Source organism: Miscanthus floridulus, chromosome 17 (assembly GCF_019320115.1).
Source record: "Miscanthus floridulus cultivar M001 chromosome 17, ASM1932011v1, whole genome shotgun sequence".
Classification (NCBI taxonomy): Eukaryota; Viridiplantae; Streptophyta; class Magnoliopsida; order Poales; family Poaceae; genus Miscanthus; species Miscanthus floridulus.
Window position 1 is genome coordinate 81,696,371 of NC_089596.1, and position 72,089 is coordinate 81,768,459.

Below are 72,089 nucleotides of genomic sequence, written 5' to 3' on the forward strand. Positions count from 1 at the left end.
GGTAACCCCTCCACTTACTCATGGCAGCAGGCAAGAGGAAGATCTTTGGAGATTGGTGCAGCCGAAGGGCAGAACAGTGATAACCCTGCCATGAGCGCCATGTTCGCAATGATGAGAGTGTTAGATGGAGTAGAAGGTAGCCTTAGACGTGTGTCTGGTGCTCTTGGTCATGCCCGCGAGGACCGACATCAGCTTCAGAGGGAGCACGACGCCGAGATTGAGAGGCTCACTGAAGAGATGACTCGGTTAACTCACCAAAGGAATGCGGCCTGGACCAAGGAAGATGTTCTGAGAGCTCGACAGTTCGAGCTAGGGCAGCAGCTGGCCAATGCGGAAGAATACAACGATCACCTACATGAAGAGGTTCATCTACTGAACAACCAGCTCCACCCTTATGTCCCACCTGGAGCCGCAGAGATGGATCTAGAAGGGGACGAGGAAGAAGAAGAAGTAGAGCCTGAAGAAGAAGTGGAGCCTGAGGAAGGAGATGATCCTACGTCTGACCTCGATAGTGATCATGATGAGGATTAGATCACTTAACACTTAATGGAAGGTCTAATGTATCACCTTTATTCATGTAATGGACCTGTAGTTCGAATTTGGCATTAGTAACCCGACTATCATGTAATGTTGATTAATCGCACGTTTGGTTGAACATCAATGCAATTCCAGTCCTTTGTCGATAATCACAATTTAAATTGCATGCGTTATGAGCGCGATGAGTGGTCAAATTGGGGATGTCATGTTGCGAGAATGAATTATTATGCCTCTATTTTTATTGTGATTTTGAGAATTTTCTCCAGTAATTTCAGTTTGGCATGAGTACCTAATTCATCTACAATCTCTTGACATCAACCAATAATCGCTTATTGTTGCAACTTCGCAGATGACGCGCACCCGTGCTGGAGCTGGTGGCAGCCAGGATGGCAACCATGATGACTTGCCACCCCCACCGCCGCTGTCTGCTCAGGAGTTCTTTACCCAGTTCCTAGGAAGCCAAAGGACAATGGAGGAAGCTTTGCGCCTCATTGCGCAAAACACTGCTTGTGGCCACCCACATCAACCAGAGGCCGAGCCAAATCAGCACAGTACATTCAAGGAGTTTTTGGATACGAAGCCTCCAATCTTCAAGGTGGCTGAGGAACCACTATAGGCTGATGAGTGGCTGAATACCATTGAGCAGAAATTCTGTCTGCTGAGGGTCACGGAGCATCTGAAAGCAGAGTATGCTTCCCATCAATTGCAAGGACCAGCAGGGATCTGGTGGACACATTTCCTATCATCTTTGCCTGCTAACGCACGAGTGACCTGGGAATAGTTCAAGCTGGCTTTTAGGGGACACCATATTCCCCCGGGCCTGATGCGCATGAAAGCAGCCAAATTTATGAGGCTCACTCAAGGGACGAAGTCACTCACGTAATATATGCACGCGTTCAACAACTTGTCCAGATATGCTCCAAGTTTCGTGGATACTGAAGAGAAAAAGATAGAGAGTTTCAAGCGAGGTCTGGGTACTAAACTGATGAAGACCATGGCCAATTCTAGGTGTGCCACGTACAATGAGTTTATTAGTGATGCCTTGACCCAAGAAAACCACAACAACATGCATGCAGTTGCCAAGGGTCGCAAGAGGGCATATGAGGCCGGTGCCTCCGGATCTTTCCAGTCGAAAGCGCCTATCACAACTAGGCCACAATTCCGTCCACCTGCACCTAAGTTTAGGCCTCCACCACTGAAAGCTCAGAATAATAGGCCATAGAAACCATTCCGTAAGGCGTTCACTATTGCCTTACCAAAAGGAAATGGCAATCAGGACAACTCCACTGGATTCAGAAGTAATCAACCATGTTTCAACTGCAACCAACTGGGTCATTGGTCCAAGGAGTGCCCCCACCCCAAGAAGAATAGCAACCAGAATCAGAACAATCAGAGACAGGCGAATGCCAGGGCACGTCAGGGGCAAGTGCATTATACCGCTGTGGAGGAAGTGCCCGCCGGAGAAGTTGTCACGGCTGGTATGTTTCTCGTCAACAAGCATCCCGCTATTGTTTTATTTGATTCGGGAGCTTCTCATTCATTTATGAGTCAAGCATTTGCATCTAGACATGATCAAGAAATAATTGAAGTAAGCAAAGGGGGTTTTAACATAAGTTTAGCAGGGGGAACTATTACTACCAAAAAGATAGTAAAAAATGTACTCATCTCTATACAAGGGAGGGAGTACACAACAGATTTGATAATATTGCCTGGGTTATCGATAAGTGTAATCTTAGGCATGAATTGGATGAAGGATCATGGTGTTCTTATTGACACTAGCACCCGTGCTATTATGTTGAGAGAACCCATGGGAGGGAATGTTTTTCTAGTACCACTCTCCCACGATTTCAAACCCCAACATTTAGCCTGTGCTATCCAAACCACCACATTATGTGATATCCCCGTGGTTTGTGAGTTTCTAGATGTATTTCCAGAAGAATTACCCGGTCTACCGCCGGATAGGGACGTGGAATTTAAGATTGAATTAGTGCTAGGTACAGCACCCATATCCAGAAGGCCCTATAGAATGCCACCCAATGAGATAGCAGAACTTAAGGTTCAATTGCAAGATCTATTGGACAAGGGTCTTATCCAACCTAGCTCATCTCCGTGGGGATGTCCAGCCTTATTTGTGAAAAAGAAGGATAAGTCACTGAGAATGTGTGTAGATTACAGACCACTCAATGCTGTGACCATCAAGAACAAATATCTGTTGCCCCGCATCGACATCTTGTTCGATTAGCTAGCGAAGGCAAAGGTATTCTCCAAAATTGATTTGAGATCAGGTTACCATTAGATAAAGATCAGACCGGAGGATATACCTAAAACTGCTTTCTCTACTAGGTACGGCTTATACGAGTATTTGGTTATGTCTTTCGGACTAACAAATGCTCCAGCCTACTTCATGTACCTGATGAACTCGGTATTCATGCCCGAACTTGACAAGTTCGTGGTCGTGTTTATTGATGATATATTGATTTATTCAGAAAATGAGTTAGATCATGAAGAGCATCTGAGGATTGTCCTATCCAGACTGAGGGAACATTAGCTATATGCCAAGTTTAGCAAATGTGAATTTTGGTTGAGCAAAGTACCTTTCTTAGGTCACATTTTATCCAAAGATGGAATCTCTATAGACCCATCAAAAGTACAAGAGGTCATGGATTGGAAAGCCCCAACTTTGGTTCATGAAGTTCGGAGTTTTCTCGGGTTAGCAGGATACTATCGTCGGTTTATTCCAGATTTCTCAAAGATAGCTAAGCCTATGACTAGACTACTTCAGAAAGATGAGAAGTACAAATAGACACCAGAATGTGAAATAGCTTTTCACACCCTCAGAACTTTGTTGACTACAGCACCTGTGCTAGCACAACCAGACATTGAAAAGCCTTTTGATGTATTTTGTGATGCATCAGGAATAGGTTTGGGATGTGTGCTTATGCAAGAAGGAAGAGTTATTGCATATGCTTCTTAGCAATTGAGAAAACATGAAGTCAACTACCCTACACATGATTTGGAACTTGCAGCCGTTGTTCATGCATTAAAGATATGGAGACATTACTTGTTAGGCAATGTATGTCATATCTATACTGACCACAAAAGCCTCAAGTATATCTTTACCCAGCCTGAGCTGAACATGAGACAACGAAGATGGTTAGAATTGATTAAGGACTACAATTTAGAAGTGCATTACCATCCGGGTAAAGCTAATGTAGTAGCCGATGCACTCAGTCGGAAGTCCCATTGCAACATTGTGGAAGCATTATTGGAAGATGGATTCAACTTATTACATCCTGCTGTACTACACAATATCACAATCAGTACTTCACTTGAGAGCAAAATCATAGAGCTATAGTAGACAGATGTAGGAATAAGTCACATCAAGAGAAAAATGCAAGAGCAAGAAACCAAACATTTTAGATTGGACGAAAGAGGTGTATTATGGTTTGAGGACTGGCTAGTGGTACCAAAAGACCGTGAGCTAAGGAATCAAATTTTAGATGAAGCTCACTCATCCAAATTGTCTATCCATCCGGGTAGTAGTAAAATGTACCAAGATTTGAAAACCCATTTTTGGTGGACTAAGATGAAGAAAGAGATCACAGCCTATGTTGCTAGGTGTGATAACTGTAGTAGAGTAAAATCTGTCCATATGAAAACTGCTGGATTACTTCAGCCATTGCCGATTCCAGGATGGAAATGGGAGAAATGGTTACCTTTAGCTGAATTCTCCTATAACAACAGTTATCAGCGAGTATCAAAATGGCTCCATTTGAAGCCTTGTATGGCAGAAAATGTAGAACTCCCTTGAATTGGATTGAGCCAGGTGAAAGGAGATACTTTGGTATTGACTTTGTCAATGAAGCCAAAGAGCAAGTACGTATCATCCAACAATATATGAAGGCAGCTCAATCAAGACAAAAGAGTTATGCCGACAGAAGAAGAAGACCACTAACTTTTGAAGTGGGTGACTATGTATACTTGAGAGTATCACCCATGAAAGGTGTGAAAAGATTTGGGATGAAAAAGAAGCTTTCGCCAAGATATGTAGGGCCATACAAAATTTTGGAATGAAAAGGAAATGTTGCATATAAGTTACAACTTCCACCAGAGATGAGTGCAATCTTTGATGTGTTCCATGTTTCTCAGTTAAAGAAATGTCTTTGAGTACCTGAAGAAGCTATTGCACCCACCAACGTGCAGCTTCAATCGGATTTGACCTATGAAGAAAAGCTAATTCGAGTATTAGAGGAGATGGAGAGAGTGACAAGGAGTAAGATTATTAAGTTCTATAAGGTGGTGTAGAACAATCATAGTGAACAAGATGCTACGTGGGAAAGAGAAGATTATTTACGAGAAGTTTATCCTGCCTTTTTCAAAGAATGGTAGGTCTTGCAAATCTCGGGACGAGATTTTTATAAGGGGGAGGGGATGTAACACCTCGGGTGTTAGCCTTGCATAACTTGACTTGCATAACATGAGCATGATCATCACGCATTCATAAACAAGCATTTACAATTGAAACATTTGATTGAAACATCTGCAACATTTGCTTGTTATCGCATGTTTCATTAACATATGCAACCTTTCTCGTTATTTCATGTCTCCATGTGTATATGCATATGATCATGAGTGGACACATGTACTTGGTTAATATGAGTCACCAAAAATCTTTTGGCAATGCTTAGGTTCACAATTGGAACATGGTTCATGAATGTCATTTTCCATGATCAAGTCCTTAAGTCATGTTTCATGTGATTACTTTAAATGGCCCTATGAGAGACTACTACATGAAATGATTGAATGACCTTGCAAATTGCTTAAACATGTTTAGAGTATCATTATGAACAACTTTGATATTCATGGTTAGGGGTAAGAAGGTCATTAAGCCATGCTTTGATGTGTATCATCATTTAAAAGTGACATGTTTGACTAAAGTTGAACTAGGTGTTAGAGACCTTGCATGGAGGAGATCACTAAAGCAAAGTTGTAGTGTTTGACATAAGGAACAACTTTTATTTTTAGGTCATGGACTGATTTAGCTTCTAACATGCTTGAATGGGTCCCACAAAAACCAGCAAAATCAAGCTTTCAGCACTTAACGAATTTTTCTAAGTCCTGGATCACTGACAGCCTGACAAGCTGACCTTGAGCATGATTTTACTCTGTCTCGGTTGCGAATTAGAACTAGATTCTTGAACGAAAGTTGTGGATGGTACATCGGTCTACAAGTTCCATTTAGATGGTTTACGCAATAGAGCTATGGATTAGCAGTTAGATGAATGTCAAAACACGTCGTCAGGCTCGGCATTCCTTGTCTAAATCGACTGAATCAAAATGTTCAGTGGCTGACACCGGCAGGAACCGAGCGCCGCGTGGAGGTCGCGGTGGCCACGCGTCGCCATTGCCCTGACCGCGCAGGCCACGACGCGCCTAAGCGCGGCTTCAACACTCCAACGTTCGCCCGCAACGCCCAGCGCCCTCATTTCATTTTCCCGGCCTCCTTCGCCCACAGCAGAGCCGCCGAGCTCCCGCAGCACCGCTGTCGCCATAGCCGTGCGCAAGCTCGCAACGAGCCGCCCAATCGTCACCGCAGCAGCACTACTAGCTCCCCAGCGACCCACTGCCTCCTCCCGTGCCCGCTGATAGCGCTTGGTAAGCCACCGCAACGCGTGCGAGCTCGCCGAAGCTCCGCCGCTAGCCCCGTCACCGTGGCTGGGGCACCTCCCTCCACCGTAGACCGTGAAACCTTGCGCGATAGGCTCGCCGTAGGACACTGGTGCTCGTCCGAGCTTTAGATCGAGCCACCGAGGTCATCACCGGCGTACCGCCATTGTCCCGCCACACCAATCCGCCATGGCCGCCGCCGTCGTCACTGGCGTCGACGATAGGGCCGGCCAAGTGGTTCATTAGGTGCGCTAGGTCGAGTAGGTCACGCCGTGAAGACGTCACCGCCGGCGGACTCGCCGTCGACGAGCCATGGCCACGCGAGCTTGCTCAGCGCCGCCGGCTCTGTTTTTGTTTCGCTGACCGGTGGGGTCAACTGACCCGTGGGTCCCGCGTGTCGGCGACTCCATGTTTTAAAGCCAGTTCATTTTGAATGCAGATTTCATATGTTTTGTAATTTTTGTATCTTCAGTTTGCTGGCTCCAAAAATTGTGAAATAAATTTTTTAGTGTTCCTTAGGAAGTGTAGTATTTAGGAAAAATATGTTCTTGACTTGTACAGTAGAAATTTTTGGAGATTTAAATAGGGATTTGAAATGTGCTTTTGAATGCATTCAAATTTGTTTATTTTATATCTAGAGTTCCTGTCCTCCAAAATTTATGAAATTTTTGTGGTAAGCTAGTATTAGCATATATGAACTCTGGTAAAAATTTGAGGACAAGTGCATGTGTAGATCTATAGTTATAGATTTTTCTTTTATGAATAGTTAATCCTTGTGTAAATTTTTATAAATTATTTATGAATCCAAAATTCATGAAAATTTTTGGAGGTAATCCTAGTAGTATATGGATGCTAAGAAAAATAGGAAATCTGTTTCTTGACACTTTTTAATAGGGTTTTCCATTTATGTTATTTCAAGCCTTACTGCCTTGTCATTTTTGCATAGGATGTTCTACTTGATAAAATGACATGAAATTTTCATAGTAGTCCTTTGATAGCATTAGTAAGGCACTGTAAATTTTTGAGAATTTATGAAGCACATCTGGTATATGTTTATTATTTAACCTAGATATCGAAATAAAATAATAAAGGCATTTAAATAAATAGTTTGGGCTTCACCATTATATTATCTAAAATGTATTTGGTATGCTTACACTGTTGGTAGATTTTATGTTGTCAAATTTGGAATGATTACATGAAGTAGAAGTAGTGTTACTTTATATTGCATGTTGAATAGTTTCCGGATAGATTCTGGAGTTTGATGAATTGCATGTTAAAAATGATGGGTACTGTAAAAATAGTTAATAACAAAGTTGTAGAGAATTCGATAAGCTTTCCAGAAAGTCCAAGATCACTATGTTTGGATTAGTAGAACTCCAGTTATGAGTGAAATAAGTAGCTACTGTTTTGTGGCATAGTCGATGCATTGTAGAAGTAGTTAATTAATAATCAAGAAGAGATATGCACCTACTCAATAAACATGATGCACTTGTTAACATATATGCATTCGTAATACTTATGCCATATTCATGCATCTAGGATCGGAGGAAGAGATCATATTGCTGGAATTCAAAGAAGCAGAGGAAGGGAATCAGCAGGAAGATCCGCAAGCCGTAGCTCCCGAAGGCGTAGAGCAGAACCCTAAAGAGCTTCCGGAGTGTCCTGACCACCGCCCTACTTCCTTTCTACGAGGCAAGCCTCGGAGCATTCTAAGTCTCCTAGTAATTTATAAATGTTTACTTAAGTACTTATGATTGATGCATTAGGTTATAAGAGTTGAATGGAACCACTTGATGCATGTAAATTCCTTGTCCAGATATTAACCCTTTAACTGGTAGAGGTCCAGGATCGAATATATGCTTAGCCATGCTTAGACCGGTAGAAGTCGGGTGATATCCTGTCACCTGCGAGATGTAGGTGAATAACAGAGCACGGTTGGCTATAATTGCTATCGTGGAACAGAACCATGGGGTAACAGAAAATCGAGACCGGACGGGAAGTCGATAGAGAAGCAACAAGACATGGAGGTCTTGGGTGTGGATCTATCCCCATCTGTGTCGATTAAGGACCGTACTGTTGTTGGCGCTTCTGACAAGATTGAACGCATGCCTCTCACTTAGCTGGCCGGATAACTCGTTCCGATCGCGAAGCCGAGTAATTCAACTCAGGCCAGGAACCATTCTGTAGTGCGCTCCTTCCGGGGAACGATCAGACTGAGCCCAAGGGCAGGCTTGGCCTGAGCATCCTGGCATCTGGTGTTCCAGATTGTGCGGCACGATACGGACCCGCAAAATATGTACCTGAGTTGTACCAAAGGTGACCTAAGGCTATCATGGCTGGTAGACCTGGGTTTGTGTTAGGAATAAATTCTCAGCTGGTTGAAATCGATTCGAATCGCCGTCTCTCCCGGATAGTGAGAAACTTGGCTAGTCCCAACATCGTAGCAACTGTGTTATGAAACATGATGGTTCGAATGAATATGGAATTACAATACCTGCTATGGTTACTATTGTATGCTTCTAAATGATATACCATATGTTTGGCATAGGATAGTTGCTAATCTAGAAATGGATAGTTATACTTAATCTGATAAAGAAATTGTAACTGTACCATAATTCAATTGCTTTTACGCAAAAATGTTGTCGAGTTACGTCCACTTATACAGCCTTGCATAATCCTTGGAGTCATTTTATTTCTGGTTCATGACGGGTAAGTCTAACTGAGTACCTTCTCATACTCAGGGTTTTATTTCCCATTGTTGCAGATGGCACTGTGTATCATGGTTATTGCAAGAGTTGCTTCTATCCCGCCGTGGATGAGGAGTAAGCCTTGGGCAGGCTTCTTTATTAATTCCTATCCTTGCTTTTGTGGACCGTGATCTTAGTTGGCTCTGTATTAAACTATGTTGGAAACTTTATTTTTGAACTTATTTGCTTCCGCTTTATTTATCAAACTCGGTTTGTAATAACTTTTATTCGTACTCTGATGACGAAATGTATCTGTGAACTTTATGTAATATGTGGCATGTATGTTGAATCCTGTACGATCTTGGTTGTTGTAAATCGTTTATCGAGACCCGTCGTGGTACTCGACGGACTACCGGGTTTATATGGGTTCAAGTATGACAGTGCGACCGCTTGCGGGCTGCCATTGTACTTGTACTCTTATAAATTGGTCGGTTCTGCGACAGCCAATGGCAATGATGGTTATGATAGTATTACATTTGGTGATAATGGCAAAGGCAAGGTCAAAGGGCTTGGTAAGATTGCAATATCCAATGACATGAGCATATCCAATGTGTTGCTAGTAGAGAGCTTGAACTTCAATTTGCTATCCGTGGCTCAATTGTGTGATCTTGGATTCAAATGCATATTTGGGGTAGATGATGTAGAGATCATAAGTGTAGATGGCTCTAATTTGATCTTCAAAGGCTTTAGATATGAGAATCTATACTTAGTTGATTTCAATGCTAGTGAAGCTAAATTATCTACATGCTTGTTCACTAAGTCTAGCATGGGTTGGTTATGGCATAGAAGGCTTGGTCATGTTGGAATGAAGCAATTGAATAGATTGGTTAAGCGTGACTTGGTTAGAGGCTTGAAAGATATTATGTTTGAAAAAGATAAGCTTTGTAGCTCTTGTCAAGCCGGCAAACAAGTTGGAAACACCCATCCTAAGAAAAGCATGATGAGCACTAGTAAAGCATTTGAGTTATTGCACATGGATTTGTTTGGGCCAACTCAATACACTAGCATTGGTGGTAACAAATATGGCTTTGTGATAGTGGATGATTATACTATATACACATGGGTATTCTTTCTAGTGGATAAAAGTGATGTGTTTGCAACATTCAAATCATTTGTCAAAGGCATTCACAATGAGTTTGAAACAACCATCAAGAGAGTTAGAAGTGACAATGGTAGTGAGTTCAAGAACACTAGAATTGATGAGTTGTGTGATGAATTTGGAATTAGACATCAATTCTTGGCCAAGTACACTCCACAATCAAATGGTCTTGTTGAGAGAAAAATAGAACACTTATTGATATGTCAAGGTCTATGCTTAGTGAGTATAATGTTAGTCAATCTTTTTGGGCCGAAGCTATCAACACGGCTTGCTATTGTAGCAACCGCCTCTATTGTCACCCTTTGAAAGAGAAGACACCATATGAGCTCTTGAATGGTAGAAAGCCCAACATTGCATATTCTTGGGTCTTTGGTTGCAAATGGTATATCTTGAAGAAAGGCACTAGATTGGGCAAGTTTGACAAGAAATGTGATGAAGGATTCCTACTTGACTATTCCACTACAAGCAAAGCATATAGAGTTTGGAATTTGGATAGTGGTACTCTTGAGGAAGTTCATGATGTTGAATTTGATGAAACCAAGGGTTCACAAGTAGAGAATGAGAACTTAGAAGATGTTAGAGGCATTCAACTTTCAAATGCCATGAAGAACATGGATGTTGTTGAATTAAGGTCTAGGCAAGTGAATGATGATGAAGATGATCAAGTGCAAGTGCTCTCTAACTCAAATGTGCAAGATGATACAAATCAAGTTAGTACAAGTGGCTCCCATGATAATGAACAAGATCAAGTGGCTAGTACATCATCTCAACCCAATGATCAAGCAAGTGCAAGCAATCAAGTTCCAATCCTCCAACCAACCAATATTGTAAGGGATCATCCATTGGACACTATAATTGGTGATATTTCTAGAGGTGTACAAACAAGATCTAGATTGGCTTCATTTTGTGAGTATTTCTCATTTGTGTCATCCATTGAACCAAAGAAGATAGATGAAGCATTGAAGGACGTTGATTGGGTGAATGCTATGCATGAAGAATTGAATAACTTCACAAGAAATCAAGTATGGGAATTAGTAGAGAGACCAAAGGGACACAATATGATTGGAACCAAATGGGTCTTTAGAAACAAGCAACATCAAGATGGGATAGTGGTAAGGAACAAAGCAAGATTGGTAGCACAAGGCTATACACAAGTTGAAGGTCTTGACTTTAGATAAACATATGCCCCGGTTGCTAGATTGGAAGCAATAAGAATCCTGCTAGCCTATGCTTGTGCCCACAACATCAAGCTCTATCAAATGGATGTTAAGAGTGCATTTCTCAATGGTTACATCAATAAAGAAGTATATGTTGAGTAACCTCCTGGTTTTGAAGATGACAAGAAGCCCAACCATGTGTACAAATTGAAAAAGACATTGTATGGCTTGAAGCAAGCACCTAGAGCATGGTATGAGAGATTGAGGGATTTTCTACTCTCTAAAGGGTTCATGATGGGCAAAGTTGACACCACTCTTTTCATCAAGAAGATTGACAAAGACTTGTTTGTGTTGTAAATCTATGTTGATGACATCATATTTAGATCAACCAATCAAGACTTTTGTGATGAGTTTAGAAAGATGATGGCTAATGAGTTTGAGATGTGCATGATTGGAGAGTTGAGTTACTTCCTTGGTCTTCAAATCAAGCAATTGAAGAATGGTATATTTGTGAGTCAAGGCAAGTATATCAAGGACATGATTAAGAAGTTTGGCATGAGTGATAGCAAAGCTATTAGCACACCAATGGGAACAAATGGCAACTTGGATAGTGATGCAAGTGGAAATATGGTGGATCAAAAATTGTATCGGTCTATGATTGGAAGCCTACTCTATGTGACCGCATCAAGGCCGGATATCATGTTTAGTGTATGCATGTGTGCAAGATTTCAAGCCTCACCAAGAGAAAGTCATTTGAAGGCTACAAAGAGAATATTGAGGTACTTGAAGCATACACAAATCTTGGTTTGTGGTATCCCAAAGGAGCAAAGTTTGAGCTAGTTGGTTACTCCGACTCGGATTATGCGGGATGCAATGTTGAAAGGAAGAGCACCTCGGACACATGTCAATTGTTGGGAAGATCACTTGTTTCATGGTCATCAAAGAAGCAAAATAGTGTTGCATTATCAACCGCCAAAGCCGAATACATATCCGCCGGTAGTTGTTGTGCATAAGTACTTTGGATGAAGGCCACTTTGAGTGATTTTAGAATCAAGTTCAAGAAAGTGCCATTGCTATGTGACAATAAGAGTGCAATCAAGTTGACCAACAATCCGGTTCAACATGCAAGAACAAAGCACATTGATGTCCGCCACCATTTCATAAGAGATCAACAACAAAAAGAGGATATTTGCATTGAGAGTGTTGGCACCAAAGATCAACTTGCCAATATATTCACCAAGCCATTGGATGAGAAAATGTTTTGCAAGCTAAGGAATGAGTTGAACATATTAGATTTCTCAAATATGTGTTGATGCACCCCCCACTCATATGACATGCCTCTCCTTCGAGCAATCTAAGGTAAAAGTTGATTGGCATGGCATACATCCTTGCTAAGGACTTGTTTAGTGCATCTAGTCATCTCTCAATTTTAATAGGCTCATTCATGAAAATCAAATGAATTTGATGTTTGTATGGTACCACTATTGCTTCTATGCTTGACTTGATCTAGTGGTAGCATATGACATGTTTGTGGGCTTGTAAACCTAGTATTTGATCTAGAAAATGAGCTCTAAGTGTTTAACTCAACATGGTACAAGATAACCCTTATTTGGAGGTGTGAAGAAGCTTGTCCTTAGATCAAATCGAGTTAAATATCTTTGGCAAATGATCTAGATTAGACCAAATTTGGGAAAATGATCCTCACCCCATTGATTGACATTGATAATCTCAACCAATCTGTATTTTGAACCTTTGTGGTCATTGATGATAAAGGGGGAGAAATAGTGCACAAAGATAGTGAGAAGACAACACAAAGGGAAGAGAAATAAAGATATAAGTGATAAGGGGAGAACTTGACATAAGGGGAGAAATATGATAAAGGAAAGGGATCAATTAAAATATTGAGCACACAAGTAGGGGGAGTAAGCTCATGAACTTGTATGGTGCAGTTGAATGTGCATTTCATTTGTTTGCTTGCATGGCATAAGTTTTAAATTTTAATATTCATGCTTGTGTGGTGTATGCTAGTTATATGTTTGAATGATGAAATGAAAATCTAGCATGCATAGGTTATCTAGTGATTTCATTTCCAAGTGTTTCCAAGTGGTATCAAGCTAACCATGGTGCTAAGGATGGTATAATGGTGCACTCCGATTGGTATCACGCTTTAAAGGTCCATCTTTTATACCTTAGCATCATTTGATAGACATTGTCTCCTATATTTCCTATCTAAGCATATGTGCAAGCTACAATCCAAACTCTTAGCACATATGTAGGGGGAGCAATTGCTACCATTTGGAGTTCATGAAACTTGTCCATATCCATTACACATGGTAAATATGCTTGGACAAGTAACATGGATTCGATTGAATTTTAATTCATATCTTTGTGAAAGGGTTGTCATCAATTACCAAAAAGGGGGAGAATGAAAGCTCTAGTTTGGTTTTGGTGAATTGATGAAACCCTAAGTGCTAACCTAGTTTATCAAGTGATCATGACATAGGTAGCACATTTCAAGTGGCGAAGCAAATGAAGATCATGACATAATGATGGCGATGCCATGGTGATGATCAAGCGCTTGGACTTGAAAAGAAGAAAGAGAAAAATAAAAGGCTCAAGGCAAAGGTATAAATGGTAGGAGCCATTTTGTTTTGGTGATCGAGACACTTAGTGAGTGTGATCACATTTAGGATCGATAGCCGTACTATTAAGAGGGGTGAAACTCGTATCGAAATGCGGTTATCAAAGAGCCACTAGATGCTCTAACTCATTGCATATGCATTTAGGATCTAGTGGAGTGCTAACACCCTTGAAAATGTTTGTGAAAATATGCTAACACATGTGCACAAGGTGATACACTTGGTGGTTGGCATATTTGAGCAAGGGTTAGGAACTTCATCAGCGGAGTGTCCACCCGTAGAGTACGGACAGTCCGACGGTGCCACCGGCACCCTAGATAGAAAAGATGAAGGTCACTGTAAGTGACCAGACGTTGGTCTCTGAAGGACCAGCGCGTTCGGTCAGTAGCAGTAGTTGAAGCGTAGCGTCGGTCATCGACCGGACGCTGGCGCTAAAATGACCGGACACTGGCTGGCTGTGTTCGGTCACACCAACATGGTCGCATACAGAGGTGTTGCCGAGTGACCGGACGCTGGGTGTGTCCAGTCGAGCATAACCTAATGCGTCCGGTCGTGAAAAATCGTCTCTGGATGCTTACTGGAAATGACCGGATGCTGAGGTCCAGCGTCCGGTCACTTCACAGCAGTGCGTCCGGTCGTCACTTGACCGTTGAGATCGGGCGGTCAACATTTGAATAGAGGGGACACGTGGCACGCATCGCGTGACCAGACGCTGAGGTCCAGCGTCGGGTCAATATGACCGGAGCGTCCAGTCACCCCATGTTGTGCCCAGTGAAGGGGTGCAACGGCTCTATTTCGTGGGAGCTTCTATTTAAGTTCCATGGCCGGCTCAAGCTCACTCTCTTGGCCATTTACATTGACATAGCAACCTTGTGAGCTTAGCCAAAGCCCTCCCACTCATCTTCATCATTGATTCATCATCTTTGTGAGATTGGGAGAGAATCCAAGTGCATTGCTTGAGTGATTGCATCTAGAGGCACTTGGTGTTTGTGTTTCGCTGCGGGATTCGCTTGTTACTCTTAGTGGTTGCCGCCACCTAGACGACTTGGAGCAGCGAGGATCGTCGAGCGAAGGGTGGTGATTGTCTCCGGCTCCGATCGTGGTGATTGTGAGGGGTTCTTGACCTTTTCTCGGTGGAGAGCCAAAAGGTACTCTAGTGGATTGCTCGTGGATTATTGTGATCCTCATCTTGTGTTGGTTGTGCGGCACCCTATTGAGGGTTTGGCGTGTGATGCCAATTAGCTCGTGAACCTCCAAGTGAGTGAATCGCCACAACGAGGAGTAGCTTGCCGGCAAGTAAGTGAACCTCGGTAAAAAATCATTGTGTCATCATTTGATTCCAAGGTGATTGGTCTTCACTGTTATTTATTCTTATGATTGATTGGCTTCTTCCTCGACTCGGTGGTATAACCTTCTTGCTCACTCTCTTTACATTACCGTAAACTAGTTGTCAAGCTCTTTAGTGTAGCTAGTTATGAGAGCTTGTTAGTTTAGTTAGTGTGGCTCTTTAGTTAGTTTTTGAGAGCACACTAACTTAGTGTAGTGTAATAGCTATTGTGTGGATAGAAACTATATAAACTAGAATTGTGGTAGGTGGCTTGCATTATTAGTAGGCTAGCGCAACACTTGCTTCGCCTCATAATTGTCTAACCAGTTTGCTAAGTGTTGTTGTAGAAATTTTTATTAGGCTATTCACCCCCCTCTAGCCATTAGGACCTTTCATCCGCACAACCAATTGAGATCATTCGCCTGAATATATTGGGAGGAGAACCTAGGTGCAGTACATCATCAACTGCAATGCCATCATCTCCAAGGCAATGCAGCTCCTCCCGAGCCCTTGCAACCATCTCACTAAATGAAGGTCTATCATTGAATAGCACAGGCACGCTTTGCATGTCAACAAACTCAACATATTCATAGCGATCGCTTTCAAACGGTGCATCCATGATATATGGTAACTAGGTTGTCCATCTAGTTCAAACACGTAACGAAACACATGTCATTTAGTCTAAATTAGACGATAGATAGTACCTAACAAGTACTTTCTAACTACAAACTAAGTAAATAAGATAATAACTACATATATATATATACAGTGTACTCACTAAATAGCTAGATCATATGTAGTTAACTAAATATGTAACTACATATCTAAGTAGCTATCTAACTATATTTATGTACCTATGTATCTATGTTTCTATCTATCGACATATATATCTCACTAGATCACTAACTAAATCAACTACCTGAGTCATCACATTAACTAGTAAATAACAAATGCCAACTAAGTAGGTACATTCCATATTCATAATTTTTTACCTTTCCAACGACTGATCCACGGACATCGACGGAGTCGTAGTGGTGGCGCGCGGCGGGCCTGGGATGCCCGGGGCTCCGCGCGGCGAGTCCGACTCAACAGGCGCGGGAGGCACAGCTGCCACGGCCGAGGGCGGCAAGGAGGGGTGAGGCCGGCGGTGGAGGGCGGCAAGGCGGGGCACGGACCGTCCGCTAGGGCGCGGCGTGGGGCGGCCTCGGGGCGGCCGCGGGGCTTGGGGCGCGCGAGCGGGTGTGGACCGACGTGGGCGCGGGGGCGGGTGCGGCGCTCGGGCGCTGGCACGGGCGCGGCGTGGCGCTGGCGAGGACGGTCGGTGGAGGAAGGGCGCGGGCGGCGGCGGCGCGGAGCTCGGCTATGCTAGGGCGAGAGAGGGAGAGGAAGAGAGGAAGAGAGACGCGGGCCATAGGTATTAAAGGCTCGGCGCCAAGATCTACGGCGCCGAGCCAGTGGTCTATTTGTGAGAAACTAATAAAAAAATGCCAAAATGTAAAAAAAAAAGCAGGCCTCATGGTCACGGCCTCACTAAAGAGCCTGCCTAATATGCTACTGCTCAAATCAACATTGTAGAGACTAGCTTATGGGCATGTTTGAGACTGCGGTGGGGTGACCGCGCGGTACGGTATCACTATCGTGGCATCCCACCCACGGTACGAGAGCCGTAGTTCATTCTCCTGATGTCTGTGTCTCCCACTGTGAAAAGAAACGTCGCTTCCCGCAAGATCTTTGATAAGATTTTTTCAATTCTCACGATGACAATAAGACGTCTAGATCCTATTTTAATAGAAAACAAATACATCCCATGTTTACCGTTGGGGTTGCCCTAAGCTCGGTACCTCAAACACATCCACGTCGCTTCTGTCCAAGGGAGGCTGTCACCGTGTCAGTCACTGTCGCGCATACTTGGACAGGGGTGTCTGCAATTGCATCGAAATCGCTAGAGATTCTTGGAGCAATCCCCTCGGGTTAAGTCTTAACAACTCAGTGACTAGTGCTCCCACGGCAATATGCGTGCAAGCAAAGATGATTAAAGTAGGGATGCCCTGTCCCTTGTCCCTCGCTCGAGAAACAGAGCATGTTCATCGCATTTTGGCTCTTTCCTCGCCCATGCTGCGCATGTCGTTCGTTCCAGCTATCTTCTCACCATTACACAGTGTATTTATGTATATATAAAGTTATATAAACTGCAAGTATTGTTTGGCCGCTTGAACTGAACGTATGTCAGCTAATTAGGTTGGTATAAGTATATGTATATATGTTTATAGAGATAAGTGTTTGTGCATGTGTATCATGCGTTTGATTATGCTGTGGTTCGAAAGAAAGTATGGTTGGCGCGTAGTATGCATTACTGTGGACTGTGGTGGGTACTGTACAGCACAGAGGCAAGTACGGAAGTACCTAACCGGACGAACCATCTGTACGTATGTACCTGCGCTTGCGGCATGTATGATTTTTGCACAAGTCCTATAATTGCAGCTAGGAATTATTGCTTCTCGCTGTCCTTTTCGGGTGGGTTTCTGCCGTATTTGGCGCCCAGATCTCGATCTGGAGCATCTGCACATGACGGAACGTGCACGCGATGGCGTCGCCAGTTTTGATGTAGCTAACCATCCTGATTTGACGAGTTCGGCTTTGGAGTAGCTAGAGCATCTCAGAGAGTTCCTAACATTTTTTCTAAAATCATAGTTTTTCGACTCGTCAAAAATTATTGAAAAGAAGAAATAAGACTGTTTCCAACCATTAGTTTACAATAATTCACTCATAAAGTAAAATATAGAAGATAATTTTATATCAGGAATTTTATACTATTTCTAAATTATCTTAATCACTTTTGTATATTCTTCCGCTTTTGTACATTTGCATCAGGAACCCTTTTCTGCTCTTTATTCTTTTCCACGTTCTTTCACCTTAAATTGGCCGATGGATACGTGTGGATATATTTGCATGATCGGTCTATTTTTTTCTGAGCACGAAAAGATTGCGAAGCGGGATTTGGGAACTGTTGGATATGTTTTTTTTTCATTCTTACTATAAATCTTATATTGGGGGGTTTATCGGAAACCCTTGGAGATGCTCTAATACTGGTGTTGCCTAACACCTATACGGTGTGGTGGCAACCGTGTTTGGTACTCAGCTGCGGCTGATCTGTGCTTCTCATGCTTTGATGCCGCTCCGGTGATTGGTGGTGTGTCAATGACAGATATAGGATGAAAATTCAGGGGGCTGAAGTCATCATCTTCAACCTCTAACTTCTCATCTTCAAAACAGCCATAGCAAAAAATCTTGGACAGACTCTAGGGGGCTCCATAGATCAGTGGCGGTAGGAGGGGCTTGAGCTCAAACACCCCCGCGCGCGCTAGATCTGTCCCCGATTTGGTGGAAGTAACACCATGTTCTTGTCTTGGTCTGGACAAAAAAAAAACTCGTTGAACTAGTTCGTGACTTTTTTTTGAAGTGCTCTCACTGAGGTTGTTTTTCTTTAATAAAATAAAAATACTATTTTAAATGGAAGTGTTCGGCTGCTATTATTCGCAGCCGCTGCTCAGTTGCTCATACACAACGTAACTATTGGTACAATAGTTTTTTGCAACCAAAGCGCTGCCTAAAAGGGCAACCGAACAGTCTATAACTTTCGATTTCGGCTCAGCTTCCGTTGAAGTTGAGTCTTAAACAATTCAGGAGACTACAATAAATAAGATTATACCAATTTCGAAGAAAACTGGAAAAGGCATAATTGGCTTGTTATCCACCCCAGGACTCATGGAGTGTGGATAGACTCCGACGAATGCCTGAAAGCTTTTTTGCAAGCTATCACGGGCTCAGTTCGTTTTCCTTCTACCGGTACAGTGGTCAAAGAAAAAGCCTATTATACCTCTCTGAATTAAAAGCATAGTTTGATTTTTTTTTTCCTAAAACTCTAAAACTAGATATCTTAGCCCCTAAACTTTCAAAAACATGCAAATTATCTTCTTGCCCTGGTTTTGGAGTGATTTTGAAGATGGTGTTGTTCTTTTCTTGTTAAAAAACCAGTAAATACTTGATAATAGTTTTAAATCATAGAAAAATGGTTATATGTTTTTAAACGTTCTATAAAAAATTGTAGAGATATGTTGGGATAAGATAAATCCAAATAAAGTATTTAGCGCTCGTGAAAACATCTTTACAAACTTTTTTTTAGATTTAGCCCTAGGTTAATGGGAAAATATCTAGAGAAATCTAGAAACTACCTAGAACATTCTAATTAATATGTAAATGTGTTTTGAAAACTTTTAACTACAAAAAATATAATGCACACCCAGGACAAAAGGCATTCAACATTATCGTATGTTGCATTTATGTTAGTTGCATCTCATGTTTTTGTTGTGCCAAATTTTAAAACATATTTATACATTGATATTAGAATATTTAGGAAATTTTCTATGTAATTTTTTACATTTTTTGGAGCTAATTCTATTTTTTTGAAGTTTCTAAAGTTGTTTTCATGAGCTATAAATATTTTATTTGGATTTTTCATATCCCCATATGCCTCTATATTTTTTCATTCGAATTTTTAAAGCTCAGATAATTTTTTTTGTGGTTTAAGAACCATATCAAATATTTACGAATTATTTTTAACAAAAAGAACGAAACCATATTTTATGCGCTCCAAACCAAGACATGGAGGTAATTTGAACAGTTATGAGAATTTAGAGGACAAGATGTCTGGTTTTAGAGTTCAAGTAAACTATGACGAATATTCAGAAAGATAGAATAGACTTTTTTTTTCTTCGGACGAAGCACACAATCCACAGGCTTGTTTGTTCCTTTCTCTAGATGGGCTTTGACGCTTTGTTTGTGGGATTACTATGAACAAGGCCTTCGAACTCCAAAGAAGCGTTTTGCAGCAACGTCCGCCTATGTGCGTTCGTTTGGAGAGCCCATTGCCCAAACATATTTGCGATCGTCTTCCACGGCTTAATCCCTAATCGGACAAACTATAAACAACGTTTTTAAGAGATTGGTTGGATCACTGGTGCTAGCTAGTTACTGATTGTGGTTGCAAAATGGTCTAGCTAGTGTTGGCTAGCTATTTTTGACTAACAATTGGTGAAAGACTTAGCAAACACCTTTGTTAGCCCTCCGGTTTCAATACATTAGGACTAATTTTAGCTAATTTTTAGTTAGTTAAAATTAGCTCTTGTATCCAAACAGGTCCTAAGGTCTCGTTTGGATTTATAGGACTAACGACCAGTCGACTAATTTTTAGTCTCTAAGAATTCAAACAAGTAGACTAATTGTTAGTTTATTAGTCGTGGACTAGTTGTTAGTCCTAGTTCATCCAAATAGACCCTTAAGTTCGAGCCATTGAACTAAGTCTATGCGTGCAACAAATGCAGTAGACAAACATTGTAACATATATCTCCGCCTGTCGCGAGTCCAAATCCATAGCCTGAAAAAGAAAAAAAAACATGAGCAGGTGTTTGAAAAAGAAAAAGCGGATGGATATATAATTTATAAGAAAACAAGAGTAGATGACTATAGCAAAAGGAAAAAAAATGAAGATAGAACGACCATAATAATTAGCCTAGACAGTACTGTGATGCAGCAAAGTGTTCATTATTTTCGGTGACCTAGCTCTAGCTAAGACTCCCCCTATCTGACCCAGGCATCATCTGGGACACCAACAGGCAACATACACGTAGGTATTGGTCCGGACAAAATTGATTCAGGTGCAAACCAAATATGCCCCTGCACCTTGTCTTCGCATAGATCCTTTCCTCTCGTTGCGTTTCTAGAGGCCATGGCAGATCACATTGTTTCTCGTAGTAAAGCGCCGTAAGCTGTAAGCATGTGTGTCGGGCATGTTTCTATGACCCGTGTGTCCAAGTGGGGCGCATTCGCTGGTGTTATATCTGGTTTGGGCCGTTTGCATGTTTGGTTTGCCTTGATTACTCTTGGCTGGCATCTGATGAACAACGTATGTGAATTCTGAAGTAATGCTGTGAATGCGATGATGCTATCCATACTCGCCACGTACCTGTTTAATTTGCTTCACTTACCTGAAAGTACTCAAATTCGATGTCAATGTCAACACAAACCATACTCGCCACGTCGGCTTGGAGCCTGTTTAGTAGCCCTGATGTACTCGTGCTTGGCTGCTGGGATGCAGTTTCACGGTGTTTGGTTGCTCTCATCTAGGAACGCTCCCATACGGGAACCACTCACGCTCCCCTCTCCCTCTGTCGTTAGAACCGTCGGCGCCATGGGCGTTGCCTGCGCGCATCTCCCCATGGCGTCCGTACGGGTGTATAAATATGTACCATCACAGATCAATGAAATCTATTGGTTCACTTGCCATTTATTGTGTTCCATTTACATTCCAAGTTTTACACGTTATCAGCACGCTAAGCTCGCATCTGCGCTCTCGAGAGGGAGTCTAGAAGAAGGCCGGCGAGAAGGTGAAGAAGGCCGGCGAGATCCAGAACAGAGGAGATCCAAAGATTGTACGAGAGTCGATCTGATGGATGAGGAAATGTGCCTAGTGGACAGTGGTACCACTAACTCTATACTCAGAGAGATAAAATATTTTCAAACTCTCACAAAGAGCAAAGGAAATGTTTTAACAATCGCTGGACGCGATGTTGTAATAGTTGGCACCAGTCGGGCCACTATTATGCTTCCTATGGGTACATCGCTAACAATTGAGGATGCATTACTGTATCCTGATTCAACGCGTACCCTATTGAATTATAGAGATATCCGTAAAAATGGGTTCCATGTTGAAACTCATGCGGACAACAATGAGGAGTTTCTTCTCATTACAAAAGATCATGGATATGGCAAAGAGACACTTGAAAAAGTTCCTTCACTCCCATCTGGATTGTACTACACATACATCAAACCCGTACTACAGGTTGCTTACAAAGTAATTTTCCAGAATGTTAATGCATTCCAAACTTGGCATGATCGCCTTGGCCATCCTGGCATCGAGATGATGAGGAAAATTATAAGCAATTTTGTTGGTCACACTTTAAGTGATGCAAAATTTCTCCAATCCTTAGATTTTGTGTGCACCGCATGTGCCACGGGGAAATTAATTTTGAGGCCCTCCTACCTCAAAATTCATGCCGAACCTCTAAAGTTCCTTGAACGCATTCAAGGTGACATATGTGGCCATTGTCTGGGCTGTTCAGGTATTTCATGGTTCTCATAGACACATCTACACGATGGTCTCATGTGAGTCTCCTCTCCACGAGGAACCATGCATTTGCTAAGATTGTTGCATAAGTTATCAAACTTAAAAGTACAATATCCTGAACATCAAATCCGATCTATCCAAATGGACAATGCTGCTAAATTTTCCTCACGTGCCTTCAATGATTATTGCATGGCCTTAGGGATTCAAGTTCAGCACTCGGTCCCATATGTTCATACTCAAAATGGGTTGGCAGAATCTCTCATTAAGAGAGTGAAACTTATTGCAAGACCATTACTATAGAATTGTAATCTACCAACATCATGTTGGGGTCATGCAGTCTTACACGCTGCTGACTTGATTCAATTGTATCCAACTGCATACCATGCAACCTCCCCATTGCAACTAGTACGTGGAAATACACCAAATATTTCCCATCTGTGGAAGTTCGATTGCGATGTATACGTACCGATCTCACCACCGCAGCGTACATCTATGGGCCCACACAGGAAATCAGGGGATCTACGTGGGATATCAATCTTCGTCGATCATTAAATACCTGGTAGGGGACGTATTTACTGTCTGGTACGCTGATTGTATCTTCAATGAAGATAATTTCCCAGCATTAGGGGGAGGAATTGAAAACCACAAACAATACCAGAAAATCAACTGGGATGCCACATACATCTCCAATTCAGATCCATGTACATCTGAAACTAACTTCAAGTTCAGAAGATCATCAATTTGCAACACATTGCAAATAACATGCTAGATGCATTTGCTGATTACAAGGGTGTTACAAAATCCTACAATCCTGCGAGAAATGTGCCAGAAAGAGTAAATGTACCAAACAAAACTACTCAACTCCCAAGTAAGAGGAGGAGAAGTACGACTATTTCCACGAATGCAGCTTCTAGCAAGCAAAGGGAATGGAAGAACAAATCTCCTAGCATAGCGAATGCAACTCAACCTCATGTTGAGACACACCCTGTGGAGGTTCAACCTTCACATCCCACATCAATAGTGCACTTAATTACTGATGTTGGGACAATGGAACGTCGTGATGCAATCATACTGGGAAATAATGATACATCACAAAGGGTGCATGAAATTTCCATCAACTACATTGAATCTGGAGAGTCATATGACAGAAAGTCTACAATTGTCGACATCTATTTTGTGGCAAAACCGTCCAAAATAATACGCTTTCGGAGGCGCTCGTCTTTCACTAGACACTAAGCACCTCGAAAGGAAGCTACATTGGACAGTTCCATCGAGCACACCCCAAGAGAGAACTCGAAACAATCCACATTTTACATCTAGAATCTAATAACGAGTACGAGCTTACAATACTTAGTCCATTTTATAGAACAAAAGTTCTTAGAAATTATTTATTATAATACCAGAGTTCAGAGTGCGATAATTAAACAATGGAATAAAAATAAGCATCTAGCGGAAATGATACAAGGATCCGTCTGTGCCCACCAGAAGAATTCTCTACATAAGAGCTACTCCTCAAGCTACACTTGCAATAGGGGTAAAATAAACCCTGAGTACACAATGTACTCACAATACTTACCCGACCAGTGAGAATAGTTTCCCAACTCGTAAGGATATGATAGGCAATATGGGTTTATTGTTTTCTTTTTGTTTGCGAAAAGCATTACTAGAAGTACGTCCTTAAGATCAAGTTTTATTAGCAATCATGATTACTTTATTAGCTAACTATTCTAAGTAAGCACTTGTTCTACTTTCAATCAAGGGTTGAGCAATCAGAACCATTTTACCATCTTTCATCTTCTAGTTCTTACTATGGTGCTAGACCATAGCCAAGTCGTACCATCTCACGGAAACGGTGATTCACGAACCAATGTATCCCAGCTGGGTACTCCAAAACACATGCCTCGTTTGTACCCCAGGTACAAACAAGACCAACCCATTCCACTCCTGTCGAGGGGTCCAGATCCCCATCCAAACTTAGACTCCAAGCCCCCACACTTGAGACCCGGTCTTAGTATGGTGCTTAGACCTCCACCTTTCTCCGCCTCCAATCAGTCGGTCTAGAAAGAGCTAGAACCCATGACAAGAGCGTAACGAGCCTTCCCGCTCCCATAAGTAAGTATGTGCTCAACATAATAAGTCCGTGACCTGACTACCGTCCACAGCAACGGACGATCCTTAATCGACACGAACAGAAAAAAATAGTGTAACCAAGCTAAGCCCCGTTGGCCGCGGAACACAACTTGTTACACCCACCAATACCCATACCATATCCCGGCCCTGTCTTCATTTTTCCTTTCATCATTTTATCATGAGAGTAATTATAATAATCACCTATTGTGAGTAACGATAGGTTACTCACGCTACCGAAAACCTAAGCATAACAACTACTCGAACCTGTACTAATAGGACTTATAGGACAGTTATATCTATGCATGTGGTTTTCATAAAATTCCTGTAACATAAATGCACATCACACATATATATATTAAGTGATTATAAAAAATAAGGGTTATGCACCAGGGCTTGCCTTGGGCAGGCACGGTGTCAGCTGAGTCAGTCAGTGGAGGCTCTAGGACTCCTCCTGCACGGGAATCTCCTCCTCACACTCCTCGACGATCTCCTCAAACTCGTGATCACCGGTGGTCACGATCTCCGCCAACTCGTTCTCTACATGCATGCGATGGTGATGCAACACTTAACATTTATGCAATAGCAACTATTAAAATAAGATACGCATACTAAGCTACTAAGCTAGCTCTAATAACTAAGATACTAGCTAACTATCATCTTCATCAAGCAAAGTGTTGGGTTCAACTAACAAACACCTAGCTTTACAAATGAAGGATATATCTTTATTTCTACTAATGATTTAATGTATATTGAAACAAAGAGTATTTAACTACCCTAATGCTTAGTCTATTCTAAAGCTACAAAAATTACAGTAAGCACATAATAATACAATGAAGCTATCATAAAAATTTTAAGACTAAAGCTATCACCAATTTACTACAAAAATTCCTACAATATTTAACCAAATAATATTAAGCACTCTCAAATGATTTAATAGCTCTTGGTATCAATATATATATCTCCTACAACTAAAAAGACTAAAAGTAAGACTATTTTTTTGTGCGACTTTTTTTGGGGTCGCTCCTCCCTTCTAGCCATGCGATACCCCGCGCGATAGAAAAAAAACTGCCATCCCTACGATCCCCGTCTGCTTTGAAGGAAATAAATCGATCACCTGAGACCACATGCATGGAAGAAAATAATAATCATGTATGGAAGGAGACAATTGGCAAAGATCAAGCAAGACTCCTCCCTTCCGGCCATGCGATACCCCGCGCGATAGAAAAAGAAACTACCATTCCTGTGATCCCTGTCTGCTTTGAAGGAAATAAATCGATCACCTGAGGCCACATGCATGGAAGGAAACAATAATCATGTATGGAAAGAAACAATTAACAAATATCAAGCAAGACGACTCAATGAGGCTGGCCCTTAATTAAAAAGTGGTTGCTCCTTGAGAACATCAGTGGTGCAAAATAAAAGATGTGCATGTTATACATGGTGAGACTGGTGAACCTTCTATAATTTCCTAAACGAATATTCCCACCATTCGTATATAGGTCAATTCCCCTGTGTTTCTTCGTGCTCCAATTAGCATATAATATGAAAGTATTGTTGTGTTCATCATAACTTCCAGTTGACTACTCCCATTAGCCTATACTTCCTCTGCCCCAAAATATAAGTCGTTATGGGATGTGTGCAGGTCAAACTTTCTAAACTTTGACTAGGTTTGTAAAAAATACGTGCAACATTTATATCTCCAAATAAGTTTATTATGAAAATATATTCAATAGTCTATGTAATGATATTAATTATGTATTATAAATATTAATATTCTTTTATATATAATTGGTCGAAGTTAAAAAAAGTTGACTTCCTGGAAAGCGAGAATGAATTCTATTTTGGGACAGAGGGAGTATATGAAAGCAGTGTTGAAAATATTTTAACAATCAAGTTCGTCTCTATCTGATTGATAAGCTTAGACATCATAATGATATCAAAAATTTTGACTCTCATGGACATCCTCATGGATCAGTGCAAATCATCCCAATCCTACAACATATACAAATCACAGCCTTAAAGTTATGATATTTTCAAAGGGTGGACAATAAAGACCATCTTAGACATTCTGGCATTAGAGTATATACGTGCAGACGCATAGGTTTGGTGGTGCAAGTGAGCAGCCAGCAGAAGTCAAGAGTTAGGGGGTGTTTGGATCCCAGGACTAAACTTTAGTCCCTGTCACATTGGCCCTGTTCGGCTTACCCCATATTCAACTTGTTCGGCTTTTTTTTTCAGCCGGAACTGTGTTTTTCTCTCACAACAATTCAGCCAGAACAGTGTTTTCAGCTAGTTTCAGCTAAGTTTCAGACCAGTGAACGGGCCCATTGAATTTTTAGATATCAATTAGGAGGACTAAACATGAGCCAATTATAAAACTAATTACATAAGTTATGGCTAATTCGCTTGCCAGCGCTGTGTATAGGATGGTATGGAGATGTGGTGGAACTTATTTGTGGATTTGTTGACACATGAAAGAAATGGATATCGAAAATCTCTTCCTGCCGGTATAAAAAATGATCTTAGCCGCATCATGGAAAGATCTACACAGTAGAGTTTGTGAGCCTATGACGCCATGCTCTCTGTGACTGTGTAAATTTCACGAACTTAGCTTTTTGGATTAAATGTCACTTTAACTTCGGTCATATACTTTTATAGTATTGTTATCTTATCGTATGATCCGTGTGTTTTTAGTATAAAAGTTTAGTTGTCTCGTAGTAACACACGGGTATGAATCTATTTATATATATACTCAAACCTATGTGTACATGATTATATAGAGATGCAGTGGAACTTATTCATGGATTTATTGGCGTATGAAATAAATGAATATCATAGAATTCTGTCTGCCGATATAAAATATTATCTTAGCCGTATCACGAAAAAGTCTATACAGTAGAATTTGTGAGCCCGCGACGTCGCGCTCTCCGTGTTAATTTCACGAACTTTGCTTTTTAAATTAAATGTTACTTTGATGTCGATATTTAATTTAACAATATTGTTATCTTATTATGCGATCTGTGTGTTTTTAGTACAAAAGATTTAGTTATCCCGTAGCAACGCACGGGCACGCTACCTAGTATATATATATGAACTAAATACACTAACAGATATAGCATAATTTTAGGAACGTAACAAAATTTATTTCATAATTTTTGGATACCTATATAATTTTATATGATTTAACAAAAATTAGCTCAAAAATTAAAGTAGAAAACTATTTCTAATTCCTTAGGAAAAGAAAAATGAATTACAGCCCGTGCTCGCAGGCGCGGCCCACGCGAGACAGCCCGTGCTGGGGAATCTCGCGCGCGTCGACAACTTTGCAAAAGAGACCTCGCACTTCTCCCGAATTACAACTAAGTACTAATACTATTTTCCTCTCTCTCAGAACTTCTCACTTAACCCCCTGGCCTTTCCCTAATTCACCCAGGCGCACCCCCAGTGACTCAGTGTACGGCGACGCAGCGAGCGACAGCACTGGGCGCTTACACCGGCCACCTAGGACATGTGTGGGCCCACCTAACAGGTTGATCACCATCTCTGACCTGAGCGGCTACGCTAAGTGGCGGTGTAGGGTAACACGACTAGCTGGGGAAGGGTACAGCGGCGTGCGGCCATCCGCGATGGTGGCGCCACTGTTCCGCTGGACTGGGGTAGCTACAGGCCTAATTGGTTAGCTCGTGAGCATCAGGAGGCTACCATGGACCAGTCTGAGGTAACGGTTGGGGCGGAGGATGATAGAAAAAGGCTGGCCACGCGCGACGGTGCACCGTGGCGGCATGGTCACGTCAGCGACGAAGGGGAGGCGGTAGCGGTTCAGCTAAGGCATGCAAGGTGAAGAGAGAGTCAAGGCGATGCTAGTGGTGCAGATGAATTGGCTAGAGAGGGACGGTGGGAGAACTGCCCACATCTGTGGCCGGAAGCGGCCTTATCAGCACGATAGCGGAAGAAACTCCAAATTGAAGCTTGACCGTGCTCGCTTCAAAGCTAGGTGGGGTCGGATAGCGAGAGGACATGATGATGAAGACGTAAATGTGCTGAATTAAATGGAGGTGATCGCTCACAGGGTAATTGATGGCGTGGCTCAGCGGCTGCAATGGAGTGAGGAAGAGAGAAAGAGGGAGACGGGGCGCGACAGGTGGCTCGGCTCGTCCTTGCCTTGGCGGGATGTGGTTGGCGAGATCATGAAGGCCCACGTGCAAGCACCAGCTGATAGGCGTGCATGCTTCCGACCGGCGTGGCCCGCATGGCCATAGTGTCTTAAATGACAAGGCGACGACGAGCTTGGCCACGTGCGCAGGGCAGTGGCGGCCTCGAACTGGGCCGGCAGCAGCGCAGAGGGTATAGCAGACAGGCGTGGACTCGACGACAATGCGATGGCAGCAGCAGCATCGCGACGCGAGGTGGGTCGGCAGTGCAGCGAGGCAGCAGTGCGCGAACATGACAGCAAGGTGATAGCACCGGCAGTGGCTTCGTCGTGGTGTGGGCGGGCGGTAGCAACTCTGTGCGCGCAGGGCCAGTGGCAGCCAAGCCACAGTCAGTCTAGTGGCAGCCATGGCCGGTCACACGTGGCATCGCGCGCACGCGTGACCAACGCGGTGACGCCAAGCGCCCGAGCATGGTAACCGCGCCCACGCGGCCAACCAGCCCGAGACCGAGTCATGCACGAAATGTAAAGCGCCTATAAAAACTAAACGATTGCTTCAGGAGCCAAACCATATTTACCATGCTCGAGATAGCATATGAGACTACCAAATCGAGCCATAACACCACACCAGTCTTTAACCCAATCTCTCAAAATAATTTGCTAAACATAGCAATATCTAGCTGTTGACAGACTTAGAAATTTTCTATGTTTTTGAGCTGAACTGGATTTCAATTTGCAATTTCTAGGCTAGTAGAAATACTAGCTAGCAATATTATTTTTCAACAGCAAGTATTTCACTGTCATCTACAAAGTTTATACTTTAAACATAATTTAAGTATCACACACATATTCTATAGCATTTTTGTTTAATAAAAATTAGTTTTAAACCCTACTTGATATACATGAACTATTGAATCAGCTTTCGTATAATATTTTTATTAGTCATTTTAAGTTATAAGAAATTTATCTACACATTCTATCACATGCATTAACACATAAATATGATGCTCATGACATGTTTTAGTAAATGATTTAGGGTGTAACACCGAGGGTGTTACATATTTCGCTGAAGCAATTACAGAAATCATCGATAATGATCTAGATCCTAAGACCATGACAGAGTGCAAAAAGCGCTCGGACTGGAATTAGTGGAAAAATGCAATTCAAGCAGAATTAGCCTCACTCTCCAAAAAAAGGTATTCACTCATGCAATACCTACACCTCGTGGAATCTTCCCTATGGGATTCAAATGGGTTTTTGTTCAGAAATGAAATGAGAACAACGAGGTTGTGAGACATAAAGCGAGGCTTGTAGCACAAGGCTTCAAGCAGTGTGGGGCTATGACCCTCGGTACCCACAGGACAAGACATGGACCACACCATCAGAGGTGGCCCAGCCTACAAGATCAAGACATGCGACGCACGACACTGGTCGACGTGCACCGCAAGACTACAAACAGATAAGATTTATTAGATATTGTATAATACCAAATATGATACTTTCCTTGTAACCCTATCCCTCTAGAGCATATAAGGAGGGGTAGGGGTCCCATAGTCGACATCCCCATATGAATCCTAGGCTTAGCCTAAGGCATCTGATCATACATAATACAACCCACCGAAAGATATATGACGTAGGGTATTACGCCAAGTCGGTGGCCTGAACTTGTCTAATTGTCGTCTCTTGCGTTCTGTGTCACCATCCGGTTCCCTCACGCGCACCTCCACCGATTCATCTACTACCATGGGCATACCTCTCGGTAGACTGCCGGACGTATTTCATCGACACGCAGAGACCCGGCATTGATTTCAATGAAACGTATTCTCCGGTTATAAGTGGAATAACATTATGATATCTTATATCTCTGGCTGTTCAAAATTGTCTATCTATGCAGTTGATAGACGTAGTGACTGCATATCTTTATAGGTCACTTGATTCGGATATATATATATATATATATATATATATATATATATATATATATATATATATGAAGGTTCCCAATGGAATCTCTATACTGAATTAGAACGCAAATCGCAACATGTACTGTGTAAAGCTTCAAAAGTCATTCTATGGCATAAAGCAGCCAGGAAGAATGTGGTATAACCTACTTAGTGAGTTGCTTCTATAGAAGGGATACACTAACAATGTTGATTGTCCATGTGTTTTCATCAAAAGGTCCCAAATGAGATTTTGCATCATATCAGTGTATGTTGATTTAAATATCATTGGCAACCCACAAGATATCGATGAAGCACGCAATCATCTAAAGATGGAGTATGAAATGAAGGATTTGGGTCAAACCAAAATTTCCTTAGGTTTACAACTTGAGCACCTTCCCACTGAAATTTTAGTGCATCAATATGCCTATATCTAGAAAGTATTGGAGAAATTCAATATGGACAAATCATATCCCTCCAAAATTCCTATGGTTGTTCGCTCTTTAGAAATGAAGACCGATAAATTCAGACCACGGGATGATGGGGAAGAGATTCTAGGACCTCATTACTCATATCTTAGTGCTCATGTATCTTGTAAATTGCACTAGGCCTGATATTGCATTTGCAGTGAACTTCCTAACTCAACATAGCGCTACTCCTACCAAACGTCATTGGACGGGAGTAAAACATATCCTCAGATATGTAAATGGTACAAAAGATCTTGGATTATTTTTCCAAAGGAACGCATACTCCAATATGATTGGATACACTGATGCTGGCTATTTATCTTATCCCCATAATGGCCGATCCCAGACAGGCTTTGTGTTCTTACACGGAGGGACAACCATTTCATGGAAGTCTTCGAAACAGACTCTTGTGTCTACCTCCACTAATCACTCTGAAATAATTGCACTATATGAGGCCTCACGTGAATGTGTTTGGCTTCGGAGAGTGATCAACCACATACAACAGTCATGTGGTATTGGTGCCATCGATTCACCAACCATTATCTATGAAGATAATTCTGCTTGTGTTACATAGATGGAGACATGCTACATCAAAAGCAACATAACCAAGCATATTTCTCCCAAGTTATTTTATCCCCATGAGTTAAAACAAATGGGTGAAATAGACATCTTGCAAACCAAATCATGTGATAACCTCGCTGATTTGTTCACTAAGTCCTTACCAGCTTTCTCGTTCCAGAAATGTGTTCAAGGAATTGGTATGAGACGACTTCAAGATTTGCAAGGTTTAGGGGGAGAAATCTCCTAGATGTTGCTCTGTCCAAACCATCATATTGCACTCTTTTCTTCGTATGAGTTTTACTCTCAAGGTTTCTCATATGAAGTTTTTAATAAGACAATATTAGCATAAGCATATGTCGTATTTCCTGTTTTCCCCATCGGAGGTTCTAAGGAGATATCAATGACATATATTGTCCTCTAAACTATCTATGAGTTTTCTCCTGCAAATGTTTTCTCATATGAGTTTACAATGAGGCAATAATCATTATATGCTGTATCACTTTCTCCTTATTTTTCTATTGGGTTTGAAGGAGTTTTTAACAGCACATCTATCAAAAAGTATTTCTGCTCGTTTTTATCCTACCGGACTTTTTGGAGGATTAATAATATTCATGGATCTCAAGATGGATTTGATCAAAGGGGAGTGTTAAAACTACGAAGGAGTTGCTCTCATCTAGGAACACTCCCATGATGGGAACCGCTCACGCTCCCCTTTCCCTCTGTCGTTCGAACCGTCGGTGCCATGGGCGGTTGCCTGTGTATGTACATCACGGATCAATGAAATCTACTGGTTCACTTGCCATTTACGGTGTTACATTTACATTCCAAGCTTCACAACCTGCACTCGTTGGGCCTCGCCCTGGGCATGCAGCCGAGGCGCCGGAGCCTGGCTCGCACGGGCGACGATGGCGTACGCACGTGAGTGCAGGAGTGCAAGCAGAGCTTGTGTGGCCAGGTGTAGTGCAGAGAGGCTGAGAAGACAACCAAACATGACCTTGACTCCTGGTCCGATGCTTCTCCACAATCCCTCATCCACACGATCAGAAGCACCTCAGCCTTTGCTCAAAAGAAGCGCCGCAGATCTTGTCCACCTCAGCAGCCCGTGCCCCGCGCACCTCAGATCTTGTCCACCTCAGCAGCCCGTGCCCCGCTGCTGGCGTCGCTCGCTGGACCAGGTCCACTAGCGGTCGCGGCATACCGCGCGTCCAGCCGTCCACCGCGATCCCGACGCTGCAGCCGCGCCCTGTTTACCTCCGCACCACCCTGCCTTCCTCTGTTCCCCCTGTTCCCGTGTTCCAGCGGCGGCCCCCCTTCCACTCCTCCTCCTCGCTCTTCCCCGGTGCGCTTTTCGGGAGGCTCACCTCGCCGTTCTCTAGGGTTCGGGCGAGGTGCGGACGCCGGAGGGAATGGCGGCTGGAGCCAGGGAGGGCGAGGAGCTTCTCCTCCTCTCCGTGGAGTCCGAAGACGAAGGGGGCAGCGATTTGTGCATGGGAGAGCGGCCCTGGCGGCTCAACTTCGATGGCTTCCGCCAAAGCTGGAGGCTCAGCAGGAGAGGCTGGCGCGGGGCTTCAGGACTTCCTCGGCGTGCTAGGTTGCGCTGCCTTTCAAATGGAAGCTCTCGCTAGATATCGCTAGCAGTAGCCCTGTCATGGTTTTTTTATGCATGAGTTGCCTTTCAAATGGACGCTCTCGTTAGATATTTCTAGCAGTAGTCCTGTCATGGTTTGTCATGGTTTTTTTATGCATGTGCTTGGGTGCTATAAATAATAGTCTACGAATTTGTTTGTTTATTGATCCGGACTTGTGTTTGACTAAATAGATAAGTAGTCATTATCACTTTGTCATCTTCGTCAAGGCAATAGAGGAGATAGCGTATGAATAGAGAGTTTTTAGTGATGTTGTTTCCATCGTCTTTGCATGTGCACATCCAGGTATGCTAGTCAGTCGGAAACGTACAATTTTAATGAAGTAATTTGCTGAGAAGAGCTATTGCATTGGGGTCAGAAGAGTATAGTAATTATTGGACGATGATGCATGCTTTTTGACATTGGTATTTATAATATAAATCTTTTTCTTCATATTGAGATGTGGCATCGTGGCCTTTGAAAATGATGCTGCATTTTATTAATCTGTGGTTGTGTTCTAGTATTCAAAATTGAGCTTCTTGGAAATTAATGAGATAGATGATGAATATTGTGGTATCCTTCAAACTCTGGAACCTCTCGTGACTGTATTTCGCGTCGAAATTGTTCACCTTTTTGTAATTGGTAGAAGATGTCAAAGGGTTACTTATAGATTGTTCAACCAAAGACCCTTCTCTCACTTTAGCATTTTGGATTTGCATTTCTCAACTAGGTTTATCTTTGTTCCATTTGGTCATATGTTTTCTTTTCACCTGTCTATTGTATCTCTCTTTGTGACTTCCCTGATGTAAAAGGTCTGGTAGTTTTTTTTTTCTTTCTAAAGACAATACATTCCATTCAGAGATGGAATCTGGAAATCATCAGCCAGCCTTTCAAAAGTTCTCATTGCTTACATAAGGAAAAGATTCTGTACAGGTGGTGGAAGTTAACATTTTTTTTTTGCGTGCAAATTGTATACACACAAACGAAATCCAACTGAATTGGATACTTTGATTCATGTGCATATGTTTCTGTTTGTTCTAGAAATATATTCTTGTGGTTCGAGTTCCTCTGAGACTAATGCTGTAGAATTGTTTTTTTTTTCAGAAAAAGGAAATGCTGTAGAATTCTTTGGATCCTGTTGGTGTAGTTCAGTCTCTAATGCACCATCTTGAACTCTATATGCAGCTCAAGACCCTGCAGATGGTGTTGCACAATACTACCAAGAACAGTTGGAAATTGCTGGAAAGTTTTAGTGAAATGGGCACACTGACAAATCGTGGTTTCCTTCCTGCTATATCTACGGTTTGTTGTGTACTCTTCCTCTGATTGTGACATGGAAAAAAAATCAAAGAGAACACTTCCTTGCAGAAAAAATGTGCAGAATTTTTTTCCCAAAATGAAGCAATTCTTTTACCTGTAGATCATCCTACTTGCAGGAAGAGCGTGAACAGTTGCCTGAAAAGAGATTTGGGCTATCCAATCATGTAACATTGCAAACATGGTTTATATTGTAGTGGAGTGTCTCCCTGGCCATTATTGCTTCTGCCTTGGATTCTCCACTGGACTTATTGTAGTTTACTGCCTTTTCCATGCAAACACCAAATCCATACATACAGATACCCAGTTTGTATAAGGCGCATGCAACCTCTGGTGAGTTCCACACCAAGTATGAGTGTATGACATACTCTTACTTCCATTTCTTGCATTCGATTCCATTTGAATAGAATGATTGAGCGTTTCATTGTCCTTTGCTATCTTCAACAGTCCTTCCATATTGTCGCTAGAAAGGACGTCTCTCCGAGATATTAATTCAGCAAATCGAACTAGAACAACATGTGAAAGAAAATAAAGTACTTCCAGTTAAATAACAAATGGATAAAAGTAATGGCCTTCTATTCCAATTTTAGGTGTGTAACATTTGTTCTTGGGAGACCAGACATTGGTCACAATTATGCCTTTTATGATGTTATTTATGGGAGCTGGTATTTCAATAGGTCGAGGTCCTATTACTTGCAATTTTGGACAACTTTACCACAATCTGTAATGCAGGTTATAGTAATTTTTGCTTGCCTGTGCAATGCTTGGCCTTCAAATCATCCTAGAATCTGCACGCTCATTGGTATCCAATGTAAGTCTATGTCTCTTCCTTATCCTGTAAAAGAACTTGACAGGGGTGGGGGAAAGACCGCCCCCACGGCTTTGCGCTAAGAAGAAACCTCAGCGAAACCAGCCAAGAAAACCTCTGAACCCTGGCCTCACTCTATAAGGGCCGCGCCTTAGCTGTAGGCTGGCACCCTGCCACTATTTTTCGGGGGGAGGCATAACAAGTTTTTTTTTTTTGGGTGCAAGCTGGGATTTGAACCCTGGTTGGCTGGTACCACTACTCGGTGATCAACTACCGTACTACTAGTGCGTTTGCTCTTATCTCATCCTCCCTGCCTGTCTGGCACAGTAGACATAGCGAATGATCAAGGATCAGTTTCTGTATGAAGAGTGGTTACTGGAATTGCAGCTTTTACTTTTGAATCTTTCTGTAGCTGGTACTGATGATATTAATTATTTTGCTTTCCAGGGAGATGAGTTCTGCTTGACAAAAGAGCAGGAAAAGTGGGTTGTCAATATTATGCTCTCAGTGACACTGGTGAAGCTTCTCCTGGGACAAATGATTGCTGAACATTCACCAATGAAATAGTTAAGGCCTATGCGCAGGATCACCTTTTTGATGTTATCACCGACGTTATTGGGCTTGTGGCTGCACTTCTTGCTACTTATGTTCAAGCCTGGATTGACCCAGTTAGAGCTATCATTGTAAGTGATCTGTACTTCTGTATTATATATACATAAGCTACTCAAGTAATTTCATTGATAGATCACAACCATGTGATGTGCATGGTGTAGGCATCTGATGAACTTAATAACCTCAAACATTTTTTTTTCTAAAAAAATTCTTCAGATATAGTGACCACATGACAGTTTTCAAAAAATAGTGACCACATGACAAAGGAGTATGATTTCTTTCATAAACTGGCGTGCCTACACCTTCTCATAAGCTGCACCTTACAGGCTTACAATAGACACAGTTGGGCCCTTTATTAATTCAATTCTAACAAAAGCATAACAAAAAAAAAAAACAATAATTCTGTGACTTCAAACAAGAAAGGACGATGGGCTCCAACTTTAGATTGACTTGATACAAAAATCAGGGGTTGGCATCGCCATACCCAGATCCAGCACCTTTACCGCCAGCAGCCCCACCATTTTGGCTGTTCCCTGTGCCACCACCATTGCCATTAGCATTTGCACCTGCATAACTTGGTCCGTTCCAATACCTGTTAGCATAGCTAGAGCCAGATCCGATGCCACTACCAGACCCTTGAGCACTGGAGTCCCAAGAACCTCCAGCTTTTCCACCACCTCCACCCCCACCAGTACCACCAGCACTGGAAGATTCTCCATTACCACTATATGTACTACTCCCTGAACCTGACCCTAACCCTACACCCCATGCAGACCCACCATTTTGGCTAGTTCCACCACCTGCGCCACCCCCTCCAGCACTTGCATGGGCACCATTCGGACCACTGTCACCTAATCCGGTGCCAGACCCAGACCCTGCTCCCGCACCATTCACATATCCGCCACCCCCTCCCCCTCCTTGTCCCGACCCATCAGCACTAGAGTATCTAGCCACCCTCGCAGCATTTGCTAATCCCATGCTCATGAGAACAATGAGCCCTAGTGATATTAGTTTTGTGCCTGCCATTGTGAGCTACCGCTAGAGAGTATTTGAGTTGAGATGAGTTCCAGTGAAGTCTGCTTGGGTATTTATAGTGCTTTCGGCCATGCAGTGGTTCTTTATCTTAACAGAGCATGCACATTAATGATAGTGGTGTTTCCATAGAAGACCAAGTGGAGGCTTTTAATATTCACTGGAATTAATGGAGCTTCTTGACTTGACCATTAAGTACATGTAACTATGCAAGTAACGAAGTGGTTACAATTCACGATTTGTCTTAGCTCTATTAACTTTTTAGGCTCTCGATGACATGCTGAAGTCCTAGCTTCTTTAAGTCATCTATCGATGGCATAAAGTTTATTATTTGATGCCATTGTTGGTGTTTGGAAGACCCATTGAAGCTAAACCTAGCTGATTGCTCCGTTCTAAGTAATTCAGTTTATTTTCTTTAGTGATATCCATCGAGGTACTATTACCGTTTTTCTTTCATGTTACTGGTGCTGAATGTGTGAAAGTTTTTTTTTTGTGACTGGACTGCTTTGTCTCGTATAGGTGAAAGCTGGGTCCAGTTACATAAGCTACTATCAATCTTGACATACAAACTATCCATGTCACATCATCACCTTCCACTAAGTACAATTACTATTCTCTATGCATCCACCTCCACAAGTGCTACATTATTCTCCATAAAGTACAGTTACTCTCTCCCTCCCAAATTAAATCAACATCGAGAGTTGTCCTAAATCAAACTATTTTACCTTATTCCAGACAAGCCCTAAGTTCGACCAATTTTATAGAGAAAAACACCAATATTTATGACACTGAATTAGTATGACTAGACATATCACGAAATATATTTTCCTAATATGCTTTTCGAGGAGTGAAACGATCCTAAGTTTGACTAGGTTTATAAAAAATAATATCAACATCTGAATCTTCAAATAGGTTTTTTATGCAAATATATCCCATTATTAATCTCGTGATATTATTACAGATCGAAAATATCAGTACTTATATATATATATATATATATATATATATATATATATATATATATATATATATATATATATATGTCAAACTTAAAATTATTTGACTTCCCAACAAATGAGAATTCTATTCTTTTTAGGACGGAGAGAGTATAAAGCACTCACATCATAGTACTATTTATTTGACTGACCCATCGTCCTATAATTCCGATATAATATCATATTAGCTTTTTATTAGATTCTTTCATTAGCTTGCCCTGTTTTGACAATATCAAATGTAATGATGTAATAATTTTATTTCTAAGAAAATCTGAGGCAGCAGCATGGGTTATTCTTTTAGTTCACTTAGAAGTCTTGTCTCCTTGTGTGCATATATAGGGTTCTTGGACTAAGGACCATACATACAGAACTGAAAAGTATGGTACTAGCAAATTCCAAGCTTTAATACAGAGTCCATGTCACCCGACCTGAGAACAATAGGAGAAATGTATCTTCCACAAGGATTATGGGTCCTCGTGGTTACTCGAGCTTTTTTTTTTTAAGTGGCTTTCTGCTTGCAATAAATTGTTTCGGTTCAAAAACCTGCAAAAATCATGTACTATACTACTACAATACCCTCAAATATGCATGCATATGACTTTCATTGCTACATATGCGTTTGACAATTCTCTCCAGCACAGTGAAACTTGTACAGCTGGTGACAGACACGACAATCAAAAGATAACGAGATCACTCATAATAACGAGGCCCATGGTTTAACTAGTTTTTGTGATAAGGTTCTAGCATTCTGCTCAGAGTGGAACTAGTAAACGACGACCTGCATTACGTCTTAACTTCATGTTTGAAGATCAGCGCAGGCATCCGCTGATCACCAGAAAAATTCTTTCCTCCTGCAGTGGTTGACGTTGCAGAGGCGACCTCGAGTTTTTCGCAACAGGAATGGACCTAAAAACTCTATGCACGCGGTGAGCTCGATAAGAGAAACAAGTTAATGCAAGCTGTAAGAAATCTTGAAAGTGTCCACTTGCAGTAGTTGGATCAAAGTGAACGCCAGGCAGATTGTCCGGCTTACCTTAACATTTACTAACGCAGTGTTACGTGTAGCCCTCAGTATTGTGAAGAAAACGCTTGCACCAAAATAGTAGTACGTACTACCTTGGCCTTTGAAATTTCAATGCTAGTAGGATCGGGCTACTAACTTTGTTTTTACATAGGCCTTGTCGGTTGCTCAATAACTTCGTGATGGCGCCAGGCGACTCGATTGCATTGGTGTTATCAATTCCAATACGCAATCAATGACAACTCAACCTAAAACGTTGTGCTAATCAATGTGAGGCCCCAGTTCCAATGCAAGTGGCGTGGCGCACACCATGGGTTTCAAGGTCAATTCAACGTTTCAAATTTTAATTTTTTTATTAGTCTTCGAATATATATGAAATAAAGGTAGTACATGATGAACAGGAGCATTTGTTAGACTGCATGTAACAAAATACGACGTGTTGATGTTAATTCCTCTGCACATTTGCAGCTCGCGACATAGTACCATCAGCCTACCAGGAAAACGTCCACTCCCTGGTTGGTCAGTCGGCAAACTCGGCATCGCCAAAATTTCTTCAGAAGCTCACGTACCCTCTGCTGGAACCACTCACTACAAGGCTGTGACTCTGTGAGGCGCACGGTGCGGGCGGGCGTACACGTTCGGTTCCGTTGAGCGTGCCTTCGTCCACCTTGACTACGAGTTCACTCACCAGTCCGAGCATGCTCGGTCGGATGACACGTAGCTGACTGAAAAATCAAGTGCGATTTGCAGAGCTTGAATCTTACAGTGGTCGATGGGTACTCCAGAAAGTCGACAGGCGTTGCATACGTGTACGAACCTTATGCCTGGTATAAGCTACTTTCTCTATTCTAAATTATAAGATGTTCTGTTTTTTCTAGATACAAGCTATACACCTCGACATTATATCTAGGTAAACAGCAATAGTTATGTAAAAGCTAAAACGACTTATAATTTGGAATGGAGTACAAGATAAGAGTCATAGTTGGTTTACTGTTTAGTCCAAGACCTGTGTTTATATGGCTAATAGCTATGCACCTAGTGACCTAGACATTATATCTAGGCGCATAGTAATAGCTATGCATCAATGACTTACAATTTGGAATGGAGTACGAGATAATAGTTGGTTTACTGTCCAGTTCATGACATGTGTTTATAGGAGTTAGTGGAATAGCACACGTCCAATCATGGTATAGAGTCCCATTCCAAAATGTATTGGGACATTAAAGGATGAAGATACCCAAGAGGGGAGGGGGTTATGAATTGTGCTGCTCTAAAATTCTCATGGAAATTAGACTTATTACTTAGCTCATTTCTCCCTAGTGCCTAAACAAGTGTTCTCAGCTTACCGCACAAAGTTTTGCACACTAGTTCCAAACTACTCTAACATGGCAACTCTAGGAATGTAAATTGCATGAAAATAAATGGTCAAAGTAAAGAGAAGATTAGGAACATATCGATATTTTCCCGAAGTATCATAGACTCAACACTCTCCACTAGTCCTGGCTCGAGCATCTTGCAAGGTATTGCTCCCGCTTGATCCACGCAAGGCCCAAAGTGATCTCTAATTGTTGATCCTTCTCCACTCTGAAATGGTGGATCACCAAACAATATACACCAATGAGTTGGGCGTCATACAATCGCTATCGAGAGATCACCAGCTCCACAACACCTCCAAGCTGTCTTGGTGATGCCAATCACCAAGAGTAATAAGCCAAAACTCTCACTTGACCTAATCAAGCCTAATGAGAAGAGTGAATGCACACCTGGTACTCCCTAAGCACTAATTGATGTGGAACTAGATCATTTGAAAGCTTAAAAACAAGCTTTTCCATCAAGTGCTCATTGACCTCAATCGCACTCTGGATGGATGACTTATGACCTTTCCAATAAAGCACTGTTGGGCTACCAACGAATCAAATGTTGGGCTTCGATGAGCTTGCACTCTAACGGCCTGTTCGCTAGTTGGTTTCTAGGCTGATAAGCCCGGCTGGTGCTGGTTTGTTGTGAGAGAAAAACACTATGGCTGGCTGATAAGCCCTGGCTGAAACCAACAAGCGAACAGGCTGTAAGATCGGTCTTTTGCATGGTGTATCCATGTCCTAGTTGTTGTAGAGGCCATAGGAAGCATCTTTCCCAAGTGCACATCATCATCATCATCATCATTGTTCCTAACCATATTAAAAGTAACAACATTAGATAACATCATTTTCTTATTTATATCATTATGCAAATATAGGAACAAACTCAACTTGTATTCAGTGGTCGTATCCTTAGGTGTCATGTCCACATCACTAATGGAGTCCTTAATCTTCGATTAGCAAATCTCAACTCCAATAGGCCAAAGCACTCTCTTGGATGCCCAATGATGTAGCTAGAATTTGAAATTTCCAAGAGAGCCATAATGCACGAGATAGAGGGGTATATAGGTCTCACCCAAAAACTAGCCATTACAACTCCACTCAGCCGAAATATACTCACCGGAAAACTCCGATGACACTTTTGGGATGAGCACCAAAGAATCCAACACCTCTCCAACGGTTGGTTCTTGTTCATAGCTTTACTGGTGCTTCTCCGTTCGTACCACCAGAGAAATCCGATGCCTCAAACAACCTTTTGTAGAAACATTATTGGTGGCTCCAAAGCTCCAGTGATCCTCTGGTGACCCCACCGGAGAAATCCGATGGGTCTGGGAGCTCTCTAGAAACTATGCTGATTCGCCGTAAGAGATTGCAAAATGAGCGGGATCACAAGTTGACACGATAATTTTTATCTTGAGATTTGGTGGTTTGCCAACCACTTAATCCCTGTTGAGGCCAACCCAATGTTGCCACTAATCATCTTGCTAGTAGCGAGCCCGCAAGCTCGCACTCACCCCTTGACATGTGCTCCAATGTGAACTCTAGCACTTGATCTGGTCAGACCACTTGGCGCTCTTCGCACCTCGCTCCACTAATAGTTTCTCTTTGTGATCTCTCGTGGGGCAAGCACTACACCCTCACAATGTGATCTCACTTCAGAGCACCACACAATCTCTGTGCATGCTACGGTAGAGTCCACAAGCCACTGAGCCATCTCGGAGGCAACAACCTCCAAAAGTAACAAGCTCTCAAGCTTGCTAACCAGCCCCTAGTGCTTCTAGATGCTATCTCTCTCAAGCAAATGCACTAGATCACCCCAATCTTACATCGAATCACAATCTTAACTATGCAAGTGAGCGGAGTTAGTTTTGGCTCTCATGTGTGTGGGAGGCTTCATAGAGTCCCGTTCAATCTCAAATACCCAGCCACACCTTCTAATTATAAGCCCACAAGCCAAACTAGCCCTTGGCTAAAAGCTGTTGCTTCTGCGTGTGCACCGGAGCACATCGGATACCACACCGAAACTCTCCAATGGTCAGATTTTCGACGGCTCTTTCAAACTGGACGTTGGCTTTTACATCCGGTCCCCATCCCATGTAGCTGAAAGATCCTTGTTTGGTTTTGGTAATTAAGTGACAACCTAGGTGGACTAATATGTGTTTATATGAGATACACAGGTGATTAGTCCTCAGGTACACTTGTGTGAGCAACACATGCCATGGAGGTGAAAATGGCTTGGATATGTTGCAAAGCTCGCACATGTGATGAAGGAGCTCATTGCATATGAGACATGATATGGAGTCATATGACTAGGTGGAGAAGATCAAGATGAGGCTTGGCTTGATGGACCGGTTGCAAGCGTGAAGGACAAGTCAAAGGCTTTGAAGCAATAAACCGCGCGGTGGGGAAGCTTGAGCAAAGACTTGGCGCTGATGGACCAAAGCAACGGTGAAGAGCAAGTGAGATCAAGATCGATGAACCAATAGGGTCACATGATGATATGAAGTTAATCTTATCATTTGGTGATGATGGTTGGTGCTTGTGTGGCATCAATATTGGAGGAACCGCGCCGCCTTACCCTCTCTCTAGAACACTCCGCACGAAGCACCCCAATGGCACTTCTGTTTGGTCTCTGCAACGCCGCAGCGACCGTAAGCCACCTTGTGGCACAGCGCATGATCCCGTCCCCCGCGAACAATGAGTTTGTGGGGATGATCGAAAGCATCACGGAATCCCTCCATGGCCTCCTCGTGAGGGGCCAGGGTCAGACTCTGGCTCTGACTCTAGTAGGGGGAGCCACCACCCCTCCTGGGAATGTTTCATGGCGAGTACCCCCGAGGGACACGTCAAAAGCATCTCCACAGAGGAGACACCCTGGTAGGCAACCTCGGCGGCGAAACCAAAGGGGATACAGCGGCCCCACCTCATGTAGGGGTGGAGCAGTTGAGAGCCCAAAAGCAGGAGATCAACGAAGCCGGACAACAGCTTGTTCGGGAATACGTGAAGGTTAATCAGGAGATCGAACGTCGTGGAGACGGTGGGCGTGCACGTGCCATGGCCCATGACATAAACCGAAGGATCATCGTCGACGATGAAACCCTTCCTCATTTCGCTCGAGCAAGCCAGAACATCGCCGCTGCAACGGCCTTGCTTCATGGCCTTCATGAGGCCGCAACGCCCGAGGATCGTCGGGCCCACCATGAAATTTGCACGCTGCCCGAGCGTGCGGCGATGTAGCAGGCGAAAAGCTCGTTGTCTCGATGACACGAGCTTGACACCAGCCAACGCATGCCCTCGGTGCGCCATGCCAGGGACGCATCAGTCCACCAGGCACCACAAGGCGGTAGGCAGCACGCTGTGGCCCACATACATCAGTCTCTCGGCCATAACCATGATGCACGCAGCACCCTCGACGCCCGCAGACGTACCTACAGCGACCCAAGAGAAAGAGCCTGTCGTGGCTATCACCCTTGTCGTAGCGAATGCTACGACAGCGGTGAGGGCCGGAGCCTGAGCCTCGGCTTGCCAGGCCCTCAGGCCTTTGGCCGGCACATTCTCAACGCTGCTTTCCCACCAAGGTATCGACCACCTACCAATATCCCTAAGTGCTCTAGGGAGACAAACCTTGGACTTTAGCTCAAAGACTATCGGCTTGCCTATCAAGCTAGTGGTGCGGATAATGATGACTTCATTATCCACAACCTTCCACTGTTCTTGGCCAATTCGGCACGAGCGTGGTTGGAACATCTATCGTCCAACGCAATCCAGAGTTGGGTGGATCTGAAGGAGATCTTTGTGGGAAACTTCCAGGGCACTTACAAGCGCCCTAGGAACCCATAGGACCTCAAGAACTGCCATCACAAGGCCAGTGAAACCCTCCGTGGGTACATCTGGCGCTTCTCCCGATAGTGCAACGAGCTCCCTAACATCGCCGATGCCGACATAATAGGAGCCTTCCTATCCGGGACAACCTGTGAGTCCTTGGTTCGTAAGCTAGGATGCAAGGGCCCATGAACCACCAAGGAACTCTTGGATATCGCCACCAGCCATGCCTCAGGATAAGAGGCGGTCGGAGCAATCTTCGATCGCCTCGAGGGCAAGACAAGGTGGGACGAGGGTGCCAGCGAAGGCACCTCCAATTGTTCTGCCAAAAGGAAGAATAAGAAGCAACGGCACGAGGACTCGCTCGTGGCCGCTTCTAACCACAAGGGTGGTCGGAAGCCCACAGAGGGCACTCCAAACCACTTTGAAAAATTACTCGAGGGGCCGTACCCAAACCACGCCTTTCCTGTTAAGCATCTGCTCAAGGACTACGACCTCATGTGGTGGTTCTTGTCCGGAGGCTCCAACAAGGGGGAGCAGGGGAAAGACCCTCCCCCACTATGGATGATGCCAAGGAGAAGGACGATGGCTTTCCAACATCGGACAGCTGCCTTATGATCTTCGGAGGATCAGTGGCCTATGACTCCAAACGCCGTCAGAAGGTCACGTGTCGCGAAGTCTACACGAACCAACCGGCCACTCCTCCCTTCCTCCGGTGGTTGGAGTCTGCCATAACCTTCGATCGGACCGACCATCCGGATACCGTCCCCCACCCGGGGAGATATCCGCTTGTGGTGGACCCAATCGTCGGCCCAAAGCGACTCACCAAAGTGCTGATGGACGGGGGCAGCAGCCTCAACATCATGTACGCCAAGACGCTCGATGAGATGGGCGTCGACTGGACGCACCTCCACCCAACCTGAGCGTCTTTCCATGGCATCATGCCCGGGAAATAGGCCATGCCACTCGGGTAGATCGATCTGCCTGTTACCTTTGGGGATCAGTTCAATTACAGGATTGAGACCCTCACCTTCGAGGTGTTGGGTTCCCCGGAACCTTCTACGCCATCCTAGGACGTCCATGCTACACGAAGTTCATGGCCGTCCCCAACTACACATACCTCAAGCTAAAGATGCCAGCCCCCCACGGGGTCATCACTGTCGGCACCTCCTTCCAGCGCGCCTACGAGTGTGAGGTCTAGTGCTACGACCACGCCACAACAATCGTTGCCTCCGGGGAACTCGCCGCCCTCAAGGAGGAGGTAGCCGATGAAGCGCCTGACACCAAGAAGTCAACTGGGTCGTTTGAATCGGTAGAGGGCTTCAAGGAGGTCCTCATAGATCCCAGCAGCTCCGAGGGTAAAATAGTACGCATTGGTACCACACTTTCCTCCAAATAGGAAAGCGCGCTCGTCGACTTCCTCTGCGGCAACAAAGACATCTTTGCACGGAAACCCTCGGATATGCCAGGCATTCCAAGGGAGGTCACCAAGCATACCTTGAAGATCCATCTAGGCTCCAAGCCGGTGAAGCAACACCTACATCACTTCGACGAGAAGCGCAGGGCCATTGGTGAAGAGATGGCAAAACTATCGGCAGTCGGATTCATCAGGGAAGTATACCACCCAGAGTGGTTAGCTAATCCGTTCTTGTACGAAAGAAGATCGGGGAAATAGAGGATGTGTGTTGACTATACGGGTCTCAACAAAGCATGCCCAAAGCATCCATTTCCTTTGCCATGCATAGACCAAATAGTCGACTCTACCTCAGGGTGCGAAACCCTCTGCTTCCTTGATGCGTATTTCGGCTACCATCAAATCATGATAAAAGAGTCCGACCAGCTCGTGACGTCTTTCATCACCCCCTCAGATCGTTCTGCTACGTTTCAATGTTGTTCGAACTGAAGAATGCTAGGGCTACATACCAGCGATGTATGCTTAGATGCTTTGGGGACCTCTCGGGCAGACTATTGAGGCCTACGTTGATGACATCGTAGTTAAGTCCAAATGAGCTGACCACCTCGTTGCCGATCTTAAGCAAACCTTTGCGAAACTTTGGGCGAATGGCATCAAACTCAATCCCGAGAAGTGTGTTTTCGGGGTCCTGAGGGGCATGCTGCTCGGCTTCATCGTCTCCGAGCATGGCATCGAAGCCAACCCAGAGAAGATTTTAGCCATCACAAGGATGGCCCAATTCAGAACATAAAGGGGGTTCAACGAATCACAGGGTGTCTCGCCGCCCTCAGCCGATTCATCTCGCACCTCGGTGAACGAGGTCTCCCCCTATATCGACTCTTGAAGAAAGCCGATCGCTTCGAGTAGACATCCGAGGCCCAGGAGGCACTTGACATGGTCAAACTACTTCTGATAAGGCCCTCGATCCTAGTTCCTCCAAGCGACGAAGAATCCCTCCTGCTATACATAGCAGCCACTACGCAAGTGGTCAGCGTCGCCCTGGTAGTAGAGCGGGAGGAAGGGGGGCACGCCCTCAAGGTGCAGTGCCCTGTGTACTTCATCAGCGAGGTACTATCTGACTCCAAGACCCGCTACTCCTAAATCTAGAAGCTCCTATACACCATCCTCATCACCAAGATGAAGCTACGCCACTACTTTGAGACACACCCCATGATGGTTCTAACGTCGTTCCCCCTCGGTAGGGTCGTCCAGAGCCAGGACGCCATGGGAAGAACCATGAAGTGGACACTCGAGTTGATGGATCAAGGCATCACGTATGCCTCCCGAATGACGATCAAGTCCCAGGTGCTGGCTGACTTCATCACGGAATGGACCGAGGTCCAAACACCACCGACGGTCGTTGATCAAGAGTATTGGACAATGTACTTCGATGGATCGCTGATGAAGAAAGGCATAGGCATGGGGCTGGTCTTCATATCACCCCTCGGGGTCCGCATGAGGTACATGGTTCATCTCCATTTCCCCTCATCAAATAATGTGGCTGAGTATGTAGCACACATCAACGACCTACGCATCGCCATCGAGTTGGGCATCCGACGCCTCAACATCTGGGGCGACTCCCAGTTGGTCGTCAACCAAGTCATGAAGGAGTCGAGCTACCACAATGCCAAGATGGTTGCGTACTGCCTAGAGGTCTGACGACTGGAGGACAAATTCGATGGCCTCGAACTCAATCACATCCCAAGGCGCCTCAACAAGGCGGCCGACGCACTTGCAAAAGCGGCATCCGATCAAGAGCTGGTGCCAACGGGTGTCTTCGCCAGCGACCAACATAAGCCCTCGGTACGCTATGAAGGGTCAAAATGGGCCGATGATGGTCCGTTCAATGCAGCCTCAGGGGCTAACCAACCAACGGCTCCGTTCGGCCCTAAGGTCATGGAGCTCAAAGAGGATCTAGCGATAGAGCCTAACCCTCTGGATGACTGGAGAACACTCTACTTCGACTACCTCCTCTATGACACGCTATCGATGGACATGACAGAAGCTCAACGGCTCGCACGTCGCGCCAAGTTCTTCATTCTTATAGAGGGCAAACTCTACAAACGAGGCCACACCAGGATCCTACAACTATGTATCCCCGTCGAACAAGGGAAGCTTCTGCTGAGTGATATCCACGGTGGAGTCTGCGGTCACCACGCCACACCTAGAACCTTGGTTGGGAACACATTCCGACAGGGCTTCTTCTAGCCCACTGTAGTAGCCGACGCCGAGCAGATCGTACGCACCTATGAAGGGTGCCAGTACTACGCTCGGCAAACTCACCTCCCGGCCTAGGCACTCCAGATGATCCCCATCATGTGACCCTTCGCGGTCTAGGGGCTCGATCTGGTTTGGCCTCTCAAGAAGGCGCCTAGGGGCTACACCCACTTGCTTGTCACCATATACAAGTTCACAAAATGGATCAAAGCTCGACCGATCTCCGTGATCAAATCTGTGCAAGCCGTGCAGTTCATCCTCGACATCATCCATCGCTTTGGAGTACCAAACTTCATCATCACGGACAACGACACACAGTTCACCGACAAGAAATTCCTTCGATTCTACGATGAACAACACATCCGGGTTGATTCAGCTGCCGTCACGCACCCCGAACGAACGGGCGGGTCGAGCGCACAAACGGCATGCTCTTACAGGGCCTCAAGCCTAGGATCTTCAACCAGTTGAACAAGTTCGGCGTATGCTGGGTCACCGAGCTCCCTGCGGTGCTCTGGAGCCTGAGGACAACTCCCAGCTAGGCCACCGGCTACACGCCTTTCTTCATGGTCTACGATTCTGAGGCCATCCTCCCAACCAACCTCGACTATGGAGCGCCAATAATTAGAGCATACGACGAATAGGGAGCTAAGGCATCCCACCAAGATGCCATGGACTAGCTAGACGAAGCTCGCAACATCACCCTCCTCCGTTCGGCCAAGTACCAGCAGGCGCTACGTCGGTACCACAACCGATGGGTGCGAGACCGAGCCTTCAATGTCGGGGACCTGGTTCTCCGCCTCGTGAAGAGCAACAAGGACCGTCACAAGCTCTCCCCTCCCTAGGAGGGACCATACATCGTTGTGGAAGTACTCTGGCCAGGCGCTTACAAGTTGAAAACCATCGACAACGAGGTCTTCACCAACGCCTGGGACATCGATCAGCTATGTTGTTTTTACCCTTAAATAAATACATACTTTTTCTTATTAGTTTTTATCTTCAAAAATCCCCGATCTTTAGTGACACCCGACCCCTGCAAAATTGTGAGGGGTCGGACCTCACTCGGGGGCTGATATAAGTATGTTTATCTTGCAAACACTCTCTATGTTATCTTTGTAAACATTCTCTAAGTTTTTCCTCTTTTCTCATGGCAAGTCCTAAGGGCTAGGATTTCGGGAACAAAATCTGAGTATAACTGGTAGGACTGCGGGAAACCCACGTCCCAGCGGCTACGGCTTCCTTACTCACCAGCGTGATCAGAATTGGCTCACCCATACTTTGAGTTTTTTGCGACCTTAACTATGAGAAGGGTCAAAAGGCACCAAACCTCTTTTACAAAAAGAGGAAGAAGAGCTGAAAAGCTGTTTGCCGTAATGAAAGTTGAAAACTTATTCATTTTTCGCACAAATTCATCGCTTATAAAGTGATTTCATCACGAAAAAGACTAATGTATTCATAAATACAAAAGACTATTCACTCGGGGGCTCCCCCACAACTTATTCGAATACAGTTTCTGACCAGTTCTACTATGAGCACTACTACAGTCGCCGCGCCACGCTCTCCATCAGTGACGTCCTACCGCTCCGTGGGATCCTCGAGGGCGCCGTCATCTGCAACGTCGAGCACCATGTCAGTGTCTGTGGTGCCTTCGCCAGGGAGTCTAGAGACTATGCCATTGTGATCAGCCACAACCCTGACAACAGTGCCTAGACGGGGGGCGCTCCTCACCGAAGAAAGGTTGCCATAGCCGATGGATGTCTCTAACATCTCATTGGGCTTGATGAACTAGCCGATCTGAGCGGTTGCAATGACGAAACCCCCCATCGACGCAGTCCTAGGCGACCTCCCCACCAACAAGACTCGACCGGAGAAGATTCACCGGAAGGGCATCCCATACGGCTCCATCCCGATGAAGGCCTCACGGATGACGGCAAAGCCGACGACGCTCAGCACCCTCCGGTGCGCCTCCTCCTTCGGCAGCAGCGGCCCCTTCTCGACAAAGGCGGCCAGCACCATCTCATCTACGTTGGATGATCTCTAGCTCGACATCACACTCCGGATTCATGAACGGATCTATGAGTTCTCCTCTCCCTCGCATTACCCTCTCTCACTTAGGAATCGCAGCGACATACGAACGTGCTCGGCGAGAAGGAGAAAGGAGATGAGGTAGCAGCTCAGGAACAGGCAAAGGAATGGGACGAGAGCTCCCTTCCCCCTCCCTATTTAAGGAAGAGGTGAAGCAGCCGAGGAAAGGCGAAAGGTTGGGACAAAAAACTCTCTTCCTTCTCCTATTCAATGTAGATGGAAAATCGATGCTGACGGGAATCCGAGGGGACACGCTTGGACCGATGGGCCGTGCTCTGGTTGATGAGACGTCGCCCGGTCAAACAGGATGTTGCCTAGGCATGGCCCACCACTACCGCGCGTTGGGCGCGAGAATCAAGGCGCATATGCATCCAGGCGACTCTCCGCTTCCCCAGGTAGGACCACAGAACGATCCGACTATGGAACCCCCATCTAGGGGGGCAATGGGCCTCCTGGGTCGATCGAGCGGCCCAGGTAAAACGATGAACGAATGACCGCTGAAAGATAAGCACCTCTGCTTACTTACTTTGCGTGTTAATTTCATTACCGAGCTTCTGACCCCAGCAATGGCAGGGGCACGAACATCGCTCGAGGGCTGCTGAGTGTCTACTCGTTTAGACATCCTCTTCACCTGACCCCTCCTTACCTTTAAAACTAGAGACACGGTGTGCAGGTATAAAACTTTGAGTAAAACTGGATGGACCGCTAGACCCTATGTCCCGGCGGCTGCGGTGTTTTTGTTCGCCAGCATAATTGAATTCACAGTTCCCCGTAAACCAAGCTTTAGCATCCGCCTTCTCGAGAAGGGTTCGGAGGGGTTCGCCTGTAGAATCTCCTTCAAGGAGAAGTTGTCAGGTTGCTTAAAGTCAATCGAACGGCTCGGATCACCGTCGAGAGACAGAAATGAAAAATTGCGATGCTCGTGCAGGTCACGCCGGCCCCGTCGCAAACATCGGACCCAAACCCCGCGCGGACATGTCTAGTAAGAGCTTCTCATTGTTCATGCCACCAAGGTAACACTACCGACCCCCGCTTTCAGTTCAATTAAATCATAAATTAAACCCATACATCCAAACATTGCATATGCGATCGTCGCATCTCAACGCTTCGTGTCGCGCCATGAAGCGGCTCCCGCCTCATTCAATATGAACGGCAACTGATCGAGGTTCAAAGGCTAGCCCGCAAAGGGCTCGAGGCCACCTCACGTTAAACAGAGCTAGGGAAGAAAACCTAGATGAGCCCCAGTGGCCTTGCCCGACCCCGCTCAAAAGCGGACCAGGACATCTTGACCTTTCTCGTTCGATTCTAACCTCGAGCCAAACCCACAGAATCTCCGTCGAGGAGAGGCCAATGGGCCACTAGAGCCTATCGAATGGCTTGGGCATCTGCCGGGAGGTGGGTTAAGAAGTAGTGGAATGCCACATGAGGGCTCTGCCAACCCTGTCAACGAATGATGGACCCAGATTCCACACGAACATACCCATTAGCGAGCTCATCGAGCACGACACTTGAGCCGTCGAGGCAAGTGTCATCAGCTCAGCCCCTCTAGTTGAGGAAACTAAGGACGGGGTGACGCATGAAACATGACCGACCCCTATCAGACCCAAAAGGGCTCGAGGGCTCGAGCCGCTCGATCCAAGATCGAGAGACCAAGGTTTGAAGCCTATCCCGCGAAGGGTCCGAGGCCACCTCGCGTTAAACAAGAGCTAGGGGAGAAAATGCAAATGAGCCTCTGCGGCCTTTGCCCGACCCGCATTGAGGCGGATAGGGTCATCTCAATCTTCTAGTTCAATCCAGCCTCTAGCCAAGCCCATAGAATCCCCATTGAGGGAGAATATGTTGGAAGGCAGGTCAAGGAGCAACGGAACGCCACCCGGGGGCTTTGCCGACCCTATCGTAATGCAACGGGATCGGATTCCATTCGAACATCCCCGTTAGCGAGCTCATCAAGCACGTCACTTGAGCCGTCGAGGCAAGTGACGCAGCCTCAACCCCTCCAGTTACAGAAACTGCGGATAGAGAGACAATCACAAAATGAGCCGACCCTTGATCGAATACCTGCCATGTGGGGGCTCAGGGAAGGCGGACATTCGATACGCACGGTCACGGAACGATCGCTAAAATCCTAAGGGGTACGCGCGAATACAAAAGTAAGTTTGCTACCCTGGTCTCTAGTAACATCCGGCCCCAGCGACCGCAAGGGGTCAAATCTCACTCGGGGGCTGATAAAGGTATGAATATCTCCTTTTTTTCAAAACAGTCATTGCATCAGACCTCTTCCTCGCGTTAAGGTTAGTGGCAAGGTTTGTAGGAGCAGATAAACGAGGATGCCCGGTAAGACTGCAAAGAGCCCACGTCTCGACGGCTACGGTAACTTTGCTCACCAGCATAATCAAAATTTCCCCCTTATACACCTCGAGCCCTATGGTCTTAACTAACAGAAGGGTCGGATCGCATAAACCTTTTTTCTCAATTGCAAAAGGGAAGAAAGTAAGCTCAAACGAACGAAACAAAATTGTGAAACGAAATTACAAATCTATTTTCGACCACAAAAGTACCAACACTTGTCCACATATTACAGATAAATGTTTATCAAACTTATTCAACTAACTACTTCCTTGGAGGGAGAACTATGTCTTTCAGCCTGTTCGCCAAGTTCCATGCAATGGGAGTCACTGCCTTCTCAATCTCATCCAGCTCGTAGTTTTCATAGCCAGGCGTGAAGCCGAGGCTCATTACCTCCAAGTTAACTTCCTGATCATAATGAGAATGGGCAACATCAAAGGCTTGGGTGATCTCAGCGTGAAAGGCGTTCTCCTCAAGCTAGCGCACCTACGCCGTGATATCTACGGCATGGGCCGCAAGTGAGCTGGTTTCCTCCAGCCACGCCACCCCTAGGTCATCGAAGACTACCTCGACGGCGGCGCGCAGACAATCGTGCTCATCACTCTTGGCCTGAAGAATCCCCTGCACCTCGGCAAGCTCTGTACCCAGCCCGACAGAGATGCTCTCAGCCTCCAGCCTTTGGGTCACCGTGGCTGCAAGATCCGTTCGGAGGGAGCTGACCACCTGACGCGCCTTGTCACGCTCTCGGACGGCCTAGTCACGCTCCTTGTGGACCGTGCCATGCTTCGAGTAGAGTCTTTTTGCAGTCTGGCGTAGCTCGTCTTGCTCCCTGCGTAGCTAGGCAATCACTTCGGCGTCTAGATTCACCGTCTGCTGCAGGGCCGCGGACCTTTCCTCGGTTTTGAGCTTAAGGTCCCGCTTCCTCTCTAGCTCTTCTAGTATCTCGATGGCCCGCTAGCTGGACTCGGCGTTCTTCTAGAACAGCTTGTCTCGCTCCTTTTGGACCCTAGTGGCCGCCTCCTCGTCCTACTACACCCTCGCCGATAGATCCTGGAACATCCCATGGATCTCCTCCGCATCTCGACGCGCCTTGGCTTCCCGCTGTTGGGCGATAGCAAGCTGGGCCTCCTCGGTGAGGCGGTCCCATTCCACCTTCTGCTCATGGAGGAACCTGAGACTTCTCTCGGCTACGAGGAATGAGGGACTAAAAAGAAGACCAGTATCAAAAATACGAAAATACAAAAATACATGAAGAAAGGAGAAAGCGAGAGGGAAGATCAAGCAAATACCCGGCCAGTGGGAACATTGACATCACGTAGGACGCCCCTGGCTTGGCTCAAGGCATCCATCATAGCTGAGAACCCAACGCCGAGACTTTCCCGCTCTATGCTCTCGGTAGCATCGTCGAGCGAGAAGAGAGTTGACGTTGGGTCTTGAGGAGCCATCCACTGAAGCAGCGGCTCACCCCACACGGGCGAGTGGCTGCCCCTCGACATCAGGGTCGAGGGCGACCCCCGCTGATCCTCTCCACCACCGCCACGACACCCGGGGACCCTCCAGCCGTGTCTCGCTCCGTCCGGCCCGCCTCGGGCATCGCCGCCTGGGCCACCGGTGGCACAGATTGCTTCGTTCCCTTGGACACCACTATGGCTGCGTCCAGCTACGCTTAGCTTGTCACGGTCGCTACCGCCCCCACCTGCGATGCTAGGGCCTCGACTTGTGGCGCCGCGCCCACCACAGAGGGCGCTACAAGCGTGGGCGGCAGTCGTCCGCTCCAACATAGGTGGCGGAGTCACCCCCACCGTTGTCTGCTCGGCGACCCCCGAGGGCGCTTCTTTAGCCCTGGCGCCTGCTTGACCCGCCGAGGGCACGGGCGCCACCACGGATGGCACCTGACCAGCCGATGAGGCCGCAACATCGGCACCGCTCCTGCCCATAATAGGTGCGACATCGGATGACAGCGTCCGTTTCGCCTAAAGAGCGACGTCTTCTTAGGCGCCAGCGCCAAATAACAACCCATTGCAAGATTCTACAAAAGTTAAAAGGCGTAGGTCACACTAAAAAATAGAAAAATAGGAAAAACAGAGGAATCGATGGCTTACGCTGGCGCTGTTGGGTGGTAGGAACGTTTTGGGGACAAACCCCTAGATTCCTGCTCCAACTCGTCTGGGTGGGACCGTTTCAAGCCTACCCCCCTGTTCTCGGGCAGAGGGGCTCATCTCCTTTCTCTCCAAGGGCGCGGTGGTGGAGCCACCCCTCTGTTAGTACCTCAGGCGTGGTGGCAGATCCGCCCGCCCCCATTAGCTCGTGGGGTGCGACAGCGGAACCACCCCCTCCACCGGCACCCTAGATGTGTCGGCAGATCCGCCCACCCCCATCAGCTCATGGGGCACGGCAGCGGAACCGCCCCCCTCCATCGGCACCCCGGGCGCGACGGCGGATCCACCCGCTCCCACCGGTCCTGAGGTTGGCCCGTCTCCGCCAGCCTCACGGACTCACTTCCCCCGCATGAAACGGGAAGGGTCCCTGCGTGGACAAGTGGGTGCCTGTCAATGAATCCTCACCCTCTAGGACATCCTACTCCACATCAGCAACTACCTCGTCAAACTCCTCCTCCTCATCGTCGTCACTGCCTATCTCCTTTCCTCGCTCCCGTGCTTGCTGCTTTTGTAGCATCTTCTTCCTCTTGAGCTCCCTCGTCTTCCTATCCCACTCGGCCATGGTGCGATTCGCCATCGCCACGATCCGATCCTTCGGCAGCAAAGCCGGGCTATCTCCGAAGATGAGTCTCTTCGGCTGGTCTCGCTATCCCAATGTCAGCATCAAGGGGCCGGGAATTCAAGAAAAAAGGAGGCACGGGGAAAAAGAACTTACGAAATCGATGAACCCCGATTCCGACCGCATTAGGGGATGCCCCGGTGTCAGATACATGAAATCAAGGACAACTTCGGCATTGTCCTTCGAAGGCTCCATCGCCTCCTTGATGTGCTGCGCCACTTCGGTGGGGGGGAGCGCTTCGTTGACAAGCGTCGTCCCTTCGAGCGACGCCCCGAGCGCCATCTAGTACAGGGGAAGCACGCGGCTCATCAGCGACACCACCCTCTGCATATGATAGGCGTCGATGATCCCCGATCCCTTCATGCCCCTCTCCTTCAGAATTTGGGGGCGGTGAGATGGTCCTTGATCTTCTTCTTGTCTTTGTCCTAGACACCCCACTTCCACGGCCCTGGGACCTCTTCGATGATGCGCCTGGAGAACACTGGCAAGGGGGCAGCAACGTCGTCCTTGACGTAAAACCAATGTGAATGCCACCCCTCATTGGAGGTCGACAGACGCATCGATGGGTATTTGTTCACCCGGTTGTTGCGGAGATGAATGCTGGCACATCCCATCGGCATGCTCAGCTCTTGCTTCCCAACCCGCTTCTTTGATAGGTTGACGACGAAGAGATACTGCCACAGGTCAAAGTGGGGACTAATCCCTAGGAACCCCTCACATAGGGCGACGAACGCCACAATGTGCTGGACCCCATTAGGAGTAAGGTGCTGCAACTCCACCTGGTAGTAATCCAACAGCCCCCGAAGGAACTTGTGAGCAGGTATGGTGAATCCCCACTCGTGGAAGTGAGCGAAGGACACAACATACCCTTCGGGCAGCGATGACTCGTCCTCATTCCCAGGCAGCCGCCACTCCTCGACGGCGGTCAGCGGGCAAAGGAGGCCATGGCGAACGAGGCCCTCCAGGCACTGAGGGGTGATGTTGGATCTGCACCACGGCTCCATTGAAATGATTGGGAGGGGGGTTGATGCGAGTTTAACGGTGGCTACGATGCGTATGCGAGCTTGATGGCGGCTACGATGCGGGTGCGGGAGGCTCAGGCGATTGGCGGCAGAGGTTGTCGATGCGAAGGCGAGGAGGCAAAGTATGGAACCCTAGGGGCAAACCCCTTGGTTTTATAGGGGCGACGGATGTGAGAAGAGCAACTGCCTGCCTAGGTCTCCGAGTCTACCACGATACACCATCGCGTCATGTCGTGGGATATACGCCCGTGATCCCAATTCTTTCCCACCAAAATCGTGCCGAACATTTTGCCTTCCCCAAGCCGACCATGACTCTTTTCCCACAGAGGGGATACAGATCAAAAAGCTTTTCTCTAGCCTGCCTGGGCCTAGGAGTTCAAGGGCTGGCCCAACAGTCTCGACGGCTATCCCAACAAGGGATGGGCCCATGAGCCGCCAGAACTCAGGCACACAAGCCTCAAGGGAACCTCGATGCGCAATCAAGTCCCAACCGGGCTAACCCTGGATGAATCCCCGTGAACGGGATACCAGGGTTTCCTTTAAACTGTCCAGTTGATAAAAACAAAATCTCACAGCCATACCCGCGAAGGGTCCAAAATTACCCCCCGGGCGATTCTATCCGAATCACATGGGGGCTACACCCGATGGGTGCGCTCGCGCGCACCCTCTGGCGAATCGAAATACCCCCCAGGCGATTCTGCCTGAATCACCCGGGGGCTTGGGGGCTACACCCGTCAGGTGTGCTCACACACACCCTCTAGCAAGTCAAAATACTCCCAGGCGATTCTATCCGAATCACCCGAGGGCTCGGGGGCTACTATCGGGGACCTAATACCAGGGTACCCAATGAGGTGGAATTAATAACCATCAAACGTTGACGCTTTTGGTCAGAGAAGAACGCTACTACACTTCTTGCCCGAACGACGGAAGATTGGTTCTGCCTCGCCCGACCCCTAAGGGCTAAGACTCCGCCTCACCCGATGGTTGAGGGCTGGCTCCGCCTCGCCCAACGTTCGAGGGTAGGCTCCGCCTCGCTCGATGTCTGAGGGCAGGCTTCGCCTCGCCCGATGGCTGAGGGCAGGCTCTGCCTCGACCGATGGCTGAGGGCTAGCTCCACCTCGCCCGATGTCTGTGGGCAGGCTCTGCCTCGCCCTTCGGCTAAGGGCTGGCTCTGCCTCGCCTGATGTTTGAGGGTAGGCTCTGCCTCGTGCTCGGTGGCTAAGGGCAGCCTCCGCCTCGCTCGACGACTGCACCCTGCTCCTTCATAATGACGAGCATAGGTTACGACAGGACATTCGAGTCAACCGCAGTATCGAGGGTCATGCCCTGCATGCCTGCAGGAAGGTACCGTTAGGATACGACGGGACGGGCGCTTTAAGCCCTTTTCGACCTAACAGAGCCCGAACAGTGTTGTAGGCGCCGACTTTTGTCCCACAGTGTTGTAGGCGCCGCCATCAGCCCTCGGGCGTGGATACTAACACAGGCATACGACAACCACTATAGTCCAAGAGAGAACTCGCGTCATCAATAGTAATAGGCGTATAGTCACTTCCCCATCTACTCCCCATAGAGTTATGGCTTGACACCCTGACACACCGCATCGTCCGTCGAGGGTGGATGGGACGTGACCACTTGCTGAAACGAAGCCAGAGCCTGGCCCTATCAGGATCAGCGAGGCATGCTATCCCTGGCATGGTCTGCCATGAAAGTAGGGCAGGCTCAAGGAAAAAGGAAGACCCAGCACCTTCGAAGGACCTTCTCTACCTTTAGTTTTTTCCTCTTTCTCCCATCTATAACTCCTGCTGCCCCCTTGGTCTATAAAAGGGAGGGCAGGACGCCCCGCTAGATATGATGGATCTATTCCACACACAACACACAGCCAATCAGCAACCGAGCTCTTGGCGTCCTTTCGACCTTTCTATCAGAGACTTGGGACCTGTCCCTCTCTCAACCGTTTGTACCCCCTACTATAAACTTTTTTTTGGTACTAATAACACGAGCAGCAACAAACTGGACATAGAGACATTCTGCCCGAACCAGTATAAACCTTGTGTCCTTTAGTATACCATCCAAGCCTAACGCGCAACAATTATAAATTTACTAATTGGTGTTTGTTCGAAACACCGACTCAGTGGTTAGCAAGAATTTCTTGTTCACGGAGCAAAATTGCTTGGCACGGGTGCTCGATCTTGAGCTGAGCTCAACCGGCAATTTCCCTGGCTCAACAAGAATTTCTTGGTCATGTAGAGAGATGCGAGTGTGTTAGAGTGGTTGCATGCTCACTTGTGAGAGAGAGAGCGCTCAACCGGCAATTCTATCTGCTCAACAAGAAATTCTTGTTGAGTTTTGTTGAGCAACAATGAGTGGGAACCGTTGCCCTGTGTGTCAGAGAGAGAGAGAGAGTTGGTCCACTGAGAGGGCACTATGCTGCCGTTTCCTTTTGACCAAAGAAAGAAAGGGTGCTTCCTGGAAGTTTCGTGCTGCTACATGTGCTCGACAGCAATGAGAGATGGAGTGAGCAGACGCGTGTGCTCTACGCTTGTTGGCGCGTGCGCTGTGCGTGAGATCATGCTAAGAGGAGCAGGCGAGTAGTCGTCCTCGTCTGGCCAGAGAGGGAGCGGAGCATGCGTTGCAGCACTGACCATTGGCTGAGTGGAGCTGAGAGAGCCGTTGGGAGTGCCGTCGCCGTTCCTTGCCATTGGGTGCGGGAGTGCGACTAGGCCTGGGTGGCTGGCCGGTTGGTATATGTCCTATGCCTCCTTCCTTTCCTTCTTTAAGCAAGCTCTTTCCTTCACTATTGCAAATTTGGGGATCCTTGTTCTAGGGTTCTTCCTCTTGTCTTCTCTCCTCTTTCTCCCATGTTTTGACCTGAAATTCCTAGAGAGATCGAGAGCCCATGCGGGTGTGGATGAGAGATTGACGATCCACCTCCTTCCCTTCCTCTCACTCTCAAGCTTAGTGCTAATTTGAGTGAGGGATTGGGGACCTAGTGTGTGTGCATTTGAGATTTGTATTTGGTGGCACTTGGTAATCTTTGTGATTAGGAATTTTTGTTACTCTTAGAGGTTGCCGCCTCTTAGACGGCTTAGCGGCGTATCTCTGTCGTGAAGCCTATAAAAAGATTGTGCGGTGCTCCAAAGAAGAGATTGTGAGGGGAGTTGTGCCTTTCCCGACGAAGCGCTAAAGACAACTCTAGAAATTGTTCGTGTCATTGAGTGCCATCATTGTGGAAGTTCTTACAGCGCCCAATTGTTGGGTCAGGCGTGGTGCCTATTAGCGCATGAACTCTTGAGTGAACGGCCAACACAATGGGGACTAGCTTGCCGATAAGCAAGTGAACCTCGGGATAAAAATCACCGTGTCATCTTTGTTCACCCCTTTGGTTTGCAATCTCTAAACACAAGTTTGTATTTATTCATTCATATATTGTGCTTGTGTTGTTATTGCTCTAGTGTAGTTTCTTTGCTTTTGTAGCATATTAGTTACACTCTTGTGTAACTAGTTGGCTTGAGTAGCTTTGCTAGTTACATTGCTTAGTTGGTGTAGCTATGTATTTGTTGAGCTCTCGAATTTGACTTGAATAGCTTTGTTATTGAGCATTGCTAGCGAGCTTAGGCTTTGTGCTTTTACATACTAGTATGTGTAGGAGCTCACGGTTTGCTTGAGTACTAGTCGCATAGATTTGTGTGTCCTTACTAACTAGAATTGGTTAGGTGAGTTCTAGCTAGCCCGGCACCTTAGTTGCTTAATTAGGATCTTTATAAGGTGCTTGAGAATATAGATAGATGGGTATAGTCTTAGCTAGACCAATAGTTATAATTTCACATTTATTTCTGTTAGACGGTGCACGTTTAAATTTTAAAAAGAACTATTCATCTTCCCTCTAATCCGCCATATCCATCCTACAGTAGCCACCGGACCAATTCGGTGAACACAACGCCACCAACCGTCCGTGGAAACCTCTCTGGTAGAATAGTTTGGTGCGCACTCTAGTGCAGCATCGGACACATCTGACGAACGCATTTAAACTTCCCACGCAGCAGGAACAATCACACCTATCGCTCCGGTGCCTCCCTTGGGGAGCGCTAGACAAATCTGGCAACGGGTTTTTAGCAAACATGAAGCACAGCTTCGCCACCTTACCATCCGGTGCCCTCCGTAGGTCCATATTGGACCAATCCGGTGCCTGCAGAGACATCTCTCCAAGCTCCGTTTCAAATCCTTTTTAAAAAGCACTAACTCCCAAGTATTGTTCAACATAACAACAACTCCTTTGGCCCCGAGTCAGCAGTTTTCAAATTCATATTTCAAAGGATTTTTCACTTGCTCCTTTCCTCGCAACTCGATCTAAATGCAACACGAGTTAGAGCTCATCTAGTGGCACTAAATAATTGTTTAGCTCACAAGAAAGCCCTTCTTAATAGTACGACTATCTATCCTAAACCCGGTCAAACATTTCTCTACTTAATCTTAAACCGGTGAAACGAAATGACATACAAATATACCTTTGTTTTGTGCATTCCATTCCATCTCTATGTTGGTGATGCCACACAAGCATCCAACCTCCATCTTCATCAAATGATGAATAATGGTCATCCATCAATGTAGCCAACCATGCTACCTTGACCATCGCCCATAGCATGGAGCTCCTCCATCATCCTCCATCAAGCCACCTGATCATCAACTCGAATCAACACTTTGTTTGATCTTCCATGAATGATATGATCCTCTTCATAGCTTCACATGATCTTATTGATTCATCAATCATAGCCTCGCTTGCTCTTCACTATCGCACTCAGTCCATCGGTGCCAACCCCTTCTACTCGCACTTGACCGCATAGATGGTTCATCGCATCAAAGCCTCTAGCTTGTCCTTTACACTTACAACCTGGTCCTTCGTAGCCAAGCCTCGTCTCTTGATCTGCTTCACCTAGCCACATGACTCCATATCATGGCTCACACTACTACAGAATTTAACTGTAGGGGCGGCTCTAGAGCCTCTGTAGGGCGGCTACGCCAGCCGCCCTTCCTAGGGTGTTCCTACAGAGGTTGCCTCTATAGGGGCGGTTTCCTGACCGCCCCTGCAGTTCCTCTGTAGGGGCGGCTGGTGTTTTCAGCCGCCCCTGCAGTGCCTCTGTAGGGGCGGCTGGTGTTTTCAGCCGCCCCTGCAGTGCACTCTGTAGGGGCGACTGGTGTTTTCAGCCGCCCCTGCAGTGCCTCTGTAGGGGCGGCTTATGTTTTCAGCCGCCCCCACAGTAACCTCTGTAGGGGCGGCTGGTAATATCAGCCGCCCCTGTAGTGGACTTCTGTAAGGGCGGTTGTATCACCAGCCGCCCCTGCTGTGTGTATTTGTAAGGGCGGTTCAATCAAGAACCGCCCCTACAGTGGATTTTCAGGCAAAAAAAAAATAAATAATTCAAATTCAAATCTGACCATATATATATATATATAATTTAAATTCGAATCTGGCCGCCACAAATATACATATATACATCCACAAACACAAGACCATTATTTAGAACATCATCACAAGTCATAATTCACAAAAGTCCATCATTACAACATAGTCCATTATGAAGTCCATCATTATAACATAGTCCATTAAGAAATCCATAAGTCCACATGCAAAATAAAGTCCAAACCATTCCAAAGTCTGATCCAATACATACCACAAGTCCATATTGTCATCAACGGCCTAGGGCTAGCCTATCAGTCTCACGAAGGTGTTGGTATAAAGGATTACTACCTAAGTCGGAAAGAAGATGATGGTAAGTGCCTTTATGGTACACAATCTGGTCCATTATGAAGTTGCAAAGGTCGCCGACCATCTCTAAGAGCTCGTCATCCTTGTATGGGTTCCTTCTTGTGTCTTTATCTTTCTCCAACTACAAGAGAACAAGTTTAGGTTTACTATATCACAACATATGCGAACTTTTCATACTACGAGCGAAGAGGTTCAAACTTACTAGATTGGGATTTCTGTTGTAGCCACCGATGGTACTCATCATAATACATGTGTAGTATCCACAATGTAGACTCCCAGGCTTCTGCTTGGGGCACTGTGTGTTTTGCATATGGAGATGTTAAGTAATGCTATTGACAGACACGTAATATATGGAGTACCAAAGTAAATGACACTTACCGCACATAGAGTTTTGACATATAACTTTTCCTTCCTATTTGGATGATGCCTCCCCTTATGTTCCTGGACATAGTGCCTGAATGCCCTGTTCCAATGGTTTTAGCAAATACAACTTGTTAGTATCCCATATTGAATCTTACAAGTATGTATACAAACATAGTAGCTAAAATAAGGATTGTCGCTATGTATACGTCTTGACAATCGCTATGAAGTCTTTGTAAGTCTCGACTGGGGAATCCGCTGAATCAAAGACCCATGCCATGCTATGTGAGAGCCAGACGCCTATGCAAATCCAGTGATCGCTGCATGAATTTAGTCATAGAAAGAACACATAAGCTCTTTTGCATCGAACAAAATATATTGAACAAAGCTAAGTATACAGTCGAACTTACTTGAAGTGGTATGGTATCCATATATTATCGTGTTGTTGGAGATTTTTAAAACATAGGGCAATGTATGCCGCAACCTTGAGGGACTCTTCCAATATTTTCTTGTTCCTGATATCCTCTTTTTCCTTAAGTGTCTTTCCACCTCCTAGTTCTTTGCAATCTAGTTTCCACTCTTTAGGGTAATTAAAATTTGTTGATGCTATAGGTGAAGGGTCTATATACCCGTGTTTCAAAGCTGGCCTCTTTCTCACAAAGTCCGCTTGCATTCTATAAATCACGGCGCGGGTTAGTTACAACAAAATCAAAAGATTACATTCATATCATATAGAGAGGGCAAGGACTTACAGGCACCACATGCGAATTAGATTCATTTCCATTCGTCCGAGGTGGAAGCATGCCTGGATATCCTTAAACTCAACGGCAATTTGCCCACCTGGGGCTCCAAATGTGCCGGCAGGGATCCATGCTTGTAAGATTTCTAATTCTGTTATCTGAGCACGCAAGTACCAATCGTGGAACTTTCTCATTCCACGTGGCAAGCACTGTATGACTCGGTTTGGTAGGAAGTTCTTGCCTTTTTCATATTTATCCGGGCAATCATTTGACCATTTGAGGTTATCAACAGCTGGATACTTTTTAAACCCTTTGTGCAGTTTGCTAGTGGTGCCCTCCTCAGAAGCTGGTGCTCTGAATTCTTTTACTTGGTTCTTAGGCTTGAACTGGTCATGGGCCATCCACTTGTGCACCGACGAGATGTCATTAATGCCCACATACGATGGCCTTATCTTGATTGGGATTTTGTTTCGAGCTTCCCATTCGGGCACGTCCTTGTCAACTTGTGCATCACCTGCTCCAGGGGCCACTTGTTCTTCACGTATCGGCTGTTCACGAGACAATTGTTGTTCATGAGACACTTGTTGTTCATGTATCGGCTGCGCTTGTTGAGAAGGATGTTGCATCTCATCATGCCTTTGCTCGGTACGAGCTGGAGAAGGACGTGGCATGTCATCATGCCCATGCTCGGTACGAGGTGGAGAAGGATGTGGCATGTCATCATGCCCTTGATCGGTACGAGGTGGAGAAGTATCTAGCGTGTGGTGGTCATGGTCATGGGCCGGTGAGTATACCTCCCCATCCTCGACGGGTCGCTCCAGAGGATGAACTTTAGTCGGAGTTGGTGAAGACTCGGTCAATACAATGTCCCGTCTGTGCCAGAGGATGAACTGGTTCATGACGTCTCCGAGTAACACGAGCCCCTCGGGAGTAGGGTGTTCTATCTTCCAAGTCATGAACTCGGGCTTCACGGTATGCACCTCGACCCGAGTGTAGTCCTGCGGGATGTCCCTATTGTGCCACGTGCCTCCTGGAGGATGTGCCACGCCCGTTGCCACCTCAATGATCACGTTTTGCCTGCCCATCGGAACCACCAATTTGCAACTGGTTGGTGCCCGTATGCGATCGACGGGGGTTCCGGTTGCATTGGAACCTTGACTGCTGGGAACATCCGGAGGGCTGCCAACTACCGCCAGTTCTCCGGGCGGCCCCATTAGTGTCTGTGGCTCCATCGTAGACAGTCCTTTCTCCACCAACATCTTTTCAAATAGAGCCTTCACTTGGCGCTCAAGATTAGACTCTCGGTCTCTGCCATGTTTCTTGTACATGTGCCTCTCCTCTACGAATCCGTGCTTCCAGGACATCCTCTTCCCTAGCCCCCTAGTGCGTCCTGTGTGCTCGGGGTTTCCTAAGGCAACGATAAGCTCATCCCTCTCTCTGGAAGGGTTGAATGTGCCCTTCTCCTTGTCTTCAGCAAGTTTCAGTATCTTTGATACCACCTCTCCGGTCTCCGGCTTAGCAAACTGGAGGCTACTACCGGATGAATCCACACTCCTCGCGTATATCCACTGTTTGAGGCGTGGCTTCAACTTCGGCACTTCCGTATTCCCGGCAGCTTCGGCCTCTGCGTCCATCTTCCTAAAGACCTCTTGCTTGCCAGCGTAGCCACCGGGGCCTAGACGAGGGTAGTGTTGGTTCTTCTTCGCCTGCTCGCTGTTACGGGCACTGAGGGCCAATGATGCCTCTGAAGTCTTCTCAGCCACGAGCTCCTCCCATTGACTAGGAGTTATATTGCCATACTCGTGGAAAGGAGTTAACTTCTGTTGGATAAAGTTCTTGTTCAGATCCGACCGCCAACGTCGGAAGCTCTGCCCCATTATCTTAAAAGCATTTTCTTGTACCAACTCGTGCGTTCCCTCCGGAAACCTAAAGTTCTGCTTCAGCTTCTCCCATAGGTCTACCTTTTGGCTCATAGGTACAAGATTCCAGCCACGGATAGCTGGGTTCAACTTATCTCTAACTACAAACCCGATGTGATTACGGAATTTCGCCCTATATGTATATGGCTCAAGGATCTGCCCGTCTGGCCCGACCTCCGTTATCACATAGCATGCCTTGTCGTGATATTGGTTTGGCTTTCTAATCCCCCCTCGTTTCCTCTTTGGCTGGGCAGTCTCAGTCGTGGTTGTGTCCTGAGGTTGTGGAGCGGAGGCCTCATTGTGAGTATCTGTGGCTCCTTCCTCTGATCTCCTTTGCCCCGCTACGTATTGTCCGGCAAGATGAGCCGGAGGCCGACGTCGTCTTTTCTGAGGTTGAGTAGGGACGACCTGTGTTTATGGCAGGTCAAAAGTGTTAGCAGAGGTAACATATAGCCATAGCATTAGCCAAATTTACAAGCTTGTAAGGCTTTATCCGTACCTCATCGTTCGGATCAAAATCCTTGTCCAACTCGTCCTCCGTTGGCCTCCGTCTGGGTTCTAGTGGGAAAGGATCCTCGGGACTTACATATCCCCCTGATGAGGTGTCGTCATCCTCATCATCATCCCCTTCTTCGCGTTGGGCATCCTCTCCGCCTTCTCTTCCCTGGGCTCCCCCCACTAGATCCTCATCATCGACAAGGTCCTCCTGAGTAAGCATCACTTCTAGACCCTTTTCTAACTCGTTATCGAACTGCTCCTGAGTAAGCTGGTCATCTAGTTCTTGCTCTCCATGGGATGGCTGCTCATCATTCACGGGGCATCGAGATGCATTCTTTGATGTTCGCGACATTTCGTGCCTTGTTCTAAGAGATGCAAGAAAAAAAAGTAGTATAAGTAGTAGAAGTAGTAGTACTAGTGGTACAAGTAGTAGTACTGGTAGTAGTAGTACTTGTAGTAGTAGTAGTTGAAAGCACTCTAAAGGAACCCACTGGATTACTTGTAGTAGTAGTACTACTAGTACTTGTAGTACTAGTAGTAGTAGTAGTACATGTAAAGTGTATAGTTTTTTTAATGAATCTCAGCACAAATACAGACACTCATATACATATATGTACAGCTTATCCCTATAAGCTGCAGACAGATCTAAGATTGACAGTCACCATAAACAACCCCTACTGTCAATACGTGTAGATGTCCGAAAAAAGAATAGAATGATTCTCCTACAGTCCAGGAACTGACAGTACAGGCTCAATGACAGAAGGTCACAGCCATCACCCGGCCAGTTACCAAGCCCATGTTTTCGTTGACTGTACAGATGAATATCTACTAAAACTAATTGATAATTGTTGGAACTTGGAATCATCTGCAGGGGCTTAGCCAGTTGTTAAGGCTACAGAGGAGAATCTTTTGCAGCTAGCAGCTGAAATAAACACCACTAGGCTACAGAGGAGGCCTATGCTATTCGACAGAAATGTAGTGATTAATTATAAAATATACAAAGTGCATTTGTTTGCTAACTGCTATCAATTGACAGAAATGTAGAATCCTTTCTAAAGGAACCAACCACAGTAGGAAGCATTTAACCATCCAGACACATATGAGTAGTTTTAGAAAATTCATCATACATTTCTCAGTAGCAGCAGTTTATTTACATTAATGTGTCCAATCCAATGATAAAAAAAAACATAATGTCACATACCTAAACAGAAAGAGCTCTCTACAAGCCAATCTCTCCATTTTTTTCCAATATATAATGAGCTACTACTATTCAACAGAATTAGATATTTCATTCACAAAAGCCCCAGAATCTAAACTGAAAATGAATGATGATAAACATATATGTTAATCTTTGTAGCTTTTGGGCAAAATCCCTGCAGTTAACCTTGCTATTCACAGGAATACGGTTATTTGTGCTAAATCAAATTAACATATGTCAAATTAACATATATCAAATTCACATGTAAATAATAAAAAACAGGATGACCCAGATTCTTGCTTGACGACTAATGCAGGACCCTACAAACCAAAAGAAGGTTCCACCAGAGTTCACAGCAAGTTCCAACCAAGGTGAATTTTAGTAGCGCGATCACGCTACAAGACAGCATATACTGAAATAGACACCAACCATATTGAAACCTCCGTTATTCAAGTCAACAGATTCAAAGTAGCAAACACAGAGAGGACCCGTATCTACCAACACCAGAAATATACTGAATGTATTTAAACTTCCAGTGTGCGAGTACAAAGAAGCTACAGATCCTATTTGTCAGGTATGTCTCCTCTATAATATTACAGTAAGTTTATTTGTCCCCTCTATTTTGTAGCATCAGGGAAAAATATCTAATTCTCGTGAGTGGCTGGGACATGGAGTTTTTGACTCAAATAAGTGTTTTTATCTGATTTAAACAATTGAAAACTGGAGAATAGTGAGGTTTGCAACAAACAGTAGAGTGAACTTTGCAGCAAACGGTAGGAAGGAACACATTCAGTCCTAATTCTACATTCTTTTCTGTAGTATAGTTGTCTATCATGCTGTTAAAAAAAGAGAGATTACAAGTTCGAACCAAAATTTGAAACCCAAAATGATTTCAACATAAAAAGTGATGAATACCAAAGTTGTTCAACTCATTAATATCTACAACTTTTATTTTAGTCATCTTGTCATTTGACAAAATTTGAACCTTTCAAATTTGAAATTGTGAAAAACGACAAGTTCGAACCAAAATTTGAGACCCAAATTGATTTCAACATAAAAAGTGATGAATACCAAAGTTGTTCAACTCATGAATATCTACAACTTTTATTTTGGTCATTTATTCATTTGATAAATTCTTAGCACACATTGTTCACTAATCTTACACATGTCTCATATAGTTTATAAAACCTTACGAGAGATGTGTCACATTTGTGAACAATGTCATTACCACTTTGTCATATGAAGAAATGACCAATACAAAAGTTGTAGATCTTGATGAGTTATTCAACTTTGGTATTTATCACTTTTTCAGCTGAAATCATTTGAGGTACCAAAATCTTGTCTGAAGTTGCATTTTTTTTTAATTCAAAATTTAAATTGCTCAAACTTTTCATATGTATATATTGACAAAACCAACAAAATAAATTGATAGAGCATGATTTTAGAAAATTTTAGGAAAAAAAATCATCAGATTTGGAGTTAGTATGAGGAAGAAAAACTAGTTACAAAGTTGACCCACAGATTAAAAAAAGAAATCACATTGTTCACTATGATCATGTAAGGATCATCTAGAACAGTGTGATTTCTCTTTTTAATCTGTGGATAAACTTTGTAACTAGTTGTTCTCCCTCATACTAACTCCAAATGTGATGGTTTTTTTTCCTAAAAATTTCTAAAATCATGCTTCAGCATTTAAGTGTGATCAAACTTGGATGTGATAATGTTTTACACGTTTTAAAATTTGAAATTTGAAATTTGATAAGTTCAAACCAAATTTTCAAACCCTAAATGATTTCAGATGTAAAAGTGATGAATACAAAAGTTGTTCAACTCATCAAGATCTACAACTTTTATTTTGGTCATCTTGTCATTTGACTAAATTTGAACATTTCAAATTTTTAAATTTGAAAAATGACAAGTTCGAACCAAAATTTGAGACCCAAAATGTATATATTGACAACTTTTATTTTGGTAATTTCATAATTTGATAAATTCTTAGTACACATTGTTCACACAAACATACGTGAATGTAGTCTCAAACACACACATAAATATAGTTTCAAACACACATACATAAATGTAGTCTTACATACATGAATGTAGTCTCACATACACATACATGAATGTAGTCTTATGAACACAGACACACTTACATAAACTAGCTAGCCCACCGTGATAACTTTCCCCTTGACACCTTTTCGTTCCCATGGCAATACATCTTTGGGCAGGTTCTTTTCCACAGCCTCAATCTTCTTACAAAAGTTTGTGAATAGCGGCATCTCATTGCACTTATTGTAAGCTTCAACATCGTCCACGCCATCAACTCCGATGATATGTTGTTTCCCGGAGGCCACCACGTGCTTTGTCTTCTTCTTTGGGGGGAGGTTACTTTGCGGGTCAGGCATATAGAAGACTTACGCGACACGTTCAGCGAGCACCCAAGGGTCATCCTGGTAGCCTACATTCTGGAGGTCGACGACTCTCTGTCCGATCTCATTGAATTGATGTTGCTTGATCCAGCGGCATCGAAATAGGGCCACCTTTATATCCCTTCCATAGTCAAGTTCCCATATATCTTCAATTATGCCAAAGTACAGGACCTTTCGCCCCACTCCATCGAGAGCCTCTATTCGGACGCCGCTGTTCTGATTCACAGATTTCCTGTCCTTTGTGTCGGTATAGTATGTGTACCCATTGATGTCATAAGCATTCCAAGACGTCACATGTTTCGATGGCCCGGCCGCCAACCGACTGATGGTAATAGAATCTATGGTTTCTCCAGGCTGTATGTTCTGGTCCTTCAACCATGATGTCAGGCGTTGCTTATGTTGTTTCATGACCCAATCATCTGAACGGCCATTCCTCTCGGCCATAATGATAGCCATGTGTTCATCAATGTACGGTTGCATCACTGCCATACTCTGCAAGACACTGTAATGCGCCCGACTCACCTCTCTGTAATCATTGTCAAGGAACACTTTCCTACCACTTGTGCCCTTCCCAGCTAGCCTTCCCTTGTGACGAGAATCGGGATTACCAATCCCTCTCTGTACTTTTAGCCACTCTTGGCAGCACTCGACGACTTCTTCGGAATTGTAACCCTCTATCATGGAGCCCTCTGGGTGTGTTCGGTTATGCACGTATCGGCTTAGAACCGACATGAACCGCTCGTAGGACCACATTTCATGCAAGAAGCTAGGGCCCAGCGCCTCGATCTGATGTACTAGGTGAATCATGAGATGTACCATTATATCAAAAAAAGCGGGAGGTAAACACATCTCTAGCTGGTTCTGGGTCTCCACCATGAATTCATGTAGGTCACTCAGCTCTTGCCTGCGAATCGTCTTCTATGAGATCTTCGAAAAGAAGTAGCACATGCGAGTGATGGCCATCTTTAGGAACTCTGGCTTTATAGCCCTGATTGCAATTGGTAGGAACACTGTCAGCATCACATGACAATCGTGAGCCTTGCAGTATGTTAATGATAGGTCCTTCATCGACACTAGCTTCTTCGGGTTCGCCGAAAACCCAGTCGGCACTCTGACCCCCCTAAGGAAATTGCATATAGCTCTCCTCTCTTCTAGGGTTAGGTTGAAGCTAGCCGCAGGAAGACTGTACTTGCCATTATCCTGCTGTACCGGCCAAAGCTCCCGCATCACGTTCAGCTGCACCATGTCTTTCCGTGATCTGAGACCATCCTTTGACTTGCCCGTTTCCATCAAGGTAGCCATGAGACTCTCAAAGACATTCTTCTGCACGTGCATCGCATCAATGGCATGTGGGACCTCCAAGTCTGGCCAATAAGGTAGGTACTGAAAGAAGATCGATTGCTTCTTGAATGGTACACCTTCGATGGGAGGTGTGCTTCTATCTCTGATCGTTCCATCCGGATTCTTCTTTCCATAGACGACGTGTATGTTTTGGACCATTCTGAACACATGTTCTCCATTATGACGTCTCTCTGGAGGGGGTTCATCCTCCGGGATGTTGCCATAGTATCTTAGGTATAATTTGCTGCGGTACTTGTGACCTGTCTTTAAGAAGCGCCGGTTCCTTATGTAAACTATCTTCCTGGATCCATCTAGGAACACCCATTTAGTACCATCCAAACAGACTAAGCATCCAGTCTTGCCTTTGAACTGTCCAGACAGGGCAAACAGCGCGGGGTAATCATTGGTAGTAACAAATATTATTGCTTTGCATATGAAGTCCTCCCGCCGGAACGCATCGTACATCGGCTCCCCATACCTCCATAGCCTCTCCATTTCTTGCATCAGAGGCTCCAAGAACACGTCTATATCAATGCCTGGTTGTTTGGGGCCGGAGATAAGAATGGTGAGGAGAAGGTACTTCCTCTTCTGACACAAATATGTTGGGAGGTTGTACATGGTCAAGATGACTGGCCATGTGCTGTGGTCCGTCATCCTCTCATTGAAGGGATTCATTCCATCGGTGCTCAAGCCGAACCGTACATTCCGTGGGTCATCACTAAATTCTGCTTTGTACTTGGCATCGAACGCTTGCCATTGGCTACAATCGGCCGGGTGTGCGATCGTATCGTCATCCACCTTGCGCTCATCATCCCACCATGTCATCAGTGCGGCTTCCTTAGGGTTTAGGAACATACGCCTTAAGCGGTCGATCACTGGCAAGTACCACATAACCAAGGCAGGAATTCTTCTCTTATTTGTATCGTTGCCTAATGGAGTTTCCTCTGGGGGCTGAGATTCTTGCACCACCTTCTTCCCACCCTTCTTTCTCTTTCCTGTGGAGGCTTCCACCCCACTTTGAAGGTCATTGTTCTTGTACCGACTAGCCCCACACCTAGGACATGTATCTAAAGTCTCGAACGATGTGCCACGTCGAAAAAGGATACAGTGGTTGGAGCATGCATGGATTTTTTCAACCCCCAATGTGAGTGGACTTATAACCTTCTTCGCTTGGTATGTGTTGGCGGGAACTGTGTTTGGCCGTGGGAGCAACCGTGACATGAGGCACAACAGATCATCGAAACTGCAGTCCGACCAGCCGTACTTAGCCTTCAGGATGAGTAGCTCAAGCACAAAACGTAGCAGTGTGAAGTATGTCGGACAACCCTTCTCAGCATCATACACAGTCTTCTTCGATGCTTTTGTCACCCTCTCAAGATTTTCTAGACCTCTCTTGCTCTTTTCTAATATTTCTGGTCCAAAGGCCCCAAGCATTTCGTCCAAGTTGTCACCGTCATCTGCATCCCCCTCACGTGCTTTGCCATCATTGCTGGCACCACCAGCATCATCACCACCTTGTTCATTGCCAAAGCCACCACCTTGTTGATTGCCAAAGCCACCACCTTGTTGATTACCATAGTCACGATCCATTTGTTGCTTAAGATCGTCTGTGAATCGGGACAAGTATGCTTGGGTTTCAGCTTCATCAGCTAGATCATCGTCGCTGTCATCAACAACCACTGTTTCACCATGATGAATCCACACTGTGTAGTCCGGAACAAATCCTCTTCTAATAAGATGTTCTTTGA

The 72,089-nt window shown here is 45.2% G+C and overlaps 2 protein-coding genes and 1 long non-coding RNA gene across 7 annotated transcripts; 1 reads left to right on the plus strand and 2 right to left on the minus strand.

Annotated features, from left to right (window-relative positions):
* The first annotated feature begins 32,751 nt into the window (after nt 1-32,751).
* On the plus strand, nt 32,752-40,145 carry LOC136517699 (uncharacterized). Of its 5 annotated transcripts, none has more exons than XR_010774327.1 (7): nt 32,752-33,195; nt 34,415-34,531; nt 34,650-34,879; nt 35,802-36,037; nt 38,851-39,098; nt 39,169-39,336; nt 39,483-40,145. It is a non-coding gene; the product is annotated as an uncharacterized lncRNA (long non-coding RNA). The 5 variants fall into 5 exon arrangements; XR_010774325.1 differs by having other exon boundaries at nt 32,754-33,195; nt 34,415-34,879; nt 38,851-38,954; nt 39,059-39,098; nt 39,483-40,144; XR_010774326.1 differs by having other exon boundaries at nt 32,754-33,195; nt 34,666-34,879; nt 39,483-40,143.
* LOC136517698 (glycine-rich cell wall structural protein 2-like) lies at nt 36,058-37,933 on the minus strand. The gene has a single exon (XM_066511340.1). The coding sequence runs from the start codon at nt 36,990-36,992 to the stop codon at nt 36,429-36,431; it is 564 nt and encodes a 187-aa protein (XP_066367437.1). The 5' UTR covers nt 36,993-37,933; the 3' UTR covers nt 36,058-36,428.
* A 21,941-nt stretch (nt 40,146-62,086) lies between the features above and the next one.
* LOC136518334 (uncharacterized) lies at nt 62,087-65,624 on the minus strand. The gene is made up of 5 exons (XM_066511985.1): nt 65,375-65,624; nt 62,627-65,283; nt 62,426-62,536; nt 62,235-62,319; nt 62,087-62,151 (listed from the first exon to the last, which is right to left on the minus strand). Exons 1-2 carry the CDS (start codon nt 65,591-65,593, stop codon nt 62,965-62,967), a joined length of 2,538 nt encoding a protein of 845 aa, XP_066368082.1. The 5' UTR covers nt 65,594-65,624; the 3' UTR covers nt 62,087-62,151; nt 62,235-62,319; nt 62,426-62,536; nt 62,627-62,964.
* Between the last annotated feature and the right edge of the window lie 6,465 nt (nt 65,625-72,089).

Coding starts and splice junctions, on each gene's coding strand:
- LOC136517698 (XM_066511340.1), bottom strand. CDS start 36,992: ATGGCAGGCACAAAACTAATATCACTAGGGCTCATTGTTCTCATGAGC.
- LOC136518334 (XM_066511985.1), bottom strand. CDS start 65,593: ATGCTTACTCAGGAGGACCTTGTCGATGATGAGGATCTAGTGGGGGGA. Junction 65,284..65,374: donor ATTTTGATCCGAACGATGAG/GTACGGATAAAG, acceptor CCATAAACACAG/GTCGTCCCTACTCAACCTCA.